Below are 72,089 nucleotides of genomic sequence, written 5' to 3'. Positions count from 1 at the left end.
CCGGCCTCTGTGAAGCGAGGGCGAAGCCATATGTTGTTGTGGTGCTCGTGCTCCGAAGTTCCCGCTCTCCATCTATTTGAAAATGCAGTAACGGCTGCAGCGACCTTGGGCAATCAGATTTATGTTGCCTAATAGCAAAGTTAACATTTAACAGTTATAGTGGATAATGGAGAACAAAAGCCATATTATGTGTACACGCAATGACTTAATACTAGTCAAAGATTAAAGAGTGTAACTTATAACTTAACTTACAAGTCAAACATGGCTAAAAAGCATTCGGTGCAAAGCTAGTTTAACTCGCTAAATTAACGTCAAGTGGCTATAACATTTATATTTTCGACTTGTGAACTACATATAAACGTAAATTATCAGAACTCACCTTTAAATTTCTTTTTCTTCAAGTTAAATATTTCAAATAAACCAATAAACTCGACCGCGCTGCTGTCGTGTAACGATAACCTGCTTCCAGCTGTCAGTTCGGAAAATTCCTTGGCTGAAGCGATTTTGACCAACCAGCGTCTTGTTGCTATGCCACATACTCAATGCATCAACCAATCATGAATGAAACAGTAATTTGACCTATCACTGCACCCTTGACGTGAGAACCATTTAAAAAAAAATTCCAATTGCTAACACACAATTTTGCAAACTATTTTTTTCCTGTTTTTATTAAAATACTTAACACAATTTACAAAACCACACATCCAAACTGCAAAATAGCGAATATATCATGCAAAATGAAGCACTGCAACCAAAACTATATAGTAGTGGTTGCACACTTCATCACAAAATGGCACACACACTGCATTCATTCATATCACCAGATTTTTGTCTAACCAACTACTGTTGGGCATAAAATCACTTTAGTACGCTTTGCCATAATACTAAAATAGTTCAAATTGTAGAAAATTCTTCAGATTGTTCACAAAAATATTTGCAGATACACATATGCTGTTGAATTTTTTTTTTTTTTTTTTTTTACCAAACAAGTCAGTGCAACATATGCACAGCAGATATATTTACATTGGACTGAACAAAAACAGTACACTGGCAATGTTCACTACCATGGTTCATTTTGTAGTTACTATGGCTTTACTACAAAAACCATGGTTCATTTTGTGGTTACTATGGTTTTACTATAAAAACCATGGCTCATTTTATGGTTACTATGGTTTTACTACAAAAACCATGGTTAAACCAAGGTTATTGTAGTAAAACCATGGTTCATTTGTAGTTACTATGGTTTGACTGGAAAAACCATAGTTAACTATGGTTCATTTTGTAGTTACTATGGTTTTACTACAAAAACCATAGTTAAACCATGGTAACTATAAAAAAAACATGGTTAAACCACGGTAATTGTAGTAAAACCATGGTTAATTTGCAGTTACTATGGTTTTACTGCAAAAACCATAGTTAAACTATGGTTCATTTTGTAGTTACTATGGTTTTACTGCAAAAACCATAGTTAAACCATGGTAACTACAAAAAAACCATAGTTACTACAAAAAAACCATGGTTAATTTTCGTAAGGGTGGTCAGATAGTGAATTCAAGTCTTTGTTATCAGAGCACATGGACGCCATCGTGACTGAGACAGATTGAATATGACAAAGAAATTTGGCCTTGATGCAGACAAAGGATGGTCAATTGAAGATTGCAAGAAAGTGTTGGGTGCATGTTTCAGGAAGAAAAATGTGAAAGGCATTATCTATTGTCACAGAGAATTTAGCTTATCCATTGTACAAGAACAAGCTCAGTGTATTTCTAAATTAAAAGAACAGAACAAACAATTACAGACTCACGTGTCCTGTCTCAAGACAAAGGTGGGCCATAACAAAGCCTCAACCAAATATGATTTAGAAGACCAACAGTCAGATGAAAGCAATCCTGATTTACAGTCTTTTGACAGAATAGAGGACAATGTCAATGCTGGATTGGTGAAAGATGTAAATGCAGTTGAAGTGTGTGGAGCAAGACAAAAGGCTCAGAATAGGGAAAAAGGGGTTCATCCAGTTCCATCTGCAACCCCCATACAAGCAGTCAAAACATCTTTAGGTCCTAAAGATATAGAGAGACTCTCTTACACAAATTATTCTAAATTTAGAAGAGCATTGATCAGTAAAATGCGTCTTTACGACATGTCGTTGCCAGAAGTCACACAGCTGATGTCACAAATTCTAACTGAATCTGAATTCAACAATTTTGAGTCTGCTGTTACTTCCGAACTGCTACATGCCAGTAAAGGTGATTTGAGAGAAGGTGTCTTGAAAATTCTAAAGAATATCTTAGGACCCAAAGTATATTGGTCTAGAGTTACTAGCTGTGTACAAAAGAAAGAAGAAACTGTGAGTGAATATACTGAGAGGTTTTGTCAGGCAGCCGTATCTTACAGTGGAATAGTGGATGATTCCGAAAGTGTGCTATAGCTGACAAAGGAGCTCTAATCCGAATTTGGGCAGATGGTCTTGTAGCTGAGTACAGAACAGCCTTGTCATTCCTAGATATTACATGGGCTAACTGAACTCTCAGAAGTAACCTAGACAGTTTAGCTATTTGGGAAAGAGACTCTGATGTAAAGGCAAGAGTAAAAACTGCAGCAGCATCCTTTAAGGTCAACTCAGAGAAGCAACAGAAACGCAAATGTCCTAAGAGAGAGGGCAGCTGTAATTACTGTGGTAAACCTGGCCATTGGATGAATGAGTGTAGGAAAAACAAAAAGAACTTTAAAAAAGTTAACAAGGTTACTCAGCTTCTGCTTAGGCTGCTTGCTATTCTGAAGCAGCCCCTCCCCTCCTCGTTAAACTCGTGGGGCAACTTGATAAGGTGTTAACCATTTAGGCTGTGATTGCTTAATTTCCCCAGTAACTCATAACAAAGATGAAAGACTTATTTTTGTTTAATAGAACAAAAGGAAAGTGACTGTCTCAGCCTTTCTTTGGGAGACATTAAGTAAGACTCACAGCCTTAAATGTTATACCACAGAATATTCCAGTCAGACACCTCTGTTATGATGCCTATTAGGGCTGATGTTTCACTGGAGAATGGAAATGTGGCAATTCATAATTGCATTATTTTGGGAATTTTCGCAAATTTATATAAATGTTATTGCATAAGGATAATTGCATTCTGCATAAGGTTATTGAAAGGCAACAATTAGGCAGGATATGCTGTTGCTTAGTACAATACGTTTCTGTCATCTGCTAACTTATTCACAGCACCTACAGGGATAGGATAGGACACACGGACAAGTGAGGTGCCCTGGGAGGAACTGAACGCAACAGGCTTCGGGGGTGAACCCAGGGTGAAGACATTACCTCATAGGCCTTTCCCCATTTAGTCCATCCTTACCTCACTGTTCTTTAGGTGTCACTGGAATTTAGAAAATAGGGAAAGACGGAACAACAATAGCAAACTCAGAAAACGATACAACCCTAGTGTTTGGACAAATACTGCTCTATCGTCTTTTGTTTTCTTTCTTCCTCTGTGCAGATAAACACTTGATGACTGTCCCGAGACCCATATGCACCGACCTCCTCACCTGCATATGAAGCCACAACCTCAAGAAAACAACTAGACCCACTGCCGAGCCAACCAACACAGAAGAAAAATACACAACGCAGAGACTCACATACGAAACCTTCAGTCATCCATCGACATGATCAAGACTACAAGCCTGCACCATTACATGAGTGCTGCACCGGGTTAATGTCGGGTTAACCAACAAGCAATCTTGATCTTTCAACAAAATTACACAGATGACTGAAGACACAACGCAGAGACTTCACGGACCCTAATTGCATGTTTGTTTCTGTGTCAATATGCAATTACAGAAAATCAACACAGATTTTGCTATGTGCCTGTAACTTACACAAGTTACAAGAATTAACTTTTAAGTGTATAAATTTGTATTTTGTGAGAGTTTAAAATGTTTAATTTAGGTTTACATTGAATTTAGCATGTTAAGGTTAGGTATAAATTATTATTATCAGAGTTTTCTAGCAAAAGACTCCGGTCAGTCCTGTTTTACTGAAACTCTTAATGGCTCTTGGAGTTTGTGTTTTAGCAAGAGAGTCCTGCCAGTCCTATACTCGGGTCTTAGCAGAGAAGCTCGAGATGAGGGATTTATACAAACCAAGGTCAGCGGGATCTTTCGATTTGCGCCACTTCTTCTTCCAGTCAACAATGTGATCTCACCATCCCAGGACACTCACTGTGGTCGATGTGATCTCACCATCCCAGGATACTCACTGTGGTCGATGTGAGGTCACAGTGAGCTAAAAGTGTAACCTCAAAGCTCACTCACTGTGAGCTCAGCATGAGAGACCACTAAAGTCATTGTGTTAAACTCACATTCTGTTAGTTTAGTGAGTTTACTGTGATCTAAAATTCCTCTAATATTGGTCAGTTATATCACAAACATCATGTAGAAGTTAATATTCTATTTCCATCAACAAAGTATTTCAAAAATTCAGTTTTCTTGTTTATTCTGTATTCTTTCCAGGTGTTGACATTTGACACAAATATTTCTATTTGACAGATGCATTCAGATTCTGGTGTGGTTTTGGAGACTCTTTTTCACTTCTTAACCTCTATTTCTTTTTCCCCTTGAAAAGACTTGACATCCTGAAACACAGAGAGCAATATGTTTGATTACTGGTGTGATTTCTGAAGCCAGGTGACTCTACACATGAGCTGGTAAGATGGATGGTTCACATGTACCTGGTCATGTGACAGTACTCTGATAACACAGGGCCAGGCCACAGTGCATATTAGCATTATAATATCATATGAGCGTATGTGAAATGCAATTAAAGTGACCACCCACCATTTCTCCAGTGTAACAATTCCACGCTGAGTCCAGAACACAACTGTACAGCACAAACGGTTTGCTGACAAATCCTGCAGTGTCCACGTTTTTCCAGAGTTGAGAAACAGGAACTATAATGTTCCCCGGTGAATGACATTTGAACTTCCTCCTCTCAACCGGCTCAACATTTTGAATTCACAATGAGCTCATATAATATTCACACTGTGAGTGTCACTGTATGAGAATGGTCTCATGATCTCACTTGTTGACTGGGATCTGCAGCCCTGAGTTTAGACCGATGCTCGCGGAGAACATCACATGACCAGGGGCAGAGGAGGTGACGCGGGCTGGCCTGGAGGAAAGGGGGCAGAAGTCTAAGCAAGATTTTAGAGTGGAGAAAGAGTATCAGTTGCACTGTTAGTATCTGATGATGATGAGATGATTAGTGGGAGTAAGTGTGTCTGAGACCAGAGAGGACAGACGGAGGGAGAGAGTGAGCGAAGGTTACAGTGTGTTGTTCCTCCGGTTGCTGATACTTCTCTCTGCTGTCAGGTTCTTTATAGATATGGAAAAAGACTATTAAAATATTATTTACACTGAGAAAAAAAGTGTTGTTTTACAGCAAGACACTACAGGCAAAAAAAAGTGTTTTTTCATGCACTGGTCAATTTTCAATAGACTGGCTTTTCATGTCCGAATCTCGCGAGAATTAGTACGTCACCCAGGTAATTCTCGCCTACTCTTTTATGAATACTGATTCATACTTTTTCGCTCGCCTACTACGGTTTCGAACGCAGCAATAGATTTCAACGGAGACAAGTGAAGTCAATTAGAAGTCAATTAGAAGCTCTCACTTCCTGATGGCTGAGCGTACTGCGCAGACTCAAACTGAGCTTGACGACGTAGATGTGACGTGAGCAACCTGTGTGTCTTCTAGTAGCTGTGCCAAGAGAAATCTGAATCATTCCCTTCCGAATCTTGCAGAGACGGAGAGTGTGAGTAGGAGCTGTCCATGAGCTAGGAGCAGGAGCAACTTTATGACTCTCTATGGGCTTCTCCCTTGACTTTATCGGTCTCTATGCCTCCACGTCCCCCAATTGCCCGCGAGCTTCTCCTCCTGTCTATATGGTAATTTCTTTACTGTGCGACAGAGAGTCGTGTGGTTACTTATGACGCAATCGTTAGCCTATTTTTACAAAAACGGCTTCTACGGGGCCATAGCGTAAGATACAAGGTAATGGAGTCTTTTATACATTGTCGTGTTTCTTTAGAAATAAACAATGGACAAATGGAGTCTTTAAACGCCTCAGATGTAAAGTTATTCACTGTCAGAATGACGCCAAAATGAATGGGAGTCAATGAAATGCTAACAGCAGGTGGGGGTCCGCTAGTCAATGGATGCCCCCATAGAAGGTATATACGCTTTCCGGGTGAAAATAATTTTGCTTTGTATCATTGTGACAAAGTGCAAGTTGATCAAAGAGGACATGTCTTTTGTTTTTCTTCCAAAAAGGCAAATGCAAACAAACCTGATAATCTGATTAAATGGTGGCACCAAAAGAATGCACACAGTTATTCCCTGATATGTTTATGATTACTCTCAGTACTGTCAGAACAATTAACAGTCATTAATTACTATTAACTATTAATGCTCACCATTATGCAATTTTTATTTATTTAAACATTTTTAATCACTTCTGACTGCGAAGATAAGAAGTTATACTTCCAAATGAGCAGCACCAGAGGGTTAATTATTGTTTAATATCTTTGTTATTATTTCTAATTATATATTTCTAAAATACTGACCGCCACTGATGTGACAGAGGACGTTCCGCTTCCTTGAACTTCCTGTTCCTCCGATCAGTCTTGCTGTTGGAATTCCTAAAGCAGAAGAAAGCTGATGCTGACCTGTATGACTTTAAGATTTATATTATACTAAACTCTGAGTTCATCATCAAGTTGTCAGCTCAATATCATGACAATATATATATATATATATATATATATATTTATTTATTATTAATCATAATTAGGACTAAAGATGCATGATCAAAAATTATTTACCAGACATAGCACTCACAAAGAACAATTTTAACCAAGTAAACTAAAAACAAATCACTAAACAAATTAAATGTAATCATTTTAAATAACATATTTCCAGGTTTCCCTTGACTGTGTGAACCTCATTGTTTTCTCTGTATTTTCTGATTTGAAACTATAGCGCCACCTAGTGAACATTATCTACAGTAATGCTGTAGCACAGAGGCCTCAGAGAATCTTAAAGTAATAGTTCACACAAATATAATAATTATGTCATCATTTACTGCCCAAACCTGTATGAGTTTCTTTACTGTGACTGGTTTACTTTAAAGAGAGAAAGTTTTCTAAACATTAAACATTTGACATGTCATCTTGGTAATAGACCTACAATTTCTTCTTCTTCTTCTTCTTCAATTTTTTTTTTTTTTTTTTACCATGATCATAATATCATGGTGTTTTAAAGATCCATAGTGTTGTGTATGAATATGGTAATAATCATACAGTGATATATATTGAGGAATTACCATCTGATTTACCTCAGTATTATCACAGATCATTTTGTAATTGAAATGGTAGAAACAGCTTTGATATACTTTATCAATTTTATCATAGTTTGGTTTATTTTGATGTATATAAAAACAAAAATACAGACACTTTCACTTTGTCAGGTTGAGATGGGAGAAAACAACGGCATGAATAATTATGAAAAGTTGAAAATAAAATTGTTAAACATATATATAATTTGCAATTATTGCTAGAATTATAGATTTTAACAAAGAAGAACAAATTATGAAAATATAGCAAAACATGTTTAGATTTGTAATTATATAAATCATTTTCATTGTGTATTTTATATTAGGGCTTTAAATGAACGAAATGACTCGAAAAAAGATTCGTTCATTTTAATGAACGAGATCGAACAAGTGAGTCAGTAAACACACTGTTGAGTGTGTTTGAATAAAGTTCTGCTTGTTCATTATGGAGCTAGAATTGTGTCTTTATTACATGCGAGAAAATAAATGATCTGAGAGAAAAAAAAAAGTTTGATACACTGATAGCAAAAAAGCATTTCATGAGAGAAAAAAATAATATTTGAGAGAAAAGGTTTTCATACCAATAGCAAAAAATAATAATATCTGAGACTAAAAAAAGTTTTGAGAAAAAGTATTTTCTCATAGAACATAAAAAAATATAAAATTGAAATTATTTAAATTATTTCTGAGAAAAAAAATCTCTTTCAAAATACTTTGAAAAAAACTCTCAAATATATATTTTTTGCCATCAGTGTGAAAACATTTTCTCTAAAATAAAAAAGTGTTTCTCTCAAAACACTTTTCTTTGCTCTCAATGCAATTTCTTGCTCTCGTATTATATAATACATCAATTTATTTAGATTTTCTCATCCTCATGTCGGTCCAAACCCCAATGACTTCTTCTATGGAAAACAAAAGAAGATATTATGCAGAATGTCCGTGTTGCTCTTTTCCATTTAATGAAAGTGAATGGAGACTGGGGCTGTCAAGCTCCATACATAAAAAAATGACAAATGTAGTCAAGCAAAACATGACTTAAACATAACATACAAGTTGCATAAACCATGTTGTTTTTTTTGTCATTTATAAAAAGCTCAACAGCCCCAGTCCCCATTCACTTTCATTATGTCTAGAAGAACTTCTTTTGTTGCACAGAAGTAAGCAATATAAGTTTGGAACAACATTGAATAAATCATCTTTAGCAGAACAACGCTGTAGAAACAATCCATAAAAACAGAAAAGTTCTGTTTACAGTTAAGTTTACGGAGTTTTCTGTTAACCATACATCACAACACAACACAATGCAGAATTCAAAATACGGGTAAAACACTGTGAAACATCAATACGGAATATTCCTTCATTAACACATTGTGCCATATTTTTACAGACTTTTCTTAGAGTGCATCCTTATCAATGTTTATTAACAAATTAAATGATGTTATATGAAATGATGATAATGTTGTTATAGAGATTTTAGAAACGGCTGCTCAAAATGAAACTCCTCTCAATGTTTTTGTCAGGTTTTGGAGAAGGGAAGTAGGTGTAGTTTGAGGATCGTCAGTGGCATCAGTCGTGTTTTAAGTGTTCTGAGTGTTCGGTGTCTCTGGTCGGCGCTGGATTCTTCCCCGACGGGACAAAGATTCTCTGCAAAAACTGCAATGCCAAATAATTAAAAACTGCTTCTGTAGATGTGCTGAAGAACAGAGCGCTGGGTAATAGAAACACATTTATGAAACTTTGATATCATTTATACATGTATGATATACATGATATACATTTAGGTGTTACATTCTCCCAAATCTGTATGTTAAAAATCTCTAAACTAGAACAACACATTAGATTGTTGTAAGAAATTGTAGTCTGCCTCGACCCATATTCCACTCCTAAATATATTTTAGAATGAGCTCATCCCCAAAATGGCTTAATTATCGATTAAGGCAGTCAAGTTATATTGTTTCTTGATCATTTGGGTTTATCACATCCTGAGCAAATGGTAGTCAATTGTAGAATGGGACTGGGTGTGGGACACAGAGAACCTTCTCAGACAATGGGGTGTCACAACTTCATTAACATACAGACCACAGCTGTTACAAAAAGAGCAACTTCATTTACATGAAGAACAGGATAAAAGGTTTAAGATTTGGATGTTCTGGGTTCATTCTGACGCCGGTGAACCCAAGGTGCTTTGTATACCTTGCCACTGCTGTAATAAACTTCATTTTTGAGATCTTCGACGTCCACATCATTTTTTCTTACATTGTGTAAATGTATTTCAAAGTTTAAATGATAAACTCAAATAATTTGAACCGAACGTGTTTCGTGCCAAAGTGACTCAGTTTTGATTTTACGTTTGACTAATTTTCCATGTGTTTGCATTAACATCAGGCCTTTAAAGCCGAACTCGGCAACTCTAGCGAACTCTAGTCACTTCTTCGCTGATTTTCCCTTTTGTTGTCGCATGTTTTCCCCACGAGCTCCCCCTACAGCTGTGGTGGGGCGTATATTTCACAACACAGTCGTAAAAAACTCACTTGCGGCGGCCTCCTCCCCTTCTCTACCGCTGCTCATGTGCGTTTGTTTTGATCGGAGCAAGCCAACTGTATCGCGTGGAGCTATGTCTACCGAGGTGGGTAATCTGGTAATACATCATACATGCGTGTGTGTTTATGTCGAATTGCCGTAAAGCAATTTGTGTTTCGCGCTCGTTCTCGTTCTAGTTCTCGCTTCTCACGAGACTTCCAATTTCTATCTTGCCGGGACGGTAGTGAACAAGTTGCAAGGTTGGTTTTCCGCCTGGGAACGCTGGGGGGAGCGGGGAAAGTCACCAATATCACCAGAACAGGTTGTTTAACCATCCAAATGATTTCTAGACAGTTTTATTAAGTTAAAAAAGCTACCAAGTTCTCCTTTAAATTCCCTCCAACAGCAACATTCCTCAATGAAACTTACATCTGACCAAAACACACACTGAGTGTTAATATGTGAGGTGTGTGTTCAGCGAGACAGGATTGAATCATGTAATGATGCATTAGAATATGGACAGAAAATGTTGTTTGTATTAAACAGTGAATTTTACAGTGCACTATTTTAATGCACATGAATTAATGTTTTATCCATTCATTTTAATAATTCTCAAATGAAATATTAGCATATTAATTATGATTTAACAGATGGCTTCCTATCCTGTTGCTTTCAAAAGAATACTTTTAACTTTGTTTTTAAATGTTTGATGTATTTATACATATGAATGGCTTCTGTAAAACTGCTCCTGTGTTGTGTTTCCTTTCATAAAATGTTTGTTACATAATAAACAACTTCTTTCAAATATTTGAGGTTCAGTAAAATTCTATTATTTTTAACTATACATGTACATATATATATAGAATATAAGGTTTGAAATCCTGCATAGCCTATATAACTCAACCCAAACATCTCTAATCATGAATAAACCCTTCATGTGAAGTTTTTAAATTGTAATTTTTATTTACTCGTTTTTATCAGATGCCAAATTTCGGACATTTTATTTATTAAAACGTTTTTTTTACCTTAAATAAAGGCATGTAAAACTAAAAGATGACGACCCTTCAGGCGGCCAGGGAGGACCAGGTAGTTTGTGGGACCATGGTGGCGCGGCCTCCATGGTCCTATCAAGGGACCCACAGGCACAGGCTCAGGGACAGGAACAGACTCCCTGGCAGCGGCCATCTTTGCTGAGGGCTCAGGTTCAGACGTGGCGGCGGCCATCTCTGCTGAGGGCTCAGGTTCAGACGTGGCGGCAGCCATCTCTGCTGAGGGCTCAGGTTCAGACGTGGCGGCAGCCATCTCTGCTGAGGACTCAGGTTCAGACGTGGCGGCGGCCATCTCTGCTGAGGGCTCAGGTTCAGACGTGGCAGCGGCCATCTCTGCTGAGGGCTCAGGTTCAGACGTGGCGGCAACCATCTCTGCTGAGGGCTCAGGTTCAGACGTGGCGGCAGCCATCTCTGCTGAGGGCTCAGGTTCAGACGTGGCAGCGGCCATCTCTGCTGAGGACTCAGGTTCAGACGTGGCGGCGGCCATCTCTGCTGAGGACTCAGGTTCAGACGTGGCGGCGGCCATCTCTGCTGAGGGCTCAGGTTCAGACGTGGCGGCAGCCATCTCTGCTGAGGGCTCAGGTTCAGACGTGGCGGCGGCCATCTCTGCTGAGGACTCAGGTTCAGACGTGGCGGCGGCCATCTCTGCTGAGGACTCAGGTTCAGACGTGGCGGCGGCCATCTCTGCTGAGGGCTCAGGTTCAGACGTGGCGGCGGCCATCTCTGCTGAGGACTCAGGTTCAGACGTGGCGGCGGCCATCTCTGCTGAGGGCTCAGGTTCAGACGTGGCGGCGGCCATCTCTGCTGAGGACTCAGGTTCAGACGTGGCGGCGGCCATCTCTGCTGAGGACTCAGGTTCAGACGTGGCGGCGGCCATCTCTGCTGAGGACTCAGGTTCAGACGTGGCGGCGGCCATCTCTGCTGAGGACTCAGGTTCAGACGTGGCGGCGGCCATCTCTGCTGAGGACTCAGGTTCAGACGTGGCGGCGGCCATCTCTGCTGAGGACTCAGGTTCAGACGTGGCGGCGGCCATCTCTGCTGAGGACTCAGGTTCAGACGTGGCGGCGGCCATCTCTGCTGAGGACTCAGGTTCAGACGTGGCGGCGGCCATCTCTGCTGAGGACTCAGGTTCAGACGTGGCGGCAGCCATCTCTGCTGAGGGCTCAGGTGACGTAGCGGCGCCCATCTCTGCTGAGGGCTCAGGCGACGTGGCGGCAGCTATCTTGTCCGGAGACACTGGCTCGGTGGCTGCCATCTTGTCCGGAGTCCGGAGACACTGGCTGTGTCTGAAATCGCTCCCTATCCACTATGTAGTGCACTATTTAGGGTGTCGGCCATTTTTTAGTGGTGTCCGAATTCTGAGTGAACGACATCATTCCCTACATTCCTTCACTACTTTTACCCACAAAAGGAAATATTAAAGATGGGTAGGTAATGTTTATGACGAAATTGTCCGAGCTCTCTGGCGCGTGATAATTATGTCAGCGTCCGAATTCGCTCACTCATTTTCGTTCACTCTTTGCTGATGTAGTGCACTCAACTGCCATTCACTATGTAGGGATTAGTGAATGAGTGAACGGTTTCAGACACAGCTACTGGCTCGGCGGCGGCCATCTTGTCCAGAGACACTGGCTCGGCAGGTGTGACGTGTACAGCCTCTGGATCGGCAGAAGCGACGTGTACAGCCTCTGGATCGGCAGAAGCGACGTGAACAGTCTCTGGATCAGCAGGCGCGACGTGAACGGTCTCTGGATCGGCAGGTGTGACGTGAACGGTCTCTGGCTCGGCAGGTGTGACGTGAACGGTCTCTGGATCGGCAGGTGTGACGTGAACGGTCTCTGGCTCGGCAGGGCTGACGTGAAGTAGCTCAGGCTCGGCAGGGCTGACGTGAAGTAGCTCAGGCTCGGCAGGCATGACGTGAAGTAGCTCAGGCTCGGCAGACGCCAAACTCACAGAAAAAGTTGAGCAGCTCAGTTGCAGGGCCAAGTCAGCTCAGTTGCAGGGCCAAGTCAATATAATGTTTCAGAGTCCAGCTAGGGTGATGAAGTGGCATAAGGGAGCTGAACGACTTGGATAGCCCTCCACGGAAAAATATCATTAGGCATAGTTCATTGAAAAAAGCCAAAGGTGCCAGCTTAACAAAGTCCATGATATATTCCTCAATGGGCCGGTCTCCCTGACAGAGACACATAATCTGTGCTCCTGGATTCATGGTCGGTCGGTCGTCGCTGCTGGATCTTGGTATGGCGAAGTTTTGTGTCACGAACTGCTCCGAGACTCGAAGGTGAGATCCAAATGCTGCTTTTATTATGGGCAATCCAAAGGCGTAATCCAAAGTACAGGCAATGGGTCAAAACACAGGTAGGCAGTCCAAACAAACAAAACAAACAAACAAACAAACAAACAAACAAACAAACAAACAAAACAGGCAGGGGTCAGAGGCAAAAGAGTAATACACAGAACAGGCAAGAAATCCAAAAACCAAGAGACATGAAACCAGGGAAACCGCTCAGAAATGCAGTTCAACAACATAAAAAACTTTGCAGTGAGTGAATGAGTGAACATGGTATAAATAGGCTGAGACTAACATGGTAATGAGACACAGGTGAATGCAATCAGTGATGATGAGTCCGGGCAATGAGTTATGGGAAATGTAGTTTGTGAGGGAGTGATAATAGTCTGATGTGGAGTGCCCTCTGGTGGCTCTCAAGGGCACTCCAGCTGGTGACCGTTACAGTTTTCTTTTTCTTCTTCTTCTCCTTTTTTTTATTTTTATTTTTATTACCATAATCATAATATCATGGTGTTTTTTATGTATACTTTGAAGATCCATAGTGTAGTGTATGAATATGGTAATCATACAGTTCTGATATATATTGAGGTATTATCATCTGATTTACCACAGTATTATCACAGCTTTTATCACAGCAATTAGACACAGCTTTGATAATTTATTAATGTTATCACAATATGGTTGATTTTGATGTAAAAAAAAATACAGACACTTTCACTTTGTCAGGTTGAGATGGGAGAAAACAACGGCATGAATAATTATGAAAAATTGAAAATAAAATTATTAAATAAGCATTGTATTTTTAATTTGCACTTATAGCTAGAAATGATTTTAACAATGAAAAACAAATTATGAAAAAATAGCATATAAACAGTGAGAAAATAGGCTGTAAATTCATTTACTGTAATTGACAGGTGTGATGATCAGTGGAGTTGAGTTTTTACCTCCAGCATTATTGCACGGGCAAAAATATGGATAGAGTTTCCCAGTGAAAGACTGATCAGTGAAAGAGTAGAGATGAGAGCTGGACTCCACATCATAAAAGGAGACCAGACCCTCCTCATAATCCACAAACACACCGACCCGCTGCGGCTTCACTCTCACACACAGGGAGACAGGAGAATCAGCACCAGCTTTATATTCATTCTCATTCCTCAAAACCACAATCCAGTATCCATTACTGGGACTCGCTGTGATCATTCCCTTCCTGTTAATGGATTCTCTGGCCACTCCTAAATCCCATTTAGTCTTTCCCTTCACCTGCACCTCAAAATAAAATCTCCCTGAGGAGAATCCCTCCTTTCCCAGGACACAGGGACACGGATCAAATCTCTCTGGTTTGTCTGGGAGTTTCTGTATAATGTCTCCATGTCTCACTTGTTTTCCATCATCAGACAGGATGAGATATGAATTAGTTGTATCAGGATCCAGAGTCATATGGAAGCAGATTAGTCTCAAATATAATTCACGCAAAAAACATGATTCACAAATGCGTAGACAATTTCACATGCATGAAACCTAATTCACGTGCACACAAAAAAAATCCACGTGCGTGAAAAAAAAAATATATTCACAAAAAGCAATTCACATGCGCAAAATAAAATTATATATTCATAAAATACATTTCACAAATGCAAAACACAATTCGTAGAAATACAACTGTGCACAAAAACCTTTGAATGTTTAAAATTTACGAGTGTATCCTTGCATTTGAATGTGCAAATCGTCATTCACGTACGAATCGACCTAAGCTTATCAATCGACCAATCAGTATCACGTGAGGGCGGGCCTACCTACATGTTACGTCATCAGCTTTCGACCAGTTCATGGCTGAGCAGAGGTAAGTGCAGTTAATCGTTCATTTCTGTGTTTAGAAGTTAGAGATCATTTGAAGCAATAGTTTATTAACTGCTGTTTAGTCCACATGTGAATATAAACATTTATTTTTAGTATTGATGGATTTTCATGTCCTGTCCACCACACATTCAACCTATGATAATGTATGTAATGACGTGCATATATAGGAGACATGTTTTGATCTGCATATATTATGTAGTTTTATTGTTTCAGATTTCCAAGACAGATGATGTATGAAGTTGCAGACAACCAGTACTGTGATCTTACCATTTCTACTGTAATTCTTTGAAAACAGTCATGTTGCAAGCCATCCATTTTGACAGTTGTTTCAACAAGTGGTTGAAAGTGATACATTGTTACTGTATTAATTTGTCTCCTGCGGACTATATGTACACGCTTTAGGAATAAAGCCTTGCTATGCATGCATTATTAAATGTTCTTGTAAGAATTAAAAGATTCAGACATAGTTCAATTTGATGTACACGTTTTATTAATTTGAAAGTTTCTGAATCCTTTGGGAATAAAATATATAAAATGACTTGATCATGATTAATGTTCCTGTTACATATGAAGATCATGAACTGACAGTCTAAACTGTGAAGCACAATATTCAGTACAGAGAAATATACGTCTCCCAGGAGTTGTGAGATCCAGTCAGAGTGTACTTTGCTTTTAGAGTATATAAATATAAGTGCAATACATCAAGTGAAAAGTTAAAAAATGAATTGTGTTCAGTCCGGTCATCAGTAGACCTCTCTGTTAGGACAAAGAAGATTCTCTCTATGATAAGTACCTTTTTCTTATCAGCATAAAATCAGATTTGCCTATTTTACTAGGCAAAGTAAAATTAATGCTTCACTATATTGTCCTTAGACCTTAAGATGACATTAAAAAACCTTATTTAAAAACCTTGCGATTAAATAACCATGAGCAATACATTTGTTGCTGTGTTTGTTAATCTTTATTAACGTTAGTTAAAAATACAGCTGTTCATTGTTAGTTTACAGTGCATTTACTAATGTTAACAAGATTTTAATGAAGTATTAGTAAATGTTAACATTAACAAAAAATAATAAAGGCTATTCACGTGCAGTTCATTATTAGTTCATGTTAACTAATGAAACGTTTTAATAAAGTGTTACCAATTAAGACATAATACAAAAAAAAAAGTATAAAAGAGAATTAAGAAACAACATGAATTAAGATGTTCGTGACTGCTATCCAGATGTCACACCAAAGGTGAGTAATCCTGATAAAATGCAGGGAAACAAGTGTTAATAATAATTTAACATCATACACAAATGGCAAAAAACACTGGGTGCTCATTAAAATAGGTCTATTCACTATTTAAAGAACAATCTCGATGGGTATTGGCCACAGTTGATTGTTTTGCACTCATTAGCGTGATTGAAGCTGTGAGAGCTGTCTGTACCTTCAGCTAAAATACAACAAAACAAGCATCATTCTTCTTCATTTTTGACACGATATGGGACATCTGATTACAACAACACTTGCTTACATCAGTTAATAGTTCATAAACTATTGCTTCAACTGATCTCAAACTTCATTAACTTCAGTTAACACATAAATGAACGATTAACTGCACTTACCTCTGCTCAGCCATGAACTGGTCGAAAGCTGATGACGTAACATGTAGGTAGGCCCGCCCTCACGTGATACTGATTGGTCGATTGATAAGCTTAAATCTGATTGGCTAAAGAGTACGACTGCTCTGTGTTACGAGTGTTATGCTGCCAGCAAAGTCTCAAACACACACACACACACATATCTAAGGCGATTCGTACGTGAATGACGATTTGCACATTCAAATGCAAGAATACACTCGTACATTTTAAACATTCAAAGGTTTTTGTGCACAGTTGTATATCTACAAATTGTGTTTTGCATTTGTGAAATGTATTTTATGAGTATATAATTTTATTTTGCGCATGTGAATTGCTTTTTGTGAATATATATTTTTTTCACGCACGTGGATTTTTTTTGTGTGCACGTGAATTAGGTTTCATGCATGTGAAATTGTCTACGCATTTGTGAATCATGTTTTTTGCGTGAATTATATTTGAGACTAATCTGCTTCCATAGAGTCACATCCACTGAGAAAACAGAGAATATAAATCACAACTTAATACATGTATTTAGTGATGATGTGTGTAATATGTAATCAGTGTTTAATCATTCTGTCGGTCAGTGATGAAGCTGTGAGTATCTGAATGTAATCTAGTGTAGTGCAGACAGCACACTGTACCTGCATACTGCTGTATCCTCTTCAGTTCTGTAGAGACACATGACAATAAAACACCATCAGATCTTTGACATTTTTATGTGTGGAATTATAGACAAGATTTAAGGTTATATTTAAAGAATTGTGTACAACATCATGTTTTATCTGATCAATGTTTCTCTGCTGATATTTAGAGAATCCCTGAACTCCTATTGTGTTTGAGCTCGAAATATTCCTCCTTTTTAGAACATCATTGAGAATGTTTTGTGAAACATTTTATGAAAATTTTATTTTAGATATTGTTATGGCTAATGTTATTAATCTCAGTTTTGGAGTGTATTAGTGTTGTGGTTATTCAACAAAGACAACATAAAAAATAACCTTAGAGGAAGTGAAAATGAAAGCCCAGCACTGCGAAGCTGTTTGAACTACAGGTCAGAAATGTTCCTCTAAAAAAAAGAACAAATCTGCATGAATAGACATTTGTCATGGAAACACCATCAACAGCACCAGACCTCAACACTCCGCCCACTCGTTCCATGTCTCCTGAGTACTAATCACCTTCACCTGTCATCACCACCTGTCTTCAATCATCACTCTCATCATCTGCACTATAAAGATACCCCAGTTCCCTCAGTTCACTGTCTGGTCTTGTTGCTATTACCTTGTCAACCAGACTCTCCTTTGGGTACTCTCCAGACTGTTAATTCAGACTTACATGCATCGTGTATACTCACCTGGCGTCCATGAGACATCCTTCAGCCACTCTTATCCTCCAGTCTTCTGCCAGTCGTTCATCTTCCCATCACGACATCACCAAACCTGCACGAGATAAGAGACTCAATCAAATCCAACATCTGCATCTGTTATCTAAATCGTTCTTCAATTCATCTACTCACCTGCCATGTCTGTTCCTAAGTGCTTTAAATAAAACATCTATTACTTTACCTGTTTGTGTCATTCTGTTTTATGACAGAAGACCAGACCAACATGCACAAACCAACAGATTACGGCGAAGAGGATGATTCAACCCTGGTCACAGTCGCTGAAGTATTACAAGAAATTCAGTGTGCTATTCATCCACCCGTCATCTGTTCTTCCTCGTCTGCCTCTGTCAGTCCCATGGCCCGACCAGCAACGTACTCAGGTGAGGAGGGTGAGTGCAGTAGGTTTCTTCTGCAGTACAAACTCTTTATGGAAATGCAAGCTTCACAGTTCGCATCTGAAAGAGCGAAAATTGCGTTTGTCATATCCCTTCTCACCGGACGAGCACTTCTCTGGGCTCTGGCGCTATGGGATGCGAAGGGAGCTGTTACTCAATCTTTTGACAACTTCATCAGCCACTTCTGCAAAGTTTTTTCACAAGCATCTAATTCCCTCTCTGTCCATGATCAATCATTTTGTTTGTCCATTTGGCAAGGACAAACCTCAGTGTCCGATTATGTCCGATTATGCTCTGCAATTTCGCACTCTAGCAGCAACCAGTGGATGGAATGAGACGGCTTTAATCACTGCATATCGTCATGGTCTTAACCAAGATATTCGCTTACAACTGGCTATCTACGATGATATCATTGGCCTGGAAAGCCTTATCCAACGTCTATTCGAGTGTCTCAACGACGCACTGCTTGCCAGCTAGATAACCCTGCACTGCCTCCTCCGAGCCCTTTGACCACCACCAGCCCTCCAGCATCAGAACCCATGCAAATTGACTCTGCCCATCTATCATCAACTGAACGTCAACGCCGCATCCACAACAATCTCTGTCTCTACTGTGGTACAGCAGGTCATCTTCTGGTCACCTGTCTAGTCCATCCCCCACGACCAGCGGTGAGTACAGTTCGACTTCCTACATCAATTTCCTTCATGAAATTCACTCCTGTACTGTTAATGTACCTTCAATGATCTCTTCCAGCAAAAGCGCTGATCGATTCCGGTGCCGCAGGCAATTTCATCTCGCATTCCACACTACAAAAACTACGAGTCCACCAAAGAACCACTCCTCAAGTCCTTCACGTGCAGTCCATCCTTGGAAAGCCACTCAGTCGTGGGCAGATCCGGTATTGCAGTCCCACCATCAAAATGAGAATTGGATGCTTGCATGAGGAAGAACTTTCGTTCTTGGTGCTGGAGGGCTCTACAGCGGACATCATCCTGGGACGCCCGTGGCTGGAACTTCACTCACCTTACATTTGCTGGTCTTCAGGTGAAATATGTCAGTGGGGAAAATACAGTTTTTCTTATTGTCTGTATCCTGTCAAGAAAACTCATTCACCGTCTACTTCCGTATCCGAAGTGGCAATCTGCTCTACTTCTGTCGAGAGTCCAGCCACCAAAGTACATTAAGACATACCAACCATCTACCGGGCGTTCCAGGATGTTTTCAGTAAACAACTGGCTACAAAACTTCCACTATATCGGCCATGGGACTGTGAGATCGACCTGCTGCCTGGGCTACTCCACCACGTGGGAAATTCTGCCCATTGTCCATCCCGGAGCAGAAGGCCATGGAGGAGTATATCGAGGAGGCTCTTCGTCAAGAATTCATTCGACCATTAACGTCCCCTGCCGCGTCCAGCTTCTTTTTTGTCGCAAAAAAGGACGGAGGCTTGCGCCCCTGCATTGATTACCGCCCCCTCAATGCCTCCACTGTCAAGTACCGGTATCCCCTTCCTCTGGTCCCAGCCACCCTGGAACAACTATGTGATGCTCGGATCTTTTCTAAACTGGATCTTCGCAGTGCCTACAACCTAGTACGTATACGAAAAGGAGATGAATGGAAGACGGTGTTCATCCCTCCTGCAGGCCATTATGAGTATAGGGTCATGCCCTATGGGCTTTCCAATGCTCCCGCCGTCTTCCAAGGATTCATGAATGAGATCTTCAGAGATTTTCTTCAACGGTTTGTCATTGTGTATATTGATGACATTCTCATCTACTCTGCCAGTCTGACCGAGCACCACCACCATGTGAAACTAGTACTTCAACAGCTACGTGAGCATCAGCTATTTCTCAAATTGGAAAAATGTGAGTTCCACCAAGAGACGGTCCAGGTCCTGGGTTACGTGATTAACCAACATGGAATCTCTATGGACCAGAGGAAGGTGGAGGCTGTTTCCAACTGGCCGTTACCGTCAACCATCAAAGAGCTTCAACGCTTCTTAGGATTCGCCAACTTCTATCTGCGATTCATACTGGGCTTCAGCAAAATCAGCGCACCCATCACTTCTCTGTTGAGAAAAGGGGCCAAGTCTCTGTCCTGGACCACCGAAGCCACCAATGCCTTCGAGAAGCTCAAAGCCTCCTTCAGTTCCGCTCCTACCCTCGTTCATCCTAACCCTGATCTTCCATTCCTCGTTGAAGTTAACGCCTCAACAACCGGGGTAGGGGCAGTCCTTTCCCAGCGGCAGGGCAAGCCTCCAAAACTCCATCTATGTGCCTTCTTTTCAAAGAAACTGTCCCCGGCGGAGCAGAATTACGACATCGGCAACCGGGAACTGTTGGCCATAAAACTGGCTTAGGAAGAATGGAGACACTGGCTGGAGGGAGCAAAATTCCCCTTTGAAGTCAACACTGATCACCGTAGCCTGGAATACCTTCGAGATGCAAAAAAAACTCAACACCCGTCAAGCCCGCTGGTCACTCTTCTTCACCCGGTTTAACTTCAAAGTAACCTATCGACCAGGAGAAAAGAATGTAAAAGCTGATTCCCTCTCTCGTCTGTACCAACCTGAATCCATCGCTAATAATCCTGAACCTATCCTCCCTCCAGCCATGATTGTCAGTCCTATCCAGTGGAGTTTGGATGACCATATCGCTGAAGCCACTCTTTCTGAACCTGCTCCGCCAGGAGGTCCTGAGGGACGGACCTTTGTACCATCCCATCTACGTCTGTCCCTCATGGACTCAGTCCATACATCTCCGGGCTCTGGACACCCAGGCAGCCAACAAACCCTCTCGCTCCTCCAACAACGCTACTGGTGGCCCAATATGACCCAGGATCTCTCCCGATATGTAAAGAGTTGCTCAGTCTGTGCCATGGCTAAAGTCCCCAGACGGCTTCCAGAAGGAAAACTTGTTCCTCTACCTGTACCCAAAAGACCTTGGTCTCATATCAGGGTGGACTTCATTACGGACCTTCCTTCATCAAATTCCTACACCTGTGTGTTGGTTGTGGTAGACCGTTTCTCAAAAGCCTGCAAATTGATTCCTCTGCCTGGTTTACCCACAGCCTTTGAGACTGCAGAGACTCTCTTCAACCAAATCTTCAGACATTTTGGCATACCCGAAGACATTGTATCAGACCGTAGTCCACAATTCATATCCAGGGTATGGAGATCCTTCAACCTCCTGGGAGTATCTGTGAGTTTGACTTCTGGATATCATCCGCAGTCGAATGGCCAGACTGAGAGGAAGATACAGGAGATCGGGAGGTACCTGCGGTCATATTGCCATGACCATCAGGACTGCTGGAGCCGCTACCTACCCTGGGCCGAATATGCACAGAACTACAGCAATCCACCACGGGTCTGACGCCCTTTCAGTGCATACTCGACTACCGACCCTGTTTCCCTGGTCAGGAGAGCCTTCCGACGTTCCAGCAGTCCACCACTGGTTTCAAGAGAGTGAGAGGGTCTGGGACTCAGCACACGTCCATCTACAGAGGTACTGTCACGGAAACACCATCACCAGCACCAGACCTCAACACTCCACCCACTCTCCTGAGTACTAATCACCTTCACCTGTCATCACCACCTGTCTTCAATCATCACTCTCATCACCTGCACCATAAAGATACCCCAGTTCCCTCAGTTCACTGTCTGGTCTCGTCGCTATTACCTCGTCAACCAGACTCTCCTTTGGGTACTCTCCAGACTGTTAATTCAGATTTACCTGCATCGTGTATACTCACCTGGCGTCCATGAGACATCCTTCAGCCACTCTGATCCTCCAGTCTTCTGCCAGTCGTTCATCTTCTTCCCATCACGACATCACCAAACCTGCACCAGATAAGAGACTCAATCAAATCCAACATCTGCATCTGTTATCTAAATCGTTCTTCAATTCATCTACTGACCTGCCGTGTCTGTTCCTAAGTGCTTTAAATGAAAACATCTATTACTTTACCTGTTTGTGTCATTCTGTTTTATGACAACATTAATGATGTATATCAATTTGATTTTCATCTGCTAAACTGATTTTATCTGACACATAATCACAACATTTGGATGAAAATGGCAGAAAATGAATGTTTCTTTCTGTTGTTTCTCATCTAAAAGTGTTCACAGATTTACTAAAGCCTCAAGGTTCTGGTTACAGTGATGAAGCTTCTAGTACAAGATGAATTTACTGCATGTTTCCTGAAATTAGAGATGAATATGACCTGCTCTCTTCAAGAAGAACTGTGATGATAATGAGACACAAACACATGATCACACACTTCTCTTATTTCAGCTTTAACAGACTCATTCTTCATTACTGATATTAAAAGATGATAAATATATGTATCTGTACGGTGTATTTGATATTGCTGTACCAGTTAGCGTGAGTTTCTCCTGTAGAGAGTCCTGCAGTTTAGTCAGAGCTCTCCTCAGAGTCTCCAGACTCTCATCAGTCTTCACACTGATCTCAGACCAGTTCCTGGTGTTTCTAGAGCTGCACAGGGATGAGTAAATCTACAGCAGGAGAGAGGAGAAATCCTTCAGCATGGGGAGTGTTATGGTGTCATATACTGCATTATCATTGATCAGAGAGATGTTGACTGACCTGTAGGAGGTGGAGGTGATCTTCAGTGTGTGAGAGCTGCTCCAGCTCAGTGTTTCTCATCTTTAGCTCAGTGATCTCCTGCTCCAGCTCTTCAATGAGCTCTTCCTCCTGTTTCTCTGCTGCTTTCTGCTGCTCCTCCATCATCTCCAGCAGTTCAGTCTGACATCTCTCAATGGAGCGGATGAGATCAGTGAAGAGCTCCACACGGGCTGCTTTCTCCTTCTCTGTGTTTCTCTGCTCAACCAGGACAATCAACACATTATTAGTGGCGTTTGTTAAGAGAAGAATCAGTGTTATTATTTCTCATACTTCAGTGTTTTTAGGCGGTTTTCAAAATCCCTCATTCTGCCCTGTTTGCACTGAATGATTCCTCAAATCATGTGTGTTGTTGAGGAGAGATGTGTTATTACTTTACTAAGTGATCAGGGAATCACAGACGTGTCGATATTCAGACCAGCAGTGTGACTGTGAGTGTGAAATTGCTTTTATACAACAATTCAATAAACAATGATAGATATTAAAATTAATTTAATTGAATTATTTTAAACTCACTTTTCTGACTTCTGCTGAGTGTTTGACGTCTTGAATCTTCTTGATTCTGTCCTGGATCATCTGCTGTGTGTCTTTCTGTGTCTTCATCAGTTGAGTCTATAGACAGAGAACAACACACAATATGTTTTCATAACTGATTCATTTATATTAAAGAACATGTGATTCCTCATGATAAGAGTCATTTAAAATCAGTTTGTCAGTAACTTCTACCTTCTTCTCTTCACTCTCCTCTTCTAAAGGAACAGTGTTGTGGTTCTTGTGGTCTGTTACAGTGCAGATCGGACACATAAATGTCTGATCATCTCTACAGAACAGCTCCAGAGGTCTCTCATGTTTCTGACATATATAGTCCTCCAGATTACTCACAGGATTGATCAGTTTGTGTTTCTTTAAACCTGCCACTCTCGAATGAGGCTCCAGGTGAGTTTCACAGTAAGAGCTCTGACACACCAGACACAACTTCAGGGCTTTCAGCTTTCTTTCCTCACAGACGTCACACAGAACTTCAGCTTTTTTCTCAGGACTTTTCTTTTTATAGTGATCTACGATCTCTCGGAGTGTGGTGTAAATCTTGAGATCAGGTCTGTGCTTGAATGTTTCTTTACAATATGGACAGTTGCAGGTCTGGCTGTTGTCCCAGCACTTATTCAGACAGGTCTTGCAGAAGTTGTGTCCACATGGAGTGGTGACTGGATCAGTGAACACGTCCAGACATATAGAGCACTGAAGCTCCTCAGTCAGTGGACCGCTGGAGGAAGACATCACTGGAGAGAGAAATGATGAAGATAAATCACCTGCACATCTTGTCTAAAGTTTGGAAACACATTTTACTTTTTGATTTAATGGCTTTTGCTTGAAGGACTTAAATAACAATAATTATTATTATTATTAGCCTTATTATTATAAATGGGCTCATTTAATACTGTTTATAAAGAATCCCATGATGCACCTCATGAAGTTGGTTGAATGTAAAGAATGTCTAGAGACAAAGAGTGACGTCTTTGAGGAAACTCAAATATATTAGAGATCATGTACAGTCAGCTGGTCATTACTGCTAAATGAACCCAGACAAGCTGATCAGAACCCTAATGTGAAGCTCATTACACGAACACTTACTGTACCAAATAAATAAATAAATACATGAAGGAGCAATATTGATTTGAAATCTTGATTTGAAATGATTTTATTATCTGCTGCTGTACACTCCTGAACTACATATTAAATATTATATGAGAAGAGTGAAAGTTATTCATGCACTAATTCATTCTTCTTGTTTTGTTTATTTTTTGTTTATTGACTTACTTGGAGGTATACGCTCAATACTCCGTCTCCTGGTTTGTCTTGCTTGTGTTGATGTTGGTGAAGATTCTGCCATTGTTCTTCCCTCTTCGTTTTCAAGAATAGAAATGTTATTGAATGATCAAAGAACTTATAAGAAACATCTAAGCCTATATTTGCTCCTAATGTGTATTTAGTCACTGAGGTTTAAATGAAATCTTACCTCGAGTCCGGCTTAGTTTTACTTATTCATAATAATATTATTTCAAGTCAAATTTATAATTTATATCAAACTGGTTAAAATGAATGTAAGAATTTATAGTGAGGGAAACACAATAATTCATTTTAAATTCAGTAAGAAACTCATAAACTTACAGAACTGAACTTTGACCTGCTCTTTTGATAACTTTTTTTTTTTAAAGTAAACTAAAGTACAAAGTACAAGTGATATATTTTCCAACAAAACTATATATATACACATCTCTTCACAAAATACATTATATAGTCAAGTTTAGTTTTGATCTAGTTTATTATAAAAGTGATTTTCATCTGCAGTTTAGCAGGTTTGTGTTCAGTGAATCTGCAGGTCATTTACTTCCTGTTTCTTTAGTCTTTCTGCCGTGTGACAAAATGACCGAAACACCAAACTTTGCTTTACAACCAATCAAATGACATTTAAATACAATTCTGATACCATTTCAGTGCAGTGAACAACTAAAATAGTTAAGTATTTGACATGCTTAAACCTGGTTCTGTTCAACTTATTCCAGTTCAACATAAACCTACTAAACCAGATCACTTCCATTAGAAACCTGTTCAGCACAATCTCTCTTATATTTCTATCTCTTACCTGTGAGGATCAGATGTGTCCACAAGACTCTTTGAACGGATCAATAAATATTCTGTAGTTTAAAGAGGTTGATCGTTTCAGGCGTCCATATTGTTGTTGATCAAGGTTCACTTTCTCTGAATCTCTCTGAACTACAGTGATGTCAGAGCTCCTCCTGTATTCACACATTTACATTTGTCCCTGTATTCGGTGTGTTTGGTTCATGTGTTTATTTGTAATGGGACTGATGTTTCTGTCAGGTCATGAAGAAGAAAAATAGCAGACTTACAAAAGCTTGATAGTTTGGTGATATCTGTGAAGAGTTTCCAGGACAAACGCTGCTCAACTTATAGATTTTCATAAAGTCCTAAGGATCGTTAGTCAATCTGTTGCTCTCATATCTGATATTTTATGGGACGTTTATGGGTTCAGTCGATCTATGGGAACATGCTCTGAGACACACTGCTATGATTTCACAAAATCCAAATAAAAGGGTTTATAATGTCTCAACAAAAGAAAGCAGCAGTAAAACAAGTTTCTCAACATAAATACTTATCTCAGTGTTTCAACTAGTATAAATGGTTTTAATAACATTAATCAAGATGTTTACACAGTTTTTAATTCAAGAATTGGCCACCAAACAACACAAAAAATAATGATATGACCAATTTTTTACATTAGCATTACACAAGTTTAACAAAAGTTGGAAACAAAAGAGCATTATGAGCAGTTCTGGAACCTCATGTTTGCAATACATTGGAAAAACTGTAAAACCGGAAGTCATTTTTATAATATACAAAACATGGTAAGACAAAGTAAAATGATACAAAACTTAAGTAGAGAAGATCCGATAATTGTATTAAGACTAAAGATGGGCCATACAAAACTTAATTCTACACTGAACATAATAGGAAAACACAGTACAGGATAATGTGAAATATGCCAAGTGAAGGGAACAGTTGATCATGTGTTGTTATTTTGTCCTAAACAGGAAAGGAATGAACTATAAAGAGAACTACATAACATATGCAATGAATTTACAATCTGCAATTTATTAAACATAAAACAAGGATCTGGTCAAATAATAAAGAATAAAATTCATTAAGAATAGTGGACTTAAGAATAGAATATAGATCTCATAATATGCCTAGACTGAAATCTCTTCACACTCCAGTACAGGAGGTGGCAGTATGGTAAAAGCTAAAATGCGACCTGCCAATAAATCCACAGAAGAAGAAGAAGAAGAAGAAGAAGAAGCTCAGAAGAAAAAATTGGCAACGAAAGGGAGGAAAGCGTGGGGAGAAACATTGGATGACGACAAAGCAATTGAGATAGAGATAGGAGTAGTGAAAGCTGTAGCTTGTCTAAACAATGGAAGAATAATGATTAAATGTAAGGATGAAGGGGGGACATGAATATGGCAAGTGTGAGGAGGGCGTAGTGATTAAAAGCTGTAACTGTGGCGGTGGACATAGCGCAGCATACGCAGGATGTCCTGTACAACAAGAAGCCTGCGAAGCGCAAAAAATAAAAACGGATAACAGACAAAGGTAAAGCTGAACCAAATGTAAATAATGTGTGAGGAAATAGGATGGAATCCTATTCTCAGAGAGAAGTAAATCATGAGAGGAATGAGCCAGATCTGCATATCACAGTAAACAAAATTGACTTTGTGGCATTCATTTGTGCGGTGGTGAATGGTACCTCACAGGTGGAAAAGAAATCTGACAAATTAAGGATTATCGTAGGATGTGCTTATAAATTTCTCAAGTTAACAGGAGTTTCAGCAGAGGGATTTTGAAAGCAGAGGAAGGAACTACTGCCATGGATATGACTCAGAGTAATAATCCTTAACTGTAAGATGTCTTTCCTACTACTACATTGGAATGCTAGGAGTTTAATAGCAAATGGTCAAGAATTTAAAAAACATATCTCAGAAATGGAAAAGGCACCAGACATCATGTGCATTCAAGAGACATGGTTAAATAATGATTTGGACTTTAAGATCAATGGATATGTAGTAGAGAGGAAAGACAGAGTAATTGGAAGAGGGGGAGGGTGTGCAACATTTATTAAAGAAGGTATAGTGTATAAGAGAATAAATACAAGTAATAATGTAGAATGTGTAAGTATAGAAGTAATGGGGAGGTATGAAGAAATTAGAATTTCAAACTTTTATAACCCATGCAAAGAAATAAATAATAGTATTCTAGAAGATGTGATGGGTGATGCAGGGTAAAATTATTATATGTGGGGATTTTAATGCACATAATGGTCTATGGGGTAGTAAGAATACAGACAATAACGGGTTAGTTGTAGAAGAATTTATAGAAGAACACTCATTAGTATGTTTGAATGATGGGAAATCAACAAGAATGGATGTAGTTAAAGGTGGCTTGTCATGTTTAGATCTCACAGTAACATCAGCTGCATTAGCAGGGAAGTGCACTTGGACCGTACAAGAGGATAATTTGGGCAGTGATCACTGGCCAGTAGTTTGTGAGATTCAGAGTGCAGTACAAAAGCAAAGTGTCATCCAGTGTGCAAGGTGGGGATTTAAACAGGCAAGGTGGGAGGAGTTTTGTGAGTTGTGTGAAGAAAATTTCAAAAATATGAAGCTGGAAGGGAATATTGAGGAGAAATTTAAGAAAGTAGTAAATGGAATCATGTTAGCAGCGAATCTATCTATACCATTAATAAAAGGCAATGGGAAAAGAAAGAAAAATGTTCCATGGTGGTCTGAAGAATGCACAATGGCAATTAAAGAAAGGAATAAGGCATTCCGGGTTTTAAAAAGGTTAATAACTCAAGATACAGTAATAGATTATCAGAAAAAAAGGGCAGCTGCAAGAAGGGTAATTAAAAGTGCAAAGAGAAAAGCATGGCAGGTGTTCTGTAACTCTGTTGGGAGAGAGACTGGAATGTGGTATGGAGAATGATAACGAAAATGAATGGTATTAATACTCATAAACAAATTCCTGTAATTGAGGAAGATGGAAAGGTGGCCAGAACAGATAAAGAAAAGATAGAAATATTGGCCAAAATATTTGCTAAAGTCCATAGTATTGAAAACTTGAGTGATACGTTTTTAAAAAGAAGACAAGAGTTAAATAAAATGTATGAGAATGTTTGTATGAAAAAACAAGAAGTTGATGGTAATATGAATGATGATTTTAATCTCTTTGAGCTAAAAATTGCTATTAGCAATTCAAAGGATACAACACCAGGAAGAGACAGGATCAGCTATAGTATGTTAAAAAAAAATGTACCGGACATAGCCATTAAAGTAATATTGGATGTATATAATCAGATATGGAATGAAGGTACCTTACCCAAAGAGTGGAAAAATGCAATAGTGATACCAGCAGCAAAACCAGGTAAAAATGCAACAATATCAAGTAGCTATAGGCCAATTGCTCTTACATCTACATTACGTAAGGTGATGGAAAGAATGATAGTAAGAAGATTAAATTATTTTTTGGAGAAAAATGAGATTTTATCATCAGCTCAAAGTGGGTTTAGGAGGAAAAGATCTACAATGGATGCTTTGCTATTATTTGAAAATGAGGTTAAAAAAGCTTTAACAATAAAGAATTTCTTGTTGCTGTTTTCTTTGATATTGAAAAGGCATACGACACTTTATGGAGGGAGCAGGGAGGGACTATTAATTAAGCTGATAAAATCGGAGTGGGGGGAGAATGTACAACTGGATATTGGATTTCTTGTTTAAGCGTACATTTCAGGTTAGAATAGGGGAAGAAATGTCAGCACTGCATGATATTCTGAATGGGACTCCACAAGGAAGTGTAATCAGTCCAATTTTAATTAATATAATGATTAATGATATTTTTGAAAGAGTTAAACCAAGTATGGGGAAGGCACTATATGCAGATGATGGTGCAGTGTGGAAAAGAGGTAGGAACTTAGGGAATGTAGTCAAAGGAATACAAGAATCAATAAACGAAGTTGAAAGTTGGTCAGTGGAATGGGGACTGAAGTTTTCAGTATTAAAGACCCAATATATGTTTTTTACAAAGAAAAGGAAAATGGAACAAATGACTTTGAAATTATATGGTCAATTATTAGAAAGAGTGACAGAATTTAAATACCTTGGGTTCATATTTGATGGAAAATTAGCAAATATGAGTGGGGAGCAAGGAAAAGTGCACTACTACATGTATATCAAGCCTTAATACGGTCAAGTTTAGATTATGGGTGTGCAGTGTATGGTGCTGCAGCAAAATCAGAGCTAAAGAAGTTGGACAACGTACAGGCTAGGGCACTTAGAATCTGCTGTGGAGCAATAAGATCAACCCCTCTAGATGCCATTAGGGCTGAAATGGGAGAGATGCCACTAGACTTAAGAAGGGAAAAGCTTACAGTGATGTACTGGGTTAATTTGCAGGGTTGTAATAAGAGTCATCGCACACGAGCAATTTTAAATGACTGTTGGGAATATAAAAAGAATAATGGGAATAGTTTTGGATGGAAGTATAAACAATGGGTTAAGGAATGTGGTCTGGAAAATGTAGTTATTTGTCCCAATATGCCATTAAAAGGGGTATCGGTGAGGAATATTCCTGAACCTAATGTTGAAATGAGATTGCTGGAGGATCGGGAGAAGGCAGAAGAAAGATATACTAATAGTTATGAAATTAATGGTTTTATGAGAGAAAATGTTTATTCTTGTATACAGATTTATACAGATGGATCTAAAGACCCAATCGAACAAAAAGTGGGAGTAGGTGTATATATTCCAAAATTTGAGACGAAAATAAGTTTAAGGTTGAGTAATAAAATGTCTGTATATTCAACAGAACTAACTGCTATAATAGTAGGATTGCAGTGGTTAGAGGAGACTAAGCCAAATAGGATGCCGACTGTAATTTGCTCAGATTCTGCATCAGCACTTAAAAGTATATTGTCAACAAAAACTGACAGAGAAGATCTGCTAGTAGAAATGTATATATTATTATATAGGCTGAACATAGAGGGTATAATTGTATACTTTTGTTGGGTGCCGGCACATATTGGGATAGTAGGAAACGAAATAGCGGATAAATTAGCAAAAAAAAAAAAAAACCGTTAAGGAAACACTTGATATTAAGATACCTTTAGGAAGAAATGAAGTTAGATCTATAATTAATAGAGAAATAATAAAAATATGGCAACAAAGATGGCAAAGTAGCAGTACAGGTAGGTGGTATTGTAAAATCAGTAGGGAAAAAAGAATCGTGCTATGGAAGACATCTGGAAGAAGTAATGATTTCTAGACTATGGATGAGTCATACAGGGTTAAACTCAACACTGGCATTAATGGGAAAGCATGGAAATGGTATGTGTGATGAGTGTGGTGTTGTTGAAACAGTAGAACATGTGTTTTTTAAGTGTAATAAATATGAAGAACAGCGTAGTGGTCTTTTTAGTAATATAAAGAACAGGCCAGTGAGTATAATGGACCTATTGGGAAAGGGTTTGAGTGATAGACAGAGGTTTAAGGACGTGATAGCATTTTTAGAGCTTACAGGACTAGATCACCGGATCTAGAGCCTGAGGAGAAGGAGCAAGTAGCTCTCTGATCATCCTGGAGGTTGAGGAGCTCAGTGTGGAAGCTGGAGGAGCTGAACACGCAGCGTCAGCTGAAGCTTGGGCTCTGAGCCTCTGGGATGTTAAAGTTTTTTTTTTTCTTTTTTTCTTTTTTTCTTTCTGCAATTCAGATCCATTACTCATGTGCGCAAGGTATACAGTAGGTGGCGGTAATACTCCTAAGGAGTGAACGGCCATGAAACGGAAAGAAGAAGAAGAAGAAGAAGAAGAAGCAGCTCTCAACCGCCGAGCAGGGGGGCAGGGTTTTCTATTATTTTGAAGGTACCCCCGGGCGCCGCCATTGGCTAGCGGACCCCCACCTGCTGTTAGCATCCCATTGACTCCCATTCATTTTGGCGTCACTTTGACAGCGAATAACTTTACATCTGAGGCGTTTAAAGACTCCATTTGTCCATTATTTATTTCTAAAGAAACACGAAAATGTATAAAAGGCTTCATTACCTTGTATCTTACGTTATGGCCCTGTAGAAGCAATTTTTGTAAAAATAGGCTAACGATTGCGTCATAACCACGCGACTCCCTGTCGCACAGTAGAGAATTACCGTATGGACATGAGGAGAAGCTCGCACGCAATCGGGGGGACGTGGAGGCAAAGTGACAAAATAATTAATCAGAATACTTAGCAAACGTTTCTCTTGCTCCTAGCTCATGGACAGCTCCTACTCACACTCTCCGTCTCTGCAAGTTTCGGAAGGGAATGATTCAGATTTCTCTTGGCACAGCTACTAGAAGACAGACGGGTTGCTCACGTCACATCTACGTCGTCAAGCTCAGTTTGAGTCTGCGCAGTACGCTCGACCCCCAGGAAGTAAGAGTTTCTAATTGACTTCACTTTGTCTCCGTTGAATCCAATGGGGTTGCTGTGTGTCGCTACTCGATCCGTACCGGTAACACGATCTGTACTGCGCATGTGCGAGAACTAAGTTTTTCTGCCACTTCCTGTCATCGTGAATGTTTTTACGACAACGTCTCTGTCACTACTCGATCCGTACTTTACTGTCACGATTTGAGTGAGAGCATGTGAGAGAGTGAGAATGTGAGAACGAGAGTGTGAGAGAGCGTGTGTGAGTGTAAGAGTGAGCGTGTGAGTGTGTGAGAGTGTGAGAGCGTGTGAGAGAGTGAGAATGTGAGAACGAGAGTGTGAGAGAGCGTGTGTGAGTGTAAGAGTGAGCGTGCGAGAGCAAGAGAGTGAGTGAGTGTGAGAGAGCGTGTGACAGTGAGAGTGTCTGTGTGAGGGAGGGATGGAGAGCCTGTGTGTGTGTGTGTGTGAGAGAGAGCGAGCGAGTGAGTGAGAGCGTGTGATGGATAAATAATAAATATTATTAATAAATAAATAAATAAATAATTTTATTTATGTGTGTTTCTGTGTTTTCTTGAGTGCAGACATTTGTTAAAGTATGCTGAAATAAGTAGAACAAACCTTTACCAAATGATAACTGGCTTATACAGAATTGACAAAAATATGAGTGTTAACAGGAAACAGAGCACGTGGAATAACACACAACTTTAGGGAGAAGAAAGTAAATTAAAGTTAAAATAAAATAAATAAACAAACAATAAATAACATGACAAAGGATAAATAAAAGTAATAAAAGTCAGTTAAGGGGCTTCAGTTACGATACGGATCGTGCAGTGTCGAACAACAACTGCCGTAAATGGTTTCAACATCAGACAGGAAGGAGACGCGTTCTCGCACATGCGCAGTACAGATCATGTTTCCGGTACGGATCGAGTAGCGACATGTCCATTTCTTTTACTGTCTATGCCGCCGAGATGGTCCTCACTGCGGAACATGAAATCCACGGGGAGGAGTCGGATCCAGATCCAACTCCTCCCACCTTACATATACCTAAACCTACCCATCTCCACCCCTTAATCCCTAAACCCACCCCTAAACCTACCAATCTCCACCCCCCTTATATCTGGATCCAACTCCGCCCCCCGGATCTCGTGTACTGCATTGAGGTGCTACAACCGCCATTTATTTTACTGTCTTAAACAAAACCCGTTTATATACTGTCTATGTTAAAACCTGAAAGAAGAAGAATAAGAAGAAGAAGAAGATGATGAAGAAGATGATGAGAGACGTCGGAAGCGTGTGTTTGGATTTTGAGGAGAATGTGGATCGACTGTTTGATCAACATAAGTGACAGCAGCGATATAATACACAGAACGGGAGGTCAGTTGGTGTTCTATGCTGGAAGGTCCTTGTTTTTTTTTTTTGTTTTTTTTAGTAGTAGATTAGTGTTGGAAAAGGAGGTGATATTGGAGGCCTATGGCTTCAGGGAACTTATAAAGTTGGTTTTATATTCGCACATTCGCGGACTTCCGCGTTCAATAACTCGTGAACTAAACGTTGTTGCTACAGAAAACACATATAACTACAGATAAAACACCAGAAGCTACAACATAATTTTCCTCAAAAATACACTGGACAAAATACATTGATCTCTATGCGCAGGCTGCTAAGAAGGGACCATCTGCAAAGTGCAAACCCGAAGGAAAGCTCGTTTTGAGGAAGATTTAAATATTAAAACAATGTTATTTGTGTAGTAACAATATTCAGCTCACGAGATATTGAACGCGGAACTCCGCGAATATGCAAATATAAAACCAACTTTACCCAAGTTGCAGACTCGATCATGTAGGACCTCAGTACCACATACGTGGACAGCACCATGAACATAGTCAAGTAAAAAATATTCTAGACTGCTTTAGTGTACTTTTGTGTAGGCTACTGTACATACAGTACGCAAATATGTTTTATGTAAAAGTTACAGTAATTCACCAAAGGGATTTTTTTCATGTTCCAAAGGTAGTGCTTTCCTATTGACCAGACTGACTTACTACAGGTGAAATTTTGACAATACCTCCTTTACTGTACGTACAATAAACAAATAAGTTTTTAAAAAAAATAACAGTAATTCACCTAAAGTATTTTTTCCTGTTCCAAAGGCTGTAGTGCTTTCCTAGTGACCACACTGACTTACTACAGGTGAAATTTTGACAATACCTCCCTTACTGTAAGTATAGTACAAACATATTATTATTAAAAAAATACTGTAATTTCTCCTTTTTTCATGTTCCAATCCAATGGTTATAGTATGTTCCTAGTGATCACTCAATTAACTTTGATAAATGTATTAGGTAAAAGTATGTATTAGAACTGCTGTTCCTTGTACAACACAATTCTTTCATTGATTAAAAAAATGCAGATATTTTAGGTTAATCATATTTTCAACGTTATAAATAAGCAACACCCTTATTGTAATGATTCAAGTTAAGTTTTTGTTATGAAGTCCTGAAGAAGTGGATTCTGGAACGCACTGCTGCTTCAATGTATATCTAATGAGTGATTATAATCAAGGTATTAATCAATAGTTTTCCTTCTATATATCAAATGAGTTGAATGACTTCTCTAGGCTTATGAGATTTTACTTTGTTATAGAAATTACCAGTGTGATTATCGAAAATGTTAATTCATGTATCCTTTAAATGTCTGTATTTGATATCTGAGGTGTAACTGAAGAGTCTGGCCCATGCCAGGAATGCAGTAACAGTGTTTGCTCATTTAGCCTGGCTTCCAGAGATGAAATATGGACTTCTTTAACAGGTGTCACTACATCCATCTGATAGCAATGGTCTCAGGAGTCATTGAAACCTATAGTTGAGAGACATTTCTTAGTTAAAGTCTTTACTTTACATTAGATTTAAAGTATCCTCTCCTTGAGAGAAAGAACATGTTATCTTAATGTTTTGAGAAGACTCTCCTCCTCACCAAATCCAATCTTGAAGAAACTGTGTCTGTGTGTGTTAGTATTCTTGGTTACAGGTTAAGGAAAAATCTGTTCAGTCACTTCTGTGTGCCTCAGTCCAAAGATCATCTGAGCCAATTTTCGTAAAAATTGAACAAAATTTGAATGAGAAGTAGCACAAAAAATTGAACACTGTACTTTTCAAAATGGCCACTACTGTAATGGGCAGAGTCTTATTGTAAGATATTGATTGTGATTACCATAATGAGTGGAATCAGGTGTACTAAGTTTCATTTGACATCTATTTACATTCACATCTACAAAGGGTTCAAAAGCTATAACCCTTTTAATGTTGCATTTTTGAACTGGTGGTGGCGCTATAGAGTTGGTCCTACAGACTCAAAAATTGGTCCAATTACTATTCATTACAATCACTACAAGTGTGGAAGGTCACGACGTGCCTAAATTCAGGGTCCGAATGACAGCCGCATAATTGATGGAGATATGCTTCAGTCTATCTATGTGTAGAAAATGTGTGATTATTTATTAGCCAATCAGAATCATTAAACCTGAAGCAATGACAAAGCTTAGACCTTGGTGAAGGGTATAATTGCTGTGATTTTTGTAAATGTAAGGGGAAGCGGCCTACTTTTGATCTCTGGAGTAATCACTCCTTGTGATTCTTGAAGCTGACTTCTGCCTGATGAAACTGCAAACTATCTTCAGTAAAATTTCCTTTAATTTATTATAATTCTGACTCTTGTCTTAAATTGACTGCACTTCTAACGCCTGGTCTTAATAAATCCTATCTGGTCCTTGGGTCTTTAACTGTAAGTCCCAAAATACAGATATACAGTGGTAATCCATATTGAAACAAGGACAATAAAGCAGAAGTTTCAGCAGATATTCTTTAATGATGTTCCACTGTTTAAGGTACACAGTGAGCACAACCATTGGGCATCTTTTCCAGGTAGCTTGTCTGGTGATAGTCCAATGCTGCATACATTGGGTACCATCTTTGGCACTGTTCACATTGGTAAACATGACAAGGATTAATTATGTAACAAACCACTAACAGTTATAGTTATGTGTGTTAACCAATTACATAATGCAATGAATAAATATTAAATAACATGTTCAATTGCTTAAATATTTTTGTTTACCCAAAGTAGTCCTGACTGAAAACATTTGAAAAAATTGTATTCAAACACACACATTTGTTTTACTTAAACTTTTACGTCACTTCACTAAACGAAAATATAGTAAAGTAAAAAGTACTTGACAAAACAATCAGTTAAAGGGTTTATGATAATATAAGAACAACTTAAACCAAGAGAGGATCAACAACAGCAAAATTTTGAAGAGGTGAAATTGAAATATTACTCTAACCACAAGGAATTAATTACAACTTTTATGTATAATCCCAGTGGTATTCCATGAACAATTAGAAAGATAATAGAAATAAAACAGTGCACTGTACAGTATCTTGAATGCCTCCATGATCTTGCTGTTCATTATCTGTCAGATTTGCTGCACCAATGCGTTCAGGTTCAGTCACTACTGTTAATAATAATGTAGCCCCTATTAATGTACTACAACCTTAAAAAAAAAAAAAAAAAAAAAAAATTCACAGTATTATATTATTATGTAAAACAGTATTATTAGGTATTGTCAAAATTTCACCTGTAGTAAGTCAGTCTGGTCACTAGGAAAGCACTACAAATAAGCAAATAAAATGATGACAAAATGACAAAAATTAGAAATTGGATGCAGTTATTATAAACGTCATTATAAACTGAATAACACAATAAATAAGTAAAGATAGATGACAGACAGACCCTTACGAATATAGGCTAACCCATAGTTTTACTATAGTAAAATAATAATAAACTGGTCTTCTGTGGTGGCCGACAGTGCGGTGAGGGTGAGAGTGCGCGCGTGTGACCGGGGCGGGCTCTCTCTCAAGGTGTGGATAATGTTGTCAAGGCTGGATCTGGATTTTCCCTTTGCCTGCAGAGATTAGGCCTATATTGTCTGTGATGTGGACAAAGTCCTCCGGCTGGACCTGACATGAAGACTTGATACTGAAGCAGAAACAATCTCTCTCTCACTGACTTTGATTCTGCAGTTGCGCAACTCTTCTGAGTGACTGTAACATACTGAACAAAAACAATTTCAATTGTTCTTTTTTACTGTAGGCTATATGTATGTCCAAATAACGAAACAAAATCATTCTGCAGCCAATTTAATGAAAACAACTGATTAATGAAAACAACTGATTTACAATTTTTTTTACATTTATTTTATTTTTTATAAAAATGACTATTAGAGACTAAATATAGGACACCTCGGCTTTCAGCTGATATTGCAATTAGTTGTGTTTGGAATAATCATTAATGATATAGTTATTATTTAAATTCATTGTAAATTTTCTGCTGATATTTTATATTTGTGTTAGCATTCGAACATGTGCCGATCCGCCGTGCAGGAAATCGTGTAGCATCTGTTCAGGGTAGGTGGCTGATGATCTAGCCTGGCTGCAGTAGCCTACTTAAATGTTACGACGAAATATCCATCCATCCATCCATCCATCCATCTTCTTCCGCTTATCCGGGACCGGGTCGCGGGGGCAGCAGTCTAAGCAGGGATGCCCAGACTTCCCTCTCCCTAGACACTTCCTCCAGCTCTTCTGGGGGGACACCGAGGCGTTCCCAGGCCAGCCGGGAGACATAGTCCCTCCAGCGTGTCCTAGGTCTTCCCTGGGGTCTCCTCCCGGTGGGACATGCCCGGAACACCTTCCCGGGAAGGCGTCCAGGAGGCATCCGGAAAAGATGCCCGAGCCACCTCAGCTGACCCCTCTCGATGTGGAGGAGCAGCGGCTCTACTCTGAGCTCCTCCCGAGTGACCGAGCTTCTCACCCTATCTCTAAGGGATCGCCCAGCCACCCTGCGGAGAAAGCTCATTTCGGCCGCCTGTATCCGGGATCTTGTCCTTTCGGTCATGACCCACAGCTCATGACCATAGGTGAGAGTAGGAACGTAGATTGACCGGTAAATCGAGAGCTTCGCCTTGCGGCTCAGCTCCTTCTTCACCACGACAGACCGGTACAGGGACCGCATTACTGCAGAAGCTGCACCGATCCGCCTGTCAATCTCCCGTTCCATTCTTCCCTCACTCGTGAACAAGACCCCAAGATACTTGAACTCCTCCGAAATTTCCTTATTTTATTATTATTATTATCATCAATATTATTATTATGCTGGTATAATGCTAGCTAATACACATAGGCTAATTTATTTTGATAAGATTGATATTTCACGAAATAAAACAAACTAATTAGGCTATAATCTTTGGGCGACAGTGCAAAACCCTGAATCATCAATTAGTTAAATTTTCACATTTATTAGAAATTCAATTTCGTACATATCCTAACATAACAGATCCATTTATGAATGGACTTTGATTCCGGTGGTGGCTGCATTGTTTCCGATTTGTGTGATTCAAACAGTTCCAATAACTCTAGCGTTATTAAGTCCAAAAGTCAAACTGTATTGAAAAAATATTAATGTAATATGTATATACCGACATATTCTGCTTCAATCCATATTTGTTTTTATACATATAATATATATAATATAATTTATTACATCCAGATAATTGGTTGATGAAACATTGATTAAAATTAAGATACAATTAATACAAAACGAAATTAAATTTAAAGACAGGCTTTCTGCTTGAGGTCTCTGTGAAAGTTTTAAAGCAGTCTTTTAGTGGCGCTTTCAGAGCGGTCACGTCCATGACGGAGAACTGTCCCATCCGTAACATTGATTTTTTTTTGTGTGAAATAAATTTCTAAATAAATGCGACTCATAGTCCAGTGCGACTTATATATATATATATATTTTTTTTTTTTTTTTCTCTTCATGACACATTTTTTTGACTGATGCGACTTATACTCCGAAGCGACTTATAGTCCGGGAAAATACGGGTATATTTTGTGATGTAGACAAAATTCCAGATGTAAATTAGTGGTGTGATAAGTTAAGTTCAGAAATTGCAGTATACAAAAGTAAATTTTTGCTGCATGTTTGTGTTGGCTATGTTATTCTTTGGGGTAGAGGGGTTAAACTTATAACAAAAACCCTTCATTGAAAAACTTTATGAAAAACATGTATTCGAGCATATGGGACGCTCAAGGGTTCAGGATTAAAGCAGTTGAGATGGTGGTGAGTGTTTCCGGTAAGAGAAACACGAGAGGGAATCCCAGTTGAACTTATTTATTCAAAGGAGTTTGTATATGTTAAATCACAAATGTGTGGTCTGCAATAAACAGAATATAAACAAAGAAAACAGTTGTATAAGTATATCAGTAAATTATACAAACATGCAGTTAAGCATATCAGTAAATGATACAAACATTCAGTTATTAAGTAATAGGCCTATATAAATTAACATACTTGGGTAAACCGCGTGCGGCGTGATTATATTATTAACATAATAAAGTAAACAATGACATGCAGATTGCACGATCGCAACATTGTATATGCTCAATATTACAGTAGCAAACATAAAATGTCATTAAATTCAACATTTTCAAACAATATTGAACACACCGGTTGATCTGAAACTAGGTAGAGAATATCTTATAATCTAATTACAATCATTTTCGAGCTCAAAGTCTGATATGAAAACGGTTTGGTTTCACTTTGTGACGCAGTTTAAAATGCGTTAATTTTACGAGCAAATCTCGACATTCAGAACAATATCAATAACAAAGGCGAAATATATACGAAAACTCACCCCTATTCATTACGCACTGAGAAAAAACATATACGTGGTTGGATAACAGACCAGTCGGTCTGATTTGTAACTTAGCTGCCGATTTTGCATGTCCACACCTGGCTGATCGCTGTATAATACCAAACACTCAGGGCTTTCTCACAACATGCATTTTCATTAATACAAGGAATGCAAAAAGTGCTGCACGGGGTGTTACCTCTTTCTGCTCTTTGGGTGTAGGGATGGTTCCATTTAGAAAAACAATATGCACTATTAATTATTAAAAATATAAAAACATGTATTTCATTAGTGTATTTGTGTGTCTATAGCTGAATATGTAATAAAATCAAAGAGAATAGCTCTGATGATATACATTTAGGCTACTTTTAATAAATGCATTAATAGACTGCAGTGCTTCATTGTGCAGTGAATACTGAACTGTTTCATCAACAGAAGGGTGTTTTTTGTATGTTGTGTTAATTGATTTTAAAGCAACTATTCATTTAAAGAAGTTTGATTGAGGAAAAACTAAATATCAGTAAGTGGTCTATTAACCCCCCTCCCACTTTCTGATTCACACAGTTGCATGCTTTTTATTGTGTTAGGATATGTATTGTTTTAAATGTTGTGTGTTGTTCATTTTTAAAGACATTGTTCAAATTTTATTTTAGATTTAATCCTGCAATTTACAGGATTTGTTTGTTATTTGTGCTTAGATAGCCATACCAGCCAGTAAAGTTCCATGGTTTCCAATGTGCCAGCATGCAATTTACGCGTTAACACGCAATTTACGCGTTAACACGCAATTTACGTGTTAACACGTCATTTACGCATTAACGCGTAATGACGTGTTAACACGTAAATTGCGCGTTAACGCGTAATTACGTGTTTACACAACAGTTTCACACGTTTTGGCCCTTTTGGCCTTCCATAGTAAACAGGTCTCAGGGAATTACCTTTCACAAGCAAAACTGAACATTTGTTTCTGGTTGTATTTCATTTACTATTTTTATTTTCAGAGGAGAAAGGCCGCGAAATTTAAAAATACTACTGTTATTGTGTCACAAAATGTAGTTTTAAGAGTTTTTCAGTCGACAATGTAGTTGTTTAAAGCTCAAATCTGTGGTTTATTTATAAAGATAGTGCCTATTTAAAGGAACACTTCGACTTTTTGGGACTTTAGCTTATTCCCGTATCCCCCAGAGTTAGATAAGTCCATACATACCTTTTTCATCTCCGTGCGTGCTGTAAGTCTGTTTGACGCACCCACCGCTAGCCTAGCTTAGCACAAAGACTGGATGTAAATGGCTACAGCTAGCATACTAATCCCAATCCCAAGTGACAAAATAACACCAACATTTTCATATTTACATGTTGTGATTTGTATAACCACAGTATGTACAAATAACAAGGTCATATGAGACACAGCCATTTTTTAAACGTTTAAATACTGGGAACTATTTTCTCAAAAGGCGAAGCACTGCTACTTGGGCGGAGTGATTAGCGCAGCACCCGAGAAGCGCCGTTCCGTCAACAAAACCAACGTGACTAACTAGCTAGTCGCGAAAGTGATTTGTGATCATGGCTGACTTTGAGGAATTGTCAGAGGATTTTTATTTGGTATCAAACCAAGATCCAGAACCATATCGTTTTGAGCCAGAATACACAGACGAGGAGTTACAAACTTTGGAAGCTGATAGACAAGATGCCGAACAGACTGAGGTCGAGGGGAGAATCAGAACGGGAGTAGCCTACTATTTCACAAACAAGGTCACTGTTTCTCAAAAATTAAAACAAAAATTAAAACTTCACCGTTTTCAAACAACACGTCTTGCTCTCTCTCCCTCGCGCATATAATCAAAATATTTTTTTTCCCGTCCAAATGTGACCAAAACGGTTATAAAAATGCTGTCATTATAAAAGGTTTCTAGTGTCAATATATTGCTTGATTTTTCTGTTTACATTTCATGGTGTGACAGACTTCAGAGCGGCCAAAGCGTCAACAAGCTTCCCCGTACTTTTTGACAAGCGTCCTTGACAGGGCGGCCAGAGCTTCTTTGCAGCTCAAGTCGGCGGCGATGTGAACGTACAGTAATAGTAGTGAGCACCCTATTCATGTAATAGTGTCACTAAGGTTACATTACATCTAGCTAATGGCACTGTAACAGTAGGCTAGTCATCTAAAAACATAACGGAACACTTACCGCAGCCGCAGGTGATCCACTTTGTCCTGTCTTTACTATCGATGGGATGGCCGTATCCTTCAGCACACGTTTCATGGCAAATTCCATTTTTTCAAAATAGTCGTCCTCAGTGAAATGTTCTGAGCAAACGTGATAGTCCTTCCTTGATGATGTCTACAGGTGTGTTTGGATCTATATCCAGAGCCATTGATTCATCAGGTCAGCGTTTTTGGTTGGAATTCTATGAAACATCATGGTATTACCTGGTCTCCCCTGTTTATTGTCGCAGCTCTTTACAATACAGCGAATACTCATGATTGTAAACTTTGCATTTACTATCTAGTAATTGCTGACTCTATTACTCCAACTCTGAGCGAACTCTCTGCTCCTCACCACGGCGCTTCTCGGGTGCTGCGCTAATCACTCCGCCCAAGTAGCAGTGCTTCGCCTTCTGAGAAAATAGTTCCCAGTATTTAAACGTTTAAAAAATGGCTGTGTCTCATATGACCTTGTTATTTGTACACACTGTGAATATACAAATCACAACATGTAAATATGAAAATGTTGGCGTTATTTTGTCACTTATTGGGATTAGTATGCTAGCCGTAGCCATTTACATCCAGTCTTTGTGCTAAGCTAGGCTAGCGGTGGGTGCGTCAAACAGACTTACAGCACGCACGGAGATGAAAAAGGTATGTATGGACTTATCTAACTCTGGGGGATACGGTGAATAAGCTAAAGTCCCAAAAAGTCGAAGTGTTCCTTTAAAAATGTTATCTGACGGTTTCGGAGTTGTGAGATCCAGCGATCACCGGGCGCTCAGCGCTCATGTACCCCGCCGAGAACAGCCTTACCTCGGCTAGTGTTCGCCGCTGGATCTGATGTCTTTAGTGGTTAAACATGAGAATAATTCGTCTTGTGTATATCAAACGGGCGATCTTTGGTCTCATTAATCCATAATTTGTTCCTTGGCAAATCGTTTTGGCTGAGGGCAAAGTGAAGTTTCATAACTTTATATATTTAGGCTATTTAACTTTAACGGTGTAGCCTGCTGTATGTTTGACTGAATCGTTTACTTTATTTCTTGACTTGTATAGCTTCTTATACCTTTTAAAAACTGAAATTTAACAAAAAGAGACAGGGTTGCGTCTATGTATTTATTATGTCTATGTTCCAGCTCACCACCATAGATATCCATATAGAGCTGGTAAGTCCCGCCCCTTCCGCTAACCCCACTGGACCTCTAGGTTGAAAAATCGTCAAGTGAATGTGAGAAAATAATTATTTTCTGGTCCCGTTTGAATTGTGTCATGAATGTGAACAATATGTTGTCTGTGAATTTTTTATATAATGTTTCGTGTGAAGAATGCTACAATTTAGCGGGTAGAAGTTTGATACGGTTAGACTTTGTGTGAGAGCACTTTGTGGACTACAACTCTTTTTACATCAGACGGGAATCTGAAGAAAGAACAGCCCATTTGGTTTGAATGGTGACATTTGGGTACAAAACACACAGGCATCTCGATCTGTCTCCATAGATTATCGCAGCATTAGCACCGTGATTTGACAAGTGGAGGGAAAATGTGTTATGGGGTGACGTCACATAGGCGACATGTAGTCTTTCTCATTATGTCTTTTCCACAACTGCTAGCCAAAGAATCATACAATATACTGTCAAACTTGTAACATTAAAAATTATATAAAAAATTCACAGACAACATATGTTCACATTCATGGCACAATTCTGCGGAAGAGGATTAGGGCCAGGCAATAATAAAAAAAATAAAACCATCTCGAGATTAAAGTCATTATAATGCGAGATTAAACTCGTTAACTTTCGAGAAAAAAAAGTCGAAATACAATCTTGAGAATAAACTCATTAAATATTGAGAATAAAGTCGCTGTGTTTCGAGAAAAAACTCGTTAAATTTCGAGAAAAAAAGTCGAAATACAATATTGAGAATAAACTCATTACATTTCGAGAATAAAGTCGTTGTGTTTCGAGAAAAAAAGTCAAAATGAAATGTAGAGAATAACACATTGGATCAGTGTTCATTATAGCCTACTGATAGAGGACATGGCAGAGTTGGATCACTTAGTCAAGCTATATTTTAGACTTTCTTTCAGTAACAAAGAATAGAACATTCTTAGAACATTCGGCTAGGTCTTTTTAGAAGAAAAAATCAGTCCAATTTGCGCGATGTACTCGCTTTTGTCCAACATGAAATTCAACGAGGTTTCGTGGTTTCCCAGGATACCATAAGACGCATTATTAAACTTGTTGATCCTCAATGTGTGGAATTTCGACGAAGGAGAGTAGGCTACACTTGCGCTGGCCCAAATGCACTCTGGCATATAGACAGCTATGATAAATTAAAACCGTACGGCATTGCCATTAATGGCTGTATAGATGGTTACAGTCGTTACATTCTGTGGATGGAGGCGTACACAACCAACAACGATTAATAATGCGTTTTATGGTATCCTGGGAAACCACGAAACCTCGATGACGCTAGGCTATGCAATGAACACTGATCGAATGCGTTATTCTCTACATTTAATTTCGACTTTTTTTCTCGAAACACAACGACTTTATTCTCGAAATTTAATGAGTTTATTCTCAAGATTGCATTTCGAGTTTTTTTCTCGAAATTTAACGATTTATTTCTCGAAACACAACGACTTTATTCTCGATATTTAATGAGTTTATTCTCAAGATTGTATTTCGACTTTTTTTCTCGAAATTTAACGAGTTTAATCTCGAATTATAATGACTTTAATCTCAATATTTAATGACTTTATTCTCAAGATTGTATTTCGACTTTTTTTCTCTAAATTTAACGAGTTTAATCTCGAATTATAATGACTTTAATCTCGAGATGGTTTTATTTTTTTATTATTGCTTGGCCCTAATCCTCTTCCGTACAATTCAAACGGGACCAGAAAATAATTATTTTCTCACATTCACTTGCATTGACGATTTTTCAACCTATAGGTTCACTTGGGGTTTTACGGATGGGCGGGACTTAACAGCTCTATAAGGCTTATATGTGTCTTAAGGCGGAGTCTCGAACGGCATCACCGGCGGCCATCTTACCACAGGGAAGCTTTCTGGCGAGCTCTGTGGTATCTGAAGTAAGGGGAGTGATCAGCACGAACACAAATCCTCTTATCTCGCTGAAATCTTGACGGATTTACAAACGGGTTGGTTTCTTACAAACGTTATTAACGTGGCTATAATTCTGAATGCTTGAACATGTTGAACATAATTATTCATATGTATGCAGTGTCATAACTACATTTGACGTTTATAACAAACCATACCGTTTGAAAATCGGTAGAAAATTGAGCAAGTTATGGTTATTTAAAAGTACATGCACCATTAAAACACAATGTTACGAGTGAGCGAGCTCCCTGTGGCAAGATGGCCGCCGTGTGCAGACGTCGACCTCCATTGGCCAGAAGCGCGGGCGAGACATCTAGCCTTTATGATATCCATGCTCACCACGCCCTTGGTACAAGCTACTGTACCACGTATAGAGGCAGAATAGTTTAATTTATAATTCACGCAAAAAACATGATTCACACATGCGTAGACAATTTCACATGCATGAAACCTAATTCACGCACACACAAAAAAAATCACGTGCATGAAAAAAAATTTGCATTCACAAAAAACAATTCACATGCGCAAAATAGAAGTATATATTCATAAAATACATTTCACAAATGCAAAACACAATTCGTAGGTATGCAACTGTGCACAAAAACCTTTAAATGTTTAAAATGTACGAGTTTATCCTTGAATGTGAATGTGCAAATCGTCATTCACGTGTGAATCGCCTTGGATTTGTTGTGTGTGTTTTTGAGACTTTCCTGGCAGCGAACTCCTCCTACACAGATGAGTCGTACTCTTTAGCCAGATTAAAGCTTATAAATCGACCAATTGGTATCACGTGAGTGCAGGCCTACCTGCATGGGGCAAACTTTTGACATGGCAACTTGGTAATAGACCTACAATGTCTTCTTCTTCGTCGTCTTTGTCTTCTTCTTCTACTACTTCTTCTTCGTCTTCTTCTTCTACTACTTCTTCTTCGTCTTCTTCTTCTACTACTTCTTCTACTACTTCTTCTTCTTCGTCTTCTTCTACTTCGTCTTCTTCTTCTACTTCATCTTCTTTTTCTTCGTCTTCTTCTACTTCGTCTTCATCTTCTACTTCGTCTTCTTCTACTTCTTCGTCTTCTTCTTCTACTTCATCTTCTTCTTCTACTTCTTCGTCTTCTTCATCTTCTTCTTCTTTGTCTTCTTTTTCTTCTTCTCCTCCTTTTTAATTTTTTTGTTTTTACCATGATCATAATATCATGGTGTTTTGAAGATCCATACTGTTGTGTATGAATATGGTAATAATCATACAGTGATATATATTGAGGAATTAACATCTGATTTACCATGTATTATCACAGATCATTTTGTAATTGAAATGGTAGAAACAACTTTGGTATACTTTATCAATTTTATCATAGTTTGGTTTATTTTGATGTATTTAAAAACAAAAATACAGACACTTTCACTTTGTCAGGTTGAGATGGGAGAAAACAATGGCATGAATAATTATGAAAAGTTGAAAATGAAATTGTTAAACAAGCATTATATTTTCACATATATTAATTTGCAATTATAGCTTGAATTATAGATTTTAACAATGAAAAACAAATTATGAAAATATAGCAAAACATGTTTAGATTTGTAATTATATAAATCATTTTCATTGTGTATTTCATATTACGGCAGAAAATTCATTTATTGTGTTTGACAGGTGTGATGATCAGTGGAGTTGAGTTTTTACCTCCATCATTAAAGCACGGGCAAAAATATGGATAGAGTTTCCCAGTGAAAGACTGATCAGTGAAAGAGTAGAGATGAGAGCTGGACTCCACATCATAAAAGGAGACCAGACCCTCCTCATAATCCACAAACACACCGACCCGCTGCGGCTTCACTCTCACACACAGAGAGACAGTGGGATCATCACCGGCTTTATATTCATTCCCATTCATCAGAACCACAGTCCAGTATCCATCACTGGGTCTCGGTGTGATCGATCCCTTCCTGTTAATGGATTCTCTGGCCACTCCTAAAGTCCATTTAGTCTTTCCCTTCACCTGCACCTCAAAATAAAATCTCCCTGAGGATAATCCCTCCTTTCCTAGGACACTTACACATGGATCAAATCTCTCTGGTTTGCCTGGGAGTTTCTGTCTAATGTCTCCACATCTCACTTGTGTTCCATCATCAGACAGGATGAGTTTAGGATGAGCTGTATCAGGATCCAGAGTCACATCCACTGAGAAAACAGAGAATATAAATCACAAATTCACAATACATATATTTAGTGATGATGTTTGTAATATGTAATCAGTGTTTAATCATACTGTCGGTCAGTGATGAAGCTGTGAGTATCTGAATGTAATCTAGTGTAGTGCAGACAGCACACTGTACCTGCATACTGCTGTCTCCTCTTCAGTTCTGTAGAGACTAATGACAATAAAACACCATCAGATCTTTGACATGTTTATGTGTGGAATTATAGACAAGATTTAAGGTTATATTTAAAGAATTGTGTACAACATCATGTTTTATCTGATCAATGTTTCGCTGCTGATATTTAGAGAATCCCTGAACTCCTATTGTGTTTGAGCTCTAAATATTCCTCCTTTTTACAACATCTATAAAAAATAACCTTAGAGAAAGTGAAAATGAAAGCCCAGCACTGTGAAGCTGTTTGAACTACAGCTCAGAAACTTTCCTCTAAAAAAAAAGAACAAATCTGCAAGAACAGACATTCATGATGTCTATCGATTTGATTTTCTTCTGCTAAACTGATTTTATCTGACAAATAATCACAACATTTAGATGAAACAGCTGAAAAGACTGAAAATGGCAGAAAACGAATGTTTCTTTCTGTTGTTTCTCATCTAAAAGTGTTCACACACAGTGTTGTGAATTCTCTCCCCAACTGCGCTAAATTAGACCATGTTTGTGGTGTAGTTTAGCCTGGGTTTCCCCATGCTGCCTTGTGCGCAGCGCGATTTTATTCACGCTACTAGGCAGCCTGGACACCATGGACCAGATTTTCCCCTCAAAAAGGGAACCAATCACAGAACGGGGAGGGAGCAGCAAGACGATGACGACGTCTATGCGACACACCGAAGCAATTTGTTTATATCTATGGATCCAACATGGCAGCAGACGCAAAGTTACCTTTTCGATGCAGCACAAACGGCAATAGTCGCTGAACGCCATCGTGTACACAAATCTCTGACCCATCGTCTTCTTCCTCGTCGAATTTCTGTCGCTCTACATACGTCATCTAGTATAATTGAAACAATTGGCTATGAGCTACGTACAGGCGCATTTGATAGACATTCGTAGCGCCCAATAAACGGCTCTGGGCATTCGTAAACCACGCCTCAAATACGAGAAAATGAACATGGTTCCCAGACCACGTCTCAATGAGACGAGGTCTGATGTTAGCCAGGCTAGGTGTAGTTGATGTTTAGCGATCTTTCTAAGCTTAATTTGATCCTGCTTAATGAGCGGATTATCCCGCTAGCATCGCAGCTCGTATTGTTCATGTTTACTGGTTATTACCTTGAAGTGAATTAGACAGTCCAATTTCTATAATCCACATGTTGGTGTTTTGTCAATTTCATTGCATTATGCAGTTTGTTATTAAAGACTCATAGTAATATATTTCTCGATTTATATTTCATGTATCAGTGCACTTTACAGATATGTTTATATTTGAGTTTGCAATCTCTTTAAGTTGTTGAATAATTTTAGACAGTGAATATTTATTTCTATTATATTATTTATTTCAGAAACTACCTCAAGTACACTATTATGTGTATATGGTCACTCTTGAGCAATAAACGGCTAAACTCTATCTGATGACTCCGACTCCCTGACCAGAGTTCTGCAGCGATCAATAATATAATCCACCAGTTTTCAGAGGGGCAATCCCCAACATATGGTCCTTTGAGCCGGATCTATTGACTACAGTGATGTCATTGGAAGAGCGATCAACCTCTCTCCCTCATGCTGACACGTCAGACAGACCCTCACGGCATAGTCGCACACCCAAGCATCTGGAGGAGTATCTCCTTGATTACAGCCATCACCGACCTGCTCTTTCCTCCCCACCTACAGCAGAGGTGCCAGCGGAGCAGAGAGGAGCAGTGGGCATAATTAGTCAATCACGACCAGCCTCCAGCCAGGGTGAGCATCCAGCCACAAGCTCCACAGACTTATTAAGTATGAGTTCACTGAGGGAATTAATGAAGTCTATCTCCGAGAAGGAAAGAGATGAGGCTGCTGATATGGCTGCGCTTCAGAGCAAACTCAAGCAGTACGAAAAACAACAGCGTCGGCGTCAGGAGCTGATGAAACATATCACATCATTCTTGAGGGAAGAAGGGGATGAAGAGGTGCAAAGTGTAAAGCCTGCCACACCACCGATGAGATCACCTCCAGAAAACTCACCTCATCCGACCCCTTAATCAAGTCATCCTTCCTATTCATCACAGTCACCTGACATTGAGTTACATACCAAAGGACAAGGACATGTGAGTGCCACACAAATAAATGTAAGCACACCTACTGCAGAAGCAGAGCACTTTAACTCTGGTTTCGTACCAATACAACCAGTCACTTCACTCCCTTTGTACTCACCAATTTCATCTGGTACGTTACCGGCCGCCGTGCGCCAACACCAGCATGACACAAGAGCAGATACTGTGCCACTACTGCTTAATACACAGTTTTGCCCTTATGACGATGCTGGAACTGCCTTTCAGCCTCGGGTGCAGCCACAGATAGTAGCTCCCACGCCAACCTACCAGCATCCCAGTGTGCCTTACATCTATACCAGGGGTTCCCAAACTTTTCAGACCACGACCCCCAATATTAGATTGCTGACGACCCGCGGCTATTTTATTAACAAATTATGGACAAAAACAAATACATCCATAACTGTGAAATGCTTACAGACAGAATACGAACAAGCTGCCTATAACACGCATACAACAATAACTTTGTATTCAGAAAAAAACACTAATGTGATGGATGGGCGCTGTGCGCGGAGCAAAGCAGGTCCACTCTAGGTTCAATTTTGGAGATCGCCACCCGCAGATCATCTTCCACGCTAAGCCGTGACCTGTGTTTATTCTTAATGTAAGTCAGCACGGAGAATGTCTTTTCGCATAAATACGTTGAGCCAAATTGCATGAGTACATCCAACCCGGCTTTCGACAACTGTGGATATTCCAGCGCGACAGAAACCCAGAACTCATCCAGCGTCTTGCTGTCAAATGCCGTCCTCAGGGTTCGATCGGTTGAAAGTTCTATCAGCGCATCTTCCATATCTGACGCCAGATGATTTGCCGTGGTTACATTAAATGGTGACCTTATCCAGTCATATTGGTCGGGAGCGTCTCCTTCAGGGAAATACTTATGAAAGTGATCCAAAAGGGACTGAAGGTGAGCCGTAATAGACGCCTTGATGCTGTTAACACTGAGTGCATTTTCCTCCATGAATTCTTCCAGTTCAGAAAACATGTCTATGCGTCCCATTTCCACTCTCTCTCTCCAACGCACCAGCTTTCTCGCAAATGCCTGCACTTTATCATTAAGGTACAAGATGTTTGTGTTTTCACCTTGCAGGGACACATTTAGTCCGTTGAGTTTTTCAAAAATACATGACAAATATGCCAGTCTTGTCACCCAGTCAGCATCAGACAGATGCTCAGCAAGTGGGGATCTTTGGTCTGTGAGGAAAATGCGCACCTCATCCCGCATCTCGTATAGGCGTCTCAGCACATTTCCTCGCGACAGCCACCTGACTTCTGTGTGTAGGAGCAGGCCTTTGTGCTCTGATCCCATTTCATTACAGAGAGTGGAAAACAGTCGTGTGTTCAGTGGACGTGATTTTATGTAATTAACAATCTTCACAGCAGTGTCAAGAACATGTTTAAACTCCGCATTCAGGGTTTTGCACGCGAGGGCTTCTCTGTGTATGATGCAGTGCGTGAAATTGAGGTGAGGTGCAACTTGGAGGACTCGTGCCTTTAGTCCTTTCTTTTTTCCCAGCATTGCCCCAGCTCCGTCTGTGCACACTGATATGCACTCGCCCCAAGATAGTCCTTCATCTTTAAGTTTGCTGTCCAGCTTATTGAAAATGTCCTCGCCCGTGCATGATCCCTCAAGTTGCGTACAAAATAACATTTCCTCATTTAGTTTCCCCTCAAAAATATATCTGACAAATACAAGGAGTTGAGCGGTGCTGGACACGTCTGTGGATTCATCCAGTTGTAAGGCATACCTCCCACTCTTCTTCACTCTGTCAATCAGTTGACACTTGATATCCTGAGCCATGTCTGTAATGCGGCGGGATACAGTCCCATCAGAGAGCGGCACTTGTTCCAGCTCAGCGGCCAGTTTATCTCCATGCATGACGCGACTCATAACTATTGCTGCTGGTTTGATTAAAGTTTCTCCAATGTTGTGTGGCTTTTTGGTCTGTGCAATTAAATATGCCACTTCATATGAAGCCTTCTGAGCTTTAGTGGGGATAGCTGTTTGTTTAAAAATGACTTTTTTTTGTCCCTGTAACTCTTTCTCCTTTCTGCGGAAAAAGTCAGTGGGTTTATCTGTGAGGCTGGGGTGTTTGGTGTTCAGGTGTCTTTGCATTTTCACGGGCTTCAGACTCTCATGTGCGAGGACTTCGGAGCACACAACGCATTGAGGGTGTTGTACCTGATTTATAACAATGCACGTGAAACCATAGTTTATGTATTCCTCTCTGTATTTTCTGGCTTTCGAGGAGGGATGGTCCGTTTGCGGGGTATAATTATTTAAATTATCCTAAATTTATACTCGCATCATTACAACCTTTTTTAACATAAAAAAAAAAAAAAAAACGTTTCTGTAAATCATCTCGCGACCCCCCCACTTTGGGAACTACTGATCTATACAACAGTGGCACCTTCTCCTCGACAACCTGTCGCTGCTCCACCTACACCCAGTTTTTCAGTTCCTCACTATACTACAATGCCTCCAGTAGCATCAGTGCCTCAAACCCTGCACGGTGCTTCAGTTCCTACCATGAACATTCCTGCTCTCGCAGACACTTCTCTACAGCCATTGGGCCAGCCACTAAAGCGACCAGAATACTTGGTGCCTCACCGCCCTTTGCATGCTGCCCCCCAGCCAAAGATTCCTGATTTTGTGAATGACAACGAAAGGGAATTGTTAGCATTGGACAATCTTCTGGAACCTCATGCAGAGCTAGATGAAAAATACAAGTACCACATCTTGCTGGAACACCTTAAATTGCCTGAGGCACAAATGATTGGCCAGTCCTGCCACCATCATCCCTACCCGTACTCTGCAGCTATGCAAGCTCTTCAGTTACAATATGGCCAACCCCATCAGCTCGCGCAGAGCGAAATAGCAGCAATCCTCACAGCACCAGAGGTAAACCCAAATGATGCACGCAATTTTCAGAGTTTTACTCTCCGTGTCCACCTCTTAGTGAGCATGCTGTTATCTTTGGAGGGACCCAGAGGGATGGAGTTGAACTGCTACTCGCATGTGGATCGTTTGTTTAGTAAGCTGCCGAAGTACTTGCGTGATGGTTTTGTAGGGCTGAGCAAATATGGGCAGGACTCTTTACTGCCCTAGTACTTCAAAAAGCCTTTTAAAGGTATACATGTGAATTAAACTTGGCACAGTGGCCTTCATCATCACAGTATGCTAATGCCTATCTAGTGCAGGGATGTCATCAATATGCTGATTGAGGACTGTTGGGACACTCCAGGCACAGGATGGTTCTGTCAGGAGAGACAGAGTCGTTTGCACCTCAATGAAACGTCTGTACCATTTGCTTCACAGGACATATGCTTTCAACTACATACGGTTTATTTTCTAGTGTGTTCTAAAATGTAACTATGCCATGTTTGGTCTCATCTGACAGCCTATAAACTGAAATTAATGGTGGTGAACTTAATATAGATATTTAAGTATCCTAATGTACAATCTAGGTACTATTGGTTAAACATGCATTGAGGAGAATATGTTAATGTTCTTATCCCCCTCTTGATCACTACCCATTTGCCTCATCTTTTGGTTTCCTGTCAGTTGGGTTTGGTGTTGGTATTCCACTCATGTTTAACAATGCTTTGCTCAGGGTATAAGAAGGAAAGGTAACTGTTGATCTAGGAGAAAGGCTTTAACCCTGACACTCCCGCACACCGGTGCGTAACCTCATACTACAAGAAAGGCTTTTACGGCCTCTTCTGCACAACAGTGCTTTATTTGTTACAACTAAGTTTTCTATACAGTATGTTGTTCCATTCTACTGTCTGTATATTTAAACACGTAACTTAATAAATAACTTTGCCTGCTTTAAAGGCTTTGAGAGCCTTTCCTTTTATCACTGATTATGTTGAAAGCTAAAGTGATTATAACTTTCGTTATCTAAACATTCAGGTTAAATCCTACGTTTTTCTATCAGTTCTAAGGAAGACTTTTACCTTTAAAGAATAAGAGGTTAAAGAATAACAACAACTTTAATGGAGTCAGATTAATTATATTGGAGTCATAAATATTTGAATTATACACGTCATCCTTCAACTGCCTTTTGTTCTGATTATTGGTTCAGAAAAGCAGCGTAAGCTTCCAGTCTTACAGTTTCATAGAGTTTCTCCAGCTACAAGGGAAGCTCAACTCCCCCAGTATTAACCCGTACAACCTACAAGACTTTGCAGGGTGGCTCGACGTCAAAGCTCAGCAACAGAGATTGTCTAGTAGGTTAGTGCAACGCTACCAGTATGAAAGAGAACACAGCGGTTCAAAGGAGAAGAGTGCTGCTAAACCAAAAAGCCAAAGTACAGCCTTGTATCATGGTGCAGCACCCACTGAGGATAAAGCATCCCCCAGTCCTAAGGTGTCTTTGAAGAAGACCCCCCTCAAAGTCAACTGCCTTTTCTGTGGCAGTAAAGACCACTACATCACTTGATGCAGTAGTATTAAAGAACAGTCAGTGTCTGATCTTTGTAAGTGGATTTCAGAGAGGAAGCGCTGCTGGAAATGTGCCCGTTCCCATGCGCATGAGACCTGTAATCTGAAGAAACCCTGCAGTGACTGTGGTGGTATTCACCTTCAAGTGCTTCATGGCGTGGCCCGAAGTCGTGCAACCGATACATCATCAGCTACCTCGGAGAGCCGCATCTACCTCTTGCCATCCATTGCATCTGGCAGAGTCCTTCTAAAAGTGGTGCCTGTGCTGCTGCACCACAAATCAAAGACAATAGAGACTTATGCTATATTAGATGACGGAGCACAGCGCACCATGATCCTACCTACTGCTGTCCAGCAGCTCCAGCTTAAATGTGAACCTGAGACTCTAGCACTTCGTACAGTCCGACCAGACACTACTCACCTCATTGGCTCAAAAGTCACCTTCGATATCTCTCCAAGAGGTAAACCAGAGAAACGCTATCAAGTGTTTGGAGCATTCTCAGCTTCTGGCATTGATCTGGTGGAACAGTCATACCCAGTTCAGACTCTTCAGAGACAGTATGCACATCTAAGACCTAGTCCACACGGACACGGGTATTTTTATAACCAGAGTTTTTCCTCCTGCGTTTAAAAAAAAATCCCATCCACACATGCTCGGTTTAAAAGAAATCTCCTTCTACTTGAAAACTGAACGTTGAAACACGTTATCAAGCGCTGTCAAGAGCATGCCACACCAGCAGGCGGCGATATAACCCTAATCGTAAAGCCACGTTGGCAAATCAAACACAGCGGATAACGGGGCACACTCTGTCGTCGCAAGGCAAAAACTCCGGTTTTACTGTCTACACAACAACACTGCAACCGCCGTTTCTGAAAATCCTCACCCTGGCAGGGGTTTTCAAAAATGTTCGGTTTCAGTGACCTGATACTGCGTTTCCGTGTGGACGAAAAATACCCATGTCCGTGTGGACAAGTCCTAAGAGGAGTTCCACTACAGCCATTTCACAAGGTATGTCCACTGGTGCTCATAGGTTCAGACCAAGTTCACCTTATTACTGCTAAAGAGCCTATTCATCAAGGCACCAAAGGGGGACCTGTGGCAGTTTGTACAGCTCTCGCCTGGGCACTCCAAGGGGCGGAAATGAGTACTACTGGCCGAGAACCAGTGCAGCAGTGTTTCTTCATCTCCACTAACCACCCATATGATCTTCTCTACAGAAATGTGGAGAGGTTATGGCAACTGGATGTGCTGCCCTTTCGCAACGAGAAACTGGTTGTCCGGTCTAGGCAAGACAAAGAGGCTATGCAGTTGCTTGAGTCTCAAACTCAGCGAGTCATTGTCAAGGGAGTACGGCGTTACGCCACCCTCTTCTGTGGAATCCAGGTGCTCCAGAACTTAAGGGCTCCATGCAATCTGTCCCTGCAAATCTGAGGAACACTGAAAGGAGACTCCAAAAGGACCCTGACAAGGCCTCAATCTATTCAGGAGAGATTGCCAAACTCATCGAGGCAGGTTACGTAGTCAAGCTCAACCAAACGGAAGTGACACAAACAGAGGCATGGTGCCTGCCCCATCATCTCGTGAGTCATAACAATAAGCAACGACTGGTGTTCGACTATTCTTTCAGATACCATGGTCTGTCCTTGAATGATCAGCTCCTCCCAGGTCCCACACTTGGACCATCGCTGTTAGGAGTACTCCTGAGATTCAGACAGCATCCTGTAGCAGTAATTGCAGATATCAAGGGCATGCTCCATCATGTCCGTCTATTGCCGAAGGACAGGCCCTTTCGCCATTTCATTTGGAGAGATTTGCAGAGTGAAAACCTTCCAGATCTATACAAGTGGCAGGTTCTGCCATTCGGCACGACAAGCAGTCCATGCTGTGCCATCTTTGCTCTGCAACACCATGCTTGCAATTCTGAAGCCAAATATCCAGGGCTACAACAGCTAGTCCACCAAAGCTTCTACATGGATAACTGCCTGACAAGCTTCCCTACTGTCCCAGCAGCCAAGCAAACTGTGGATCAGTTACGCAGCATGTTAGCAGAAGGAGGGTTTGACTTAAGACAGTGGGCTAGCAGTCATCCAGCGGTGGTAGCTCATCTTCCGACAGAAGCCCAACATGCAAAACTGACTAACTGAGAGCTGCTTACCAGGTGTTGGCTATATCCACTGGGGTTCATACTACCATTTACCACCAGAGCAAAGGTGATCATCCAACAGTTGTGGGCTAAAAAGAGAGACTGGGATGACCCAGATCTACCACCAAACCTTCAGGCCGCCTGGGAAAGCGAGCTTAAACAACTCAGTGGCAGTGGCATATTTGGCCGTTCAAACCAGTGGTGACATTCATGTTTCCTTCATAATGGCCAGATCACGGGTTGCTCCTAAGAGGCAGCAGTTTATACCTCGCCTGGAGCTTTGCGCTGCCTTAGCTGGAGCTCAGCTGGCCAAACTGGTGAGGGATGAGCTGACATTCTCCATCAGTCAGACAATTCTGTGGACAGACTCCATGACTGTGCTAGAGTGGATTCAGTCAGACTCCTGCCGGTACAAGGTGTTCGTTGGGACACGAATCACCGAGATCCAAGAATTAACAGACCACAGCTCATGGAGGTATAACCAAGCTGATGACATTACGAGAGGCAAAACCCTCCAAAGTTTGACCGAGCCCAGTCGATGGAGTCAAGGGCCTCCATTCTTGAAACAGAGCCCAGAGCACTGGCCTAAAAGACCTGAAGTTGCACAGTCAGAAGTAGTTTCCGAATTGAAAGGCCTAACCTGCAACTCCGTAATGAACGCCTCCGTCTGCTCTGTCCACCCTTTTATTCAACGGGCATTGACTGCTTTGGCCCATACCTGGTCAAAATAGGAAGGTGGTATGAGAAACGCTGGGGCCTGATCTTCAAATGTCTCACAACCAAGGCAGTTCACATCGAGCTTCTTAATTCAATGTATGTCGATGCCTTCCTTCTTGCACTCCGCCGGCTCATAGCCAGAAGAGGTCAACCCCGCGAGATCCGTTCAGATTGTGGCACCAACTTCCGCGGGGCAGAAAGAGAGCTACGGGAAGCCTTCTTTAGCATGGAGTCAGAACTCCAAATCCGTCTGGCAGACCACCAAATTGACTTCAAGCTTAACCCGCCCAGCGCTCCACATTTTGGCGGAATATGGGAGCGCGAGGTCCGCTCTATAAAAAATGCTCTCAGGTAAACAGGTAGCCGTTGGTAAAAAGCAGTCACAGAGAATGTTCTGTCCACAATCCAAGTGGAAGTGGAGGGGATTCTCAATTCAAAACCTCTGGGATATGCCTCAACAGATGTCGCCGACATCGATCCAATTACTCCTAACCTTCTCCTTATGGGGCGGCGGGATGCATCTCTCCCTCAGGTGGCGTATGCTACAGGAGACATGGGTCGGCGGAGGTGGCGTCACTGTCAAAACATGGCGGACCAATTCTGGATACAGTTCACCAGAAACTACTTGCCTACGCTTCAGACCAGGCAGAAGTGGCATAAAGCTTCAGAAAACTCTGTTGTACTGATTGTGGATCCGCAACTCCCAAGAGCTCAGTGGCCCATAGGCAGAGTTCGGAAGACACTGCCCAGCAGTGATGGATATGTGTGAACTGTTGAAGTTGTCATTGACGGTAAAGCTTACATTAGACCAGTTGCACGCTTGATACAGTTGCCTGCTCTAGAAGGTAACACCAAAGACAGTTAGAGAATTCCCTTGATTACCCATTTTCTGCTCAATTGTGGGGGCGGCTGTTGTGAATTCTCTCCCTTTAAATATTAAGCTGGTTACGTGTGTGACATTTTAAGTTGCGTTGTACGCAAATAACGTAGTGCGGCGTTCTCAGCACGTACGGACTCAGTGTAATTGCCTATTCAAGCTACTCCAGTTGAGCGATCATATCGCGTGCACGCATTAATGTGCAGTGTTTATGTGCAAGAGAAAGTTTGTGACAAAGTAAGTTTTCCTTCTATGTATATTGTTAATAACACAGATTGTCACACTGTATCCCAACTGCGCTAGGTTAGACCATGTTTGTGGTGTAGTTGATGTTTAGCGATCTTTCTAACCTTAATTTGATCCTGCTTAATGAGCGGATTATCCCGCTAGCATCGTGGCTCGTATTGTTCATGTTTACTGGTTATTACCTTGAAGTGAATTAGACAGTCCAATTTCTATAATCCTTATGTTGGTGTTTTGTCAATTTCATTGCATTATGCAGTTTGTTATTACAGACTCATACTAATATATTTCTCGATTTATATTTCATGTATCAGTGCACTTTACAGTTGAGTTTGAAATCTCTTAAGTTGTTGAATAATTTTAGACAGTGAATATTTATTTCTATTATATTATTTATTTCAGAAACTACCTCAAGTACACTATTATGTGTATATGGTCACTCTTGTGCAATAAACGGCTAAACTCTATCTGATGACTCCGACTCCCTGACCAGAGTTCTGCAGCGGTCAATAATATAATCAACACAACACACAGATTTACTAAAGCCTCAAGATTCTGGTTACAGTGATGAAGCTTCTAGTACAAGATGAATTTACTGCATGTTTTCTGAAATTAGAGATGAATATGACCTGCTCTCTTCAAGAAGAACTGTGATGATAATGAGACACAAACACATGATCACATACTTCTCTTATTTCAGCTTTAACAGACTCATTCTTCATTACTGATATTAAAAGATGATAAATATATGTATCTGTACAGTGTATTTGATATTGTCATACCAGTTTGCGTGAGTTTCTCCTGTAGAGAGTCCTGCAGTTTAGTCAGAGCTCTCCTCAGAGTCTCCAGACTCTCATCAGTCTTCACACTGATCTCAGACCAGTTCCTGGTGTTTCTAGAGCTGCACAGGGATGAGTAAATCTATAGCAGGAGAGAGGAGAAATCCTTCAGCATGGGGAGTGTTATGGTGTCATATACTGCATTATCATTGATCAGAGAGATGTTGACTGACCTGTAGGAGGTGGAGGTGATCTTCAGTGTGTGAGAGCTGCTCCAGCTCAGTGTTTCTCATCTTTAGCTCAGTGATCTCCTGCTCCAGCTCTTCAATGAGCTCTTCCTCCTGTTTCTCTGCTGCTTTCTGCTGCTCCTCCATCATCTCCAGCAGTTCAGTCTGACATCTCTCAATGGAGCGGATGAGATCAGTGAAGAGCTCCACACGGGCTGCTTTCTCCTTCTCTGTGTTTCTCTGCTCAACCAGGACAATCAACACACTATTAGTGGCGTTTGTTAAGAGAAGAATCAGTGTTATTATTTCTCATACTTCAGTGTTTTAGGCGGTTTTCAAAATCCCTCATTCTGCCCCGTTTGCACTGAATGATTCCTCAAATCATGTGTTTTTGAGGAGAGATGTGTTATTACTTTACTAAGTGATCAGGGAATCACAGACGTGTCGATATTCAGACCAGCAGTGTGACTGTGAGTGTAAAATTGCTTTTATACAGCAATTCATTAAACAACCATAGATATTAAAATTAATTTAATTAAATTATTTTAAACTCACTTTTCTGACTTCTGCTGAGTGTTTGACGTCTTGAATCTTCTTGATTCTGTCCTGGATCATCTGCTGTGTGTCTTTCTGTGTCTTCATCAGTTGAGTCTATAGACAGAGAACAACACACAATATGTTTTCAAAATCGATTCATTTATATTAAAGAACATGTGATTCCTTGTGATAAGAGCCATTTAAAATCAGTTTGTCAGTAACTTTTACCTTCTTCTCTTCACTCTCCTCTTCTAAAGAAACAGTGCTGTGGTTCTTGTGGTCTGTTACACCACACATCAGGCACACAATAGTCTGATCATCTCTACAGAACAGCTCCAGAGGTCTCTCATGTTTCTGACATATATATTCCTCCAGAAGATTACTCACAGGATTGATCAGTTTGTGTTTCTTTAAACCTGCCATTCTCGAATGAGGCTCCAGGTGAGTTTCACAGTAAGAGCTCTGACACACCAGACACGACTTCAGGGCTTTCAGCTTTCTTTCCTCACAGACGTCACACAGAACTTCAGCTTTTTTCTCAGGACTTTTCTTTTTATAGTGATCTACGAGCTCTCGGAGTGTGGTGTTAATCTTGAGATCAGGTCTGTGCTTGAATGTTTCTTTACAATATGGACAGTTGCAGGTCTGGCTGTTGTCCCAGCACTTATTCAGACAGGTCTTGCAGAAGTTGTGTCCACATGGAGTGCTGACTGGATCAGTGAACACGTCCAGACATATAGAGCACTGAAGCTCCTCAGTCAGTGGACCGCTGGAGGAAGACATCACTGGAGAGAGAAATGATGAAGATAAATCACCTTCACTACTAGTCTAAAGTTTGGACACACTTGATACACACACTCAATTTAAGTTTCTTATAATATTAAAATATATTGTGGCGAGTAGGACGATGCCGGTGGCGTGATTGATAATGAGCACCGGTCTCGTATATTTACAACTATATAAAGCTCTCCATAAAATATTATATGGCCAAGAGTAATTTTCATCTTAATAATGTTTAATGTAAATGCGATTTTCATCTGCAGTTTTGTGTTCAGTCTGTCTGCGGGTCATTTACTTCCTGTTTCTTTAGTCGTTATGTTTTGTGACAAAATGACAGAAACGCCAATCTTTGTATCAAAAACAATCAAATGGCATATTTAAATACAATTCTGATACCATTTCAGTGCAGTAAACAACTAAAATAGTTAAGTATTTGACATGCTTAAAGTCCCTGTAAAGGCAATTCTAAAAAAAAAATCTAAACACATTATAAATGTTAGAAATGTATTACTAAAACATATTACAAAGACTGTGATCTGTGAAGTACTGAATTGTGGAGTTAGACCGTTAAACAGTTTTTCACCATTGCTGTGTTCCGGATTTTTTGGGCGGGGCTAAAACGGGGGCTCGATGACGCAGAGCCCCTGAGCTCCTGGACACGCCCCTACTTGATGACGCACTGGAGCCCCTGACGCTGCCCCTCCCCTAACAATATAGCACATTCATTCACATCAGTTTGCCGATCGCGAGTTACTGTCAGTACTATTAGTTACTACAGCCTACAGTTTGCTAGCTAGCTATGCCTTCGTCACGGAAATGAGTATTACCTGGATGCGATCATGTACAAAACAGATCGGTGCATGGGCGTCGGAACCATTGTATATGGGTGGGACCGGACCCACCCACTTTTTAAGATCAATGATATTATACCCACTCACTTTTACCGTCTCTAATTCAGCGAATTTGTCTGTTCGCTTTTCAGAGCGTCGTCAGTCAAATCCATTCCACTTGAGGAATTAAATTAAATATTTTTTTTTATTAAAATGAATAAATTAAACTCCATTTCCGCTGAATCGCTACATTATATTTCTCAACGAGCAGCAACTGACGAAAGTAACCGCCTGTTGTACCTTTCCAGTCAAATATTGCGTTGCAAACATCAATAACAGCTTTAAAGGGATAGTTCACTTTGAAATTAATTTTTTATATGTGTTAGCTTACCTCAAGGGCATCCAAGATGTAGGTGTCTTTGTTTCCGCAGTAGTTTCAATTTTGATATTTTTAGGTCAAACCGTTCTTGTCTGTCAGTCATATAATGCAGGTCGATGGTCACGGTCTCAAAACACAAGCACAGAGTCCAAATTAAAACAATTCCCCATCGTCCAAATTAAACAATTCCCCATCGTAAGTACACATTGATGGCCTAAGACACGAAACGAGCGGTTTGTGTGAGAAAACGAACCGTATTTATATCGTTGTTATCTCTTGAACACAGCACACGTCCAAATGATCTGACGGCGCGGGCGGGTATAGATATATACATAGATGTCGCCTTGGCTACGGTTTCGTTCCAATGAACTGCAGTAGCCAAGGCGACATCTAGTGTATATATCTATACCCGCCCGCGCCGTCAGATCATTTGGACGTGTGCTGTGTTCAAGAGATAACAACGATATGAATACGGTTCGTTTTCTCACACAAACCGCTCGTTTCGTGTCTTAGGCCATCAATGTGTACTTACGATGGGGAATTGTTTAATTTGGACGATGGGGAATTGTTTTAATTTGTAAAAAACAATGGAGGCAAAGCACCGCCCGACGTTAAGTGGATTTTAGTTTACTTGTTTAATTAAAAGGCACCAGAATGAAATGGTATTTACTCCAGTAACATTTTTCTGGGGGAGGACCCACCCACTTTTTTTTTTCTTCCGACGCCAATGGATCGGTGTCCTTATAAACGGTGTGCTTATGTTATAATTATAGTAGGTAACGTTAGTCCAGGCTCGAACATGGCTTTGTAAAACCTAGGAGCATCCATTCCAGCTGTAGTGGTGACAGTTAAGTGTGGCGACGGCAGCTTTCCCGCGAGTGGGCGTGGTTTCAGCGCAGCCAGCGGACACGCCCCCAGCGTTTGAGAGCAGAGACTACTGCTCATTTTTTAAAGATTTTGATAGCTTGTTTTATGTACTTGCCGGCTTTTTTTATCATTCAAATTTGGCTGGGTGGCTAATAACACATGTTTCTGTGGTGTGACAAACTCAGAACACATACTTCATTTTGACTTTACAGGGACTTTAAACCTGGTTCTGTTCAACTTATTCCAGTTTGACATAAGCCTACTAAACCAGGGCTGCGTTCTCCGATAACGTTGTCTCTTAGCGCGCTACGAAGACTCAAAAGGTACACCTTAACTACAGGTATACATTTCCTACGTGTGTTCTCCGAACTATACCTTAGGATGTTGCTTAAGGTAAACCTTCTTAAGTTCGACCTTAGCAGGCGCTGTCCATGGTGGAGGTGCTGAATAGGTTGATATCGATGCCTCGATGATCGATTGTGCGCTCTTTCCTTCACAGCGGTATAGGTAAAGTATTGAGAAAACAATGTTCTTTATAAAGAAGCGTTTTAGAAATAGTACAAACTGCATTTATCGGGGCTCATTGAAATTTGTACATGCAGAAATATATATGAGTATGTGTTTATAATTTAGCAAGTGTGCAATCTCAAACCCTCACGGCCATAAGTGTGTTAATGTTCTCCACAACGTATGCTGATTATCCACCAGCCATGTAGTTGACATACACTAACTGGCTCCGCGGACGGCGTCGTCTTTGATTTAAAACAAGTACTCGCTGTCTTGCTGCCATAGCTATAAAGTTTGTGTAAACTCATCTTTCTTTATATAGACTCCTAAGCCTTTTCTGTCAAATGGTTCGCCAGCTGATGTGCCTTAGGATAGTCATTAAAAAAGCTAACAACCATTAGTGTATGGAAACTTTATTAATGAAAACACTTCCATACACTGGGTGTAGGCTATAACAACTTAAGTATTTTATGTGTAAAATTTTAAAGTAAAGTAAAAATGTAATTTTAATACTAAATCAGATTTTATATTAAATGTTCATATAAAATTTTCTATGTGTAATTAAACTGCGATGTAAAAAAGCTTTTTGCGTAGTGGTGGCCACTAGCGGTATGAACCGTCAGCAGCGATGAGGTATAGCTAAGAGCGCTCCAGACCAACCTTACGAACGTATGACTTACAGAAGGTATAGGGGTAGAGTGGGGGAAAACGCCCCCCTTGAGGAAAGTGTGACATTACAGTGAAACAAAACATAAATGTGACTAGAATTGCCATCCCGGTTTTGACTGACTATGGCAGGAGTTATTCACCAAATATTAAAATTGCTCAGCCTTCATAATTAATTAGTATTTTCACTGAAAATATTTTTGTACAAAGGGGGCGTTTTGCCCCAGCGCTGGGGTAAAACGCCCCCCAAGGTGGGGTAAAATGCCCCCTTTCTTACCAACCAGTTTGCTTCATAGATCAACAGCAAAATTAACAGACAATAGTTTTTAATCTCTAAAAGTAAAAGGCAAGTAATGTATCAGGGTCAAAGACGAGACGTAACCATTTTGGTGTCCGCATCAAATTAAATTTACAAAAGTGATTTTACATACAAAAAAAAACATATTAAATGCAAGTAAAGTGTCTACTTTCATGTTTCAAATAACTTTTGTGAAAATAAAATGACAAAATATGAGTTAAATAATGCTCCAAAGTGTAAAATTGTCATTCAGCGTAATGGTCCGGACTTTGATTTTACTATTACATTTTTAAATAAACGTATAAAATACCATGTTAAAAAAAAAAGTGCTTCCTTGGCATGTTCACATAAGTGTAGGCTGTATTATATTAAAAGGACTATGTGTTATTTTTTTCCTTAAGTATTGAAATAACTAGGGGACTTTTGTCCCGAATATGCAGTTTGTCAGAGGTCATTCAGTGTAACAGGATCAGAAAGCAATTTTGAAATTAAATAAACAACCAATAGTCTTCAAGCAGTCTGTGACATCATCAATGGGCACCCTGAAGATTGTGTGGTGCTGCAGCAAGTTAAGTTTATTGCTCTTAAATATTTGCTAAGTTCATCTTTTCATTGTTGTAACCTGAGTTACAAAAACACGTCATTCAGTCAAATGCCAAAAAAACACTTTTATTGTTAGATTTTTTGAAAAACAAGTAAATGTTGTGAATAATTATGATGAATCTTTCTGGTCAAGTTCACTGTTTGATATAGGTGGCTAGTTGTTAGCTAGCAATATTAGCTTAAGTAGAAGTTTCATCATTCAGGGTAATGTTTTGTCATTCGGTGTAATGCAAATTGTCTGTTACACCACAGTGTCATCCATTACACTGAATGACAGTGTCACTGTTTAGATAACATTTTTAGCATTTTATTTATATTTCAGACAAATGAGGGATGTTTAGCACTAAAAGAAAATATTAAACTTTAAAAATATGAATGTTTAAATACATTTTTTTTTTATGCGTTACTGATTTACTTTAGATGCCCACAAACAAAGAGAGAGTTATAGGCACCGCCAGAAAGTTAATGCAGACCCAGTAGCTAGGGCAGCGCTTTTAGCAAGGAGACGAGAAAGGTATTGAGGATTGCAATGTCAAAATGATAGGGCTGGGTTAAAAAGATTGATTTCTCGATTTTAATTGATTCTCATTTTAAAGAACCAATACTGATTTGTAAATCGATCTTTCAGATGCTGTTTTCAGTTGATGTTAATCAATATCAGATTTATTTGAAATCGAATCAAATCGTGAAATTTGAGTCAAAGTGCATTTATCCATCATAAAATGTTATCTATCCATCATAAAAGTGCATCTATTCATCATTGAAGTGCTCCTCATTGCTCTGGGGGGTTAATAAAGGCCTTCTGAGGTGAAGCGAAGTGTTCGTGTAAGAAAAATATCCATATTTAAAACTTTATCGACTAAAATAACTAGCTTCTGGCAGACGACTGTACGCATTGATTTACGGTGGACGAGAAAACCGCAACCTGTCGCACAACATAATGATGAACACGGAAGCACAGAGCAAATCGCGAATAAGAGTCTAAAACGAGAATTTTTAAAGAGAAATGTCGGAGGAGTTTGAGTTTGTTGGCCAGCCCTGTTTGTTTGAACCGCGAGAGGCTTTAAAGTCCAACTGAAATCAAAATGGACCCTATTTACTTTGTTAGCGCATATTACTAGTCTTGTGGTGAACAATTAATCCGTGCAAGTTAAAACACAGCAAAAAAATTTTTGGCTTCGTAATCTTTAATCAAAATCTGAAAATGCCCCTCCCCTCTGCATTGGAGGACGTTCTCTGATGACGTAGGTTTGACGGCTTGGTTTGGGAAACGCTTAACCACTCCCCTCAAACCGTTAGTCTGTAATGAGCGAGAGATGGAGAGGAGGAGCGCTAGAGTAAAACCCTGCCCTCTGTTCAATATTCCTTTTCACTGGGAAATACGTCACAGCACTGGAGAAAAGTCGTTTGCAACTTCCGGTTCATGCGGACTTTAAACTTACGATACTCCTACATCTACGTCATACATCGTCAAGTGTTACTCTTTTGGCGTAAGTTGACTTGCATAGGCCGTCTGGCGGAAGCTAGTTATTTTAGTTGATAAAGTTTTAAATATGGATATTTTTCTTACACAAACGCATCGCTTCACTTCAGAAGGCCTTTATTATCCCCTGCCATGTGGAGCACTTTAATCATGAATAGATGCACTTTTATGATGGATGGATGCTTTTTTTTTATGGACTTCAAAACATAAACGGCCATTCACTGCCATTATAAAGCTTGGAAGAACCAGGACATTTTTTAATATAGCCTAACTCCGATTGTGCTCGTCTGAAAGAAGAATGTCATATACACCTAGGATGGCTTGAGGGTGAAAAAAAAAAATCACGGGGTAAATTTTATCTTTGGGTGAACTATGTGTGTTTGTCCTTCAAGTTTCAAGTTCTCAATGAAATGATGCTGATTATACAGTATTACCATCAGTTCAGTTCATTTTTACATGAATATGATATACATTGTGGAATAAAATGGTTATTTTTTTCAGCATCTGCTTCTGTGATTTGCTCAGGAATTTAATGATACAGAATAATATTCAAAACATTGCAATATAATAGGAACAATGACAACATTTTCTCAATTTTTATCAAAATGTCATTCAGAGTAACAAACCATGGTCATTCGGTGTAACAGATATATTTATGTAAAAATTAAACAATATACTTATTCTGAGCTGTACTTATTAAAATATGTAAAACAATATGTGCTCCTACTAAATTTTATTAGATTTTAACTGATTTTCAATTTCTTACAAAAACTTCTTGCTGACAAATAGGTAAAACCTAATGGTTTAAAGGATATTGGCGAAGTATAAAGATTTAAAATTACAAATAATTATTATTTGGGACCTGCACTGTGATCTTTAAATAGAATCCTATAATATGTTATCAAATTAGAGTTTTTCTAAAAATGTCTGATAAGATTTTTTTGCATAAAAATATTGTTACACTGAATGACATTTTAGTGGGTGTCTTCAGTAAAATCACAGTAAAAATGTATGGTGGTAATTATTTTTTGCTCAGAAAAATATAAAGTTAAACAGGACATATTCTAATGTATGTGAAAAAGAATAAATTTAAAGCAGTTTTACACTTTTATTTTTTTGATGCTTGAAACCCCCTTTTCGTCTTTGACCCATCAACATAATATTTATTTCAGCAATGTCCAAAATAGCCAAATTTAACTACCTTCCATCAGTGAGCTAACTTTGCTAGCAAGCTAGCTAGTTAATGCTCACTTGAGGTATTTTTTTCATGTTTTGTTCAAATATTTAGATTTTACCACCTAGTTATACTGCATTAAGTGTAAAACAAAGGATTTGATAGACATAAATATTTTATTATAGTAATTATGATAGAGAGAAACTATGCCCCTAGGGGGGCGTTTTACCCCTCAGCGTATATAAAATAAAATGCACAAAAGAGTAAGATCATGACTATCAGAAGTTTCGGCGTTTTACCCCACAAGCTATGACTTAAAAAAAAAAAAAAAAAAAAATGTATATAATTATATTCCTTATAAATACCATATGATCTCAAACTACAGACTTCACTATTCATCTATCATACATCACTGCGATATCCTGCAGAACAATATTCTCTTAAACACTTATTTACTAATATCTGAAAATTATAGCATTTACCATGTAATCCTCTTCTCTTCAAATGTGTCGCTGGTGTCAGCTTCTCCATAGAGATTTGTATATCCCCGTTATCAACGTAGTGCATAGCAACAGTAAAAATGTATCTCGACTACTTTTAGTGATCATTTTGGGAAAAACAGGTGGGGGCCGTTTTACCCCAGGGGGGCGTTTTCCCCCACTCTACCCTACTTAACTAAGAAGGTTTCGGAAAACACGTATTAACGATAAGGTAGGCTACTTCTTAAGGTACAACTTAAGAACGACGTAGCGTTAAGGTAGTTTCGGAGAACGCAGCCCAGTTCACTTCCATTAGAAACCTGTTCAGCACAATCTCTCTTATATTTCTATCTCTTACCTGTGAGGATCAGATGTGTCCACAAGACTCTTTGAACGGATCAATAAATATTCTGTAGTTTAAAGAGGTTGATCGTTGAGGAGTCCATATTGTTGTTGATCAAGTTAGTTTCACTTTCTCTGAATCTGAAAGAGAGAGAGAGAGAGAGAGAGAGAGAGAGAGAGAGAGAGAGAGAGAGAGAGAGAGAGAGAGAGAGAGAGAGAGAGAGAGAGAGAGAGACTTCCTCTTTCCTCTTTCGCGTTTCCTTGCCCGTGAATGGACACATATACACACAATTATGTCTAAATACCCGTCTCAGCAAGTATTCTCTTGGATAAGTCACAAGTGAACAGTTGAGAAAGAGTTTTTCACTACGTGGGTCTTAAAGTGACAGCACACACCTAATATTCCTACTGTTTCCTGTGTCTAATGTAAAAAAAAAATAAAAAATTCCAGCTTTAACAATGATGATATTATTGATATATTTTGGGATAATAAGGTCCCAAAAGATGCCTTATTGTGTCGGGATATGATTTGTAAGAATGTACAACACTGTAAGGATATATATTCCCTGTATGAAGCTATTGTGGAGTCTCTCGGTATTTCGAGTAGGCCTCTATATAAACCTAGGACAAAAGTGTGCAATGCTAAGCCAGGTTGGAAGGATCATGTAGAAGAACTCCATACAGAGGCCCGAAAGGCTTTTAAAAAATGAGTCAGGCAAAAGCAGGCATGGCCCCTTGTTTGTTTGAACATAAGAAATGCACTAATGCTAGATTTAAATATGCACTTCGCTATATTAAAAGAAATGAAACACATGAGGTCAGATTCACTGGCATAGAAGCTGCAAAATAATTATGGTAATGACTTCTGGTAAGAAATAAAAACTATTAATAATTGCAAAACATCTCTTCCATCTAATATAGATGGTGTGGTGGTCCTGATGAAATCTCACAGTTATGGCGGAAACATTATTATGAACTGTTAAACTGTGTAAAAAGTAATGTGTTTGTAGTGGATAATGTAGAGTAATGATGATGTTGTTATCACTTCTGCTGAGGTCCATGAAGCAATATTGAAGTTAAGAGATTATATTACAGCTGAACATCTTAAACTAGTAAGAAACTGTGTCCTCTGGTGGCTATGTGCTACACATGTGTTTTTGTTCATGGAGAGTTACCTGATTCTACGCTCTCTGTTGTGCTGGTACCAGTTATTAAAGATAAAGTGGAGCTGAACAGCTCAGATAATTACAGGCCGATCGCTCTGGCCAGTGTTATGTCCTCCAAAGTGCTGGAGACAGTTTTACTGTGTAGACTTGAGAGGTAGGGTAGACTGTGTACAGTTGAGACATAGGTACAGTTGAGACACCTTAAATAACTTGCGCGCGCAGCATGCACAAGTTGTGATTTTTGCTGTGCACATGCGTATTAGTGTCCTCTTTTATCCTGCAAAATCTGAAGACTGGACGCGTCTCAGATCAGAAGATATCTGCAAAAGTTTTTTTTCTAAGGGAAGGCTTGCATCGTTTTTTGCGCACTCAACTATGAATAACTTATTATCCTTATGTGACTGTTAAACGTAACTGGTACCATTACAAACGTTATTCTGTGCCCTAAAAATTGGTATATTCCATGGTAATGAGTCATGCAAGCTCAATGCAAAATCTAGAGAAATGTGCGAAGTGGCCAGCGGGGGATAGTTGAGACACTAGTGTCTCAACCGTACCCCAATAGAGTTATATTACAAAACACGCTGTTTATTTGTTCAGTGTTATGATAGCAGGTTAAACGTCATAATTGGCCAGCATAGGACGCAATTAAAAATACAATTTCATATTTATTATATTTAACTGTATGTTATTAATGAATATATTTTTCTAACATGCATGTTAGAAAGATAACCTAGCAAGTTATCTTATTCTTGTGCAGGATGCCCCGCACGAGAGCTAGGACAACAAATAGGGAATGCCAGGAGACCATTTAGAGAGGGCTGCAAAAGTTGTAGACGAGGGCATATCAATTAGGAAGGTAGCTGAGAAGTTCAAGATTCTGTTGCTTCACTGGCCTGATATGTGAAAAAAAAGAAAAGAGCTTCATCTCTTCATTAGTCTTTTTTTATTATATTTGCAATGAACATTTAGTTACATTTCCCTCATTAAAAATGGGTGTCTCAACTGTACCATAGTACTGTCTCAACTGTCCCGTACATAGGTACAGTTGAGACAGAGTTGACACAAAAAGCACCTTATTTTTATTCGCTAATTGAGGAAAATGTAAACTACTTATGGGTATTATTGATTGATAATACATTAGTCTACATGCTAATGTAATGTCATGTGGCATTTCATGTGAAAATTCAATTCTTTTCCGTATGTATTTTTGTGTGAAAAATCAAAACTCAAAAAGTGTCTCAACTGTACACAGTCTACCCTACGTCCAGTTTACTGATAACCAATTTGGTTTTAAACGAAAGCATGGCACTGATTTGTGTATTTTTGCACTAAAGGAAATTTAAGATAAATATAATAGGCAAAATTCCACAATGTTCTTGTGCTTCATTGATGCTTCTGAACAGGGACGGATTGACAATCTGTGCGTTCTGGAAAAGTCCAGAACGGCCGTCCAACCGCGGGCCGTCGGCACAAAAAAAAAAAAAAAAAAGTCTAATAAAGCAGTATTAACAGCCAACAGCAGGGGCACTAATATGATCACTTATGCTACGTGTAAAAAACAACAACTGAGGAAGAAGAGTCGGCCTATAGCCACTGACATTTTATAAGGCTGCACTTTTAAATTTGCTTACATTATATTTGAATAGCTGTGGTCTCCAACGTGGTGCCTGTGAGTTGCCCGCTAAACACATTCTATAAATAGACCCAACTTGCCGTCGGGGTTCCAGACTTCGAATAAATGGTATAATTTTGCGACCTTTTCAACTAAACGTTTCAATTTGAACTTTTGCCTCTACAAAATTACCCAACTCTCTTTGATTGTACGCTGTCATTTGCATTGCGTATGAGAAACATCAAATGGCAAACGCTTAAAAAGCGGAACAAAACTTGTTTGATCTGAGCAGCGCATTATCAGCTCGGCCTAAAAAACAGCGATCGCGGACAAAGCTGATCTCGATCACGCGAACATTATTACACAGAGCTGCGCGATCCACTGAGAAGCATTTCAATTCAGCGCAGAATTCTCTATCTCTATTATAAACCCACAGATGACTATGTGATTTAAGCTTGTAAAAAGTCAGATGAAACAGCGCTGATATTGCCAACATATTGACGCAAAAAAAACAAAACAAAACAAAAAACAGGCGAAACATTGTTCCGAGAACAAACCAGTTAGAAGACATTACACACCAAAACCTATGAATTAACTATTAAAAATGCTGTTATATTAATACAGTTATGTATAAATGTATTAAATGTAATGCAGTAATGTTTTTGTTTAGAAGTTATGGCAGTTTATTATTTTTTTTTCATTTATATTTATACTAAATGTTTGGGCTACTGTTTTTGATAACACGTACAATAGGTTTATAGAAAATCAACAAAAAAAACAAAAAAAACTAAACAAAAAAAATAATTTTCATAATTTTTCAGGATTTTTTTTAAACGCTTTTAAGTCTGAACCAGAATATCAAGATATTTCATTATTTCCCATATGATGGTGAAAAGTAAAAAAGCTTCACCATGTTATGTATAATAAATATTGGAGTATAACAAATAAAAATTCCTTCTAGATGTAGCCCTTGCACACAAAAAGGTTGGAGATCCCTGGTATACAGTAGCCTAACTATATGTTTTATAATTACAAGTTTGTGTAATTTGGGTTACTGTAGCCAGTGACATTTCATTATTTGTATTTTATGGCATTGTACATTTTTTGTTTTTATTTGAAGGCTGAGGCTTCATTAATAAACACAACCCCAATTATCATCATTGGTTTTGAGATGTTACTTGCTGTGAATACCTGTCTGATAGCAGG

The 72,089-nt window shown here is 39.5% G+C and overlaps 2 protein-coding genes across 3 annotated transcripts; both read right to left on the bottom strand.

The window, feature by feature from the left end:
* Positions 1-14,138: 14,138 nt before the first annotated feature.
* LOC311300151 (E3 ubiquitin-protein ligase TRIM11-like) lies at positions 14,139-24,425 on the bottom strand (the record flags this gene model as incomplete). The annotated part of the gene is made up of 8 exons (XM_084424285.1): positions 23,872-24,425; positions 23,662-23,757; positions 23,110-23,343; positions 22,880-23,018; positions 22,727-22,745; positions 21,895-22,011; positions 17,368-17,394; positions 14,139-14,697 (listed from the first exon to the last, which is right to left on the bottom strand). The coding sequence occupies exons 1-8, from the start codon at positions 24,421-24,423 to the stop codon at positions 14,139-14,141; spliced, it is 1,743 nt and encodes a 580-aa protein (XP_084280411.1). The 5' UTR covers positions 24,424-24,425.
* A 21,904-nt stretch (positions 24,426-46,329) lies between these two features.
* On the bottom strand, positions 46,330-68,260 carry LOC311299495 (E3 ubiquitin-protein ligase TRIM39-like). Of its 2 annotated transcripts, XM_084423084.1 has the most exons (7): positions 68,119-68,260; positions 59,923-60,479; positions 59,713-59,808; positions 59,164-59,397; positions 58,934-59,072; positions 47,592-47,627; positions 46,330-47,436 (listed from the first exon to the last, which is right to left on the bottom strand). In XM_084423084.1, exons 2-7 carry the CDS (start codon positions 60,475-60,477, stop codon positions 46,889-46,891), a joined length of 1,608 nt encoding a protein of 535 aa, XP_084279210.1. In that variant the 5' UTR covers positions 60,478-60,479; positions 68,119-68,260; the 3' UTR covers positions 46,330-46,888. The 2 variants fall into 2 exon arrangements, 1 of the variants encoding a protein (XP_084279210.1); XR_014629135.1 differs by lacking the exons at positions 58,934-59,072; positions 59,164-59,397; positions 59,713-59,808; positions 59,923-60,479; positions 68,119-68,260 and having other exon boundaries at positions 47,331-47,436; positions 47,592-52,534.
* Positions 68,261-72,089: the final 3,829 nt, after the last annotated feature.

Source organism: Rutilus rutilus (assembly GCF_951802725.1).
Source record: "Rutilus rutilus genome assembly, chromosome: 11".
NCBI classification, from domain to species: Eukaryota; Metazoa; Chordata; class Actinopteri; order Cypriniformes; family Leuciscidae; genus Rutilus; species Rutilus rutilus.
The sequence above is the reverse complement of the archived record's forward strand: the minus strand, read 5'-3'. Positions and strand labels throughout refer to the sequence as shown.

Coding starts and splice junctions, on each gene's coding strand:
- LOC311299495 (XM_084423084.1), bottom strand. CDS start 60,477: ATGTCTTCCTCCAGCGGTCCACTGACTGAGGAGCTTCAGTGCTCTATA. Junction 59,073..59,163: donor ATCACCTCCACCTCCTACAG/GTCAGTCAACAT, acceptor CTCCTGCTATAG/ATTTACTCATCCCTGTGCAG. Junction 47,628..58,933: donor GGAGAAACTCACGCAAACTG/GTATGACAATAT, acceptor TATTGTCATTAG/TCTCTACAGAACTGAAGAGG.